Here is a 72,089-nt window from a genome sequence, read left to right on the forward strand (position 1 = left end):
GACAGACTTATAGTTCAGTTTTAACTACCTACAGGGAAGTATTTATCTGAATTATGTTCAGCCTGAAAGATTCCAAAATGGGAGTTCATTGAACCCTAACTTACAAAGAGAAATGTCAAGCCAATCAAGTACATTTCTTTCAGGTCAGTCAAAATTGATGTTGCCTTCATGGCTTTTTGGTTCTCCTAGTGGCTGTATATATATACATACATACATACATATATATATATATATATGTGTGTGTGTGTGTGTGTGTGTGTGTGTGTGTGTGTATGTATAGGCACTATATGTACAGGAACTATTTCTGGGCTCTTTTTAAAATTACATTTAACTGTTAACGATGCATACTGAACTATTTACAGATGAAATATGATCCATTTGAATTAAAACATTACAGGCAAAAAATGGGAAGGATAGATGAAACAAGATTGGAAAAAATGTTAATAGTTGTGTGAAGTTGGTGATAATTAGATGAAATTGATTATGAGTGTGTTTGAAATTGTATATAGTAATTTTTTAATTATTTTATCACAGTTCATCCTATATTCAAAGCACTAGCTTTTGTAAATATGTTTTATTGATACATATGAACTTTTATATATAGACTAACTCCAAATGTAGAGACATTAGTTTGTACAAGATAGACTTAGAATCTACAAGTATAATATATAAATTAGTAACATCATAATAATTTCACATAACAAGAATTCCAACTTTCTTTGTAAGAAACATGTATGTCCCTGACAATTATCATAATGTCTTTTTAATGAATTGCTGTTTTAGGGTTTACAAACTGTGTATAGTTCAAGCTGGTGTCCTATTAAACTGTATCTTTAAAAGTACAATAAAACATAAATTAACATAATTTAAAAGCCAGTGATTACTACTCGTACATAACAAGCAGGTATTTAAGCATCTATCTTAACACCTCTGGTATATTTTATGATCAGTTTAGGAGGGAATGATATCACAATCACTTGTGAAACAGTGTCATCAGAATATTAAAGTCATTAAGTTCTAACATCCCTAGATAAATTGCCTTATTAAAATTGACTGATGAGTTGTATTGTGTCACCAGTCCAATTGGCCCAATTCAATATTTAAGATATCCAAAAATGCCATAGGGCTGAAAAAAAAATCAATGAAATAATATATACTTTCCATTTAATTATTATAGTAATCTGCCATAGCAGATTTTTGTCATAGCATTGTTCCTGCTATACTTCAAAACTATAGCTGCGGGAGTAAAATGCATTTCTTGTTTCACATATATTCCCTATCATCAGTAGCATGTATTTTATAGGTCTACCTATATCTTTGGGGTAGAAGAGAATAAAATGATATTGTTAAAGCTGTGGAATTGTAAAAAAGATTAGAAGAAATTACCACAACATTGAGAACTATTTCTGGGCTCTTTTTAAAATTACATTTAACTGTTAATGATGCATACTGAACTATTTACAGATGAAATATGATCCATTTGAATTAAAACATTACAGGCAAAAAATGGGAAGGATAGATGAAACAAGATTGGAAAAAAATGTTAATAGTTGTGTGAAGTGGGTAATTATTGGATGGAATTGATTATGAGTGTGTTTGAAATTGTATGTAATAATTTTTTGAATTATCACAATTCATCCTATATTCAAAGCACTTGCTTTTGTAAATATGCTTTAGTGATACACATGAACTTTATGTGAGAACACCATGTTTTCTCCTTTTCTAAATCCAAACATGAATTGAACGGGAACTGTAAGTGATATTCAACCACAAATATAGAGCTGCTGGAAAATAACGTGAAATCAGCAAGATTTTGTGAAACCTATCCTTGAAGTGATTTAATTGATGGCCTTATGTCTCAAAAATGGTGGAAAAATCTAAGAACCAAATTTGGGCATGGATTCCCTGATATGAATCAACCATTTAATTAGAAACATACTGGAGACTGTGAAAAATACAACAAAATAGACAGGACATTATTCAACTATCTAAAAGTTTTCAGATCAGCAGAAGAGTTTAGCACATAACAAATATCAATCAAATTGACACTCAGAACCCCCAGGAATTGGTTCCATGGATACTAAATCCATAGATACTCAAGCTCTTATATAAAAATGGCACAATATTTATATATAATCCATAGACTGTTCAGTATACTTTAAACCATATCTAGATTACTCATAATACTGAACACTATGCAAACAATATGTAAACATTCATTACATTGTATGAATTAGAGAATAATGAAAACAAAAATATAGCCTGTACATATTCAGTACAAATTCACCCATTGTACGTCTAAGCACATAGTGTATTTTTTTGTCTCTTTTTTTTTTTAAAGAGGCATGTATTTTTATTTTTATTTATGATTTATTTATTTGTTTGTTTGTTCTGTTTATACATGCACTGGGTACAGTCAGAAGCGCGGGAGGGTGAGAGAATTCACCAGAGCCAGAGCGGGGAGCAGAGCAGGCAGAAGGACCGAAGTACACTGCTGAGGGGAGCAGCGGGCGGCAGGAGAGGTCTGCGCGCCATGTGGGACTCTCCTCCGGTGGCTGGGGAGCAGCCGGGGATCGAACCGGCGCCACAGAGGCCGCGGGCAGCTTCGCAACCCAGCGCTCAACCGCTGCACCACCGGGGAGGCCCCATAGTGTATTTTTTTTCCCTTGTTGGTTCAATACAAAGATATGACACCCACAAAAACAGAGGGCTGATGGGAATTAAAGGTGAAATGCATGGTCCTGGTTAAGTAACCATGAAGGAATTTATTCAAAGGAAGTGTTTGTGAAGGTCTCCATAAGATATCATGATTGAAATAATCTTTTGAAAATGGATAAAATTCGGGCAAGAGGAAAAAAGTGTCATGTTGCATTCTGAGTGTTCAAAACAAGTAAAAATATAAAGAAAAAAGAGTATGTCACATAGATACTAAAGAGAACATAGAGTCGAGCAAAAGGGCATACATTAAGGAGTAATAATGTAACGGTGATTATGTTGATGGCAATAATAATAACAGAAAACACTGTGTGCTAGGCACTATTTCCAGCATTTTACTCTTATATACTTATTAATAATAGCCCAGATTGGGCCTCCCCGGTGGCGCAGCGGTTGAGCGCTGGGCTGCGAAGCTGGTGGCAGCCTCTGCAGCGCCGGTTCGATCCCCGGCTGCTCCCCGGCCACTGGAGGAGGGTCCCACATGGCGCACAGACCTCTCCTGCCGCCCGCTGCTCCCCTCCGCAGTGTATTTCAGTCCTTCTGCCTGCTCTGCTCCCCGCTCTGGCTCTGGTGAATTCTCTCACCCTCCCGCGCTTCTGACTGTACACAGTGCATGTATAAATCAATCAATAAATCAATCAATCTTGTATAAATAAATAAATAAATCTTAAAAAAATAATAATAGCACAGATTTACAGATGAGGAAACTGACGTACAGAGGGATTAAGTAATGTGGCCAACATCACATAGATTATTAAAGATAAAGCAAGACTTTGTACCCACACAGTCTAATATCAGATACATGTGCTAATCCATATTGCTATTGAAAAAAAAATAGATCCCAAATAGAGTCATTCAATGTGGAACTTCACCAAGACTTAACAAGAATTAATACTAATTTAATTGCAGTCTTGTCCTCTCCAAAAAGTGGATTTTTTTAATTATGTCATTTTTTTATTGTGGTAACATTTGTTTAAATACTCTTATATTAAGGGGCATGGTTCACACTTCTTCAAATGTCTATTATGACACCATACCCACCACCAAAGCAACCATAATACTCCATGTACCACAGTCCATTTAGCTTGTTTCCCCCATCGCTCCTATCATCCTACCCTCCCCTTTTGGTAACCTCAATTCTGCAGTCAAATTTCTAGAGCTTGTGTTTAGTTGTCTGTTTTTTGTTTTGTTTCTTTATATTCCACATATGAGTGAAATCATCTGGTATTTCTCTTTCTCATCTTTCTCACTCTGAATTATTTCACTTAGGATAAACCCCTCCAGTTCCATCCATGTTGTTGCAAATAACAAGATTCCATCTTTTTTATGACTCAGAATATTCTATGGTGAAAATATACTTCTTCTTTATCTTCTCATCTCTTTTTGGGCACGTAGACTGATCCAGCCTCTATGGAAAACAGTATGGAGATTGCTCTAAATATTAAAAATAGATCTGCCAGATGATAGCAATTTTACTATGTATCTAGTTGAAGAATGCAAAAAAAAAAAGAAAAAATACTAATTCAAAGGGATGTGTGCCCTCCTTGTTTATTGCAGCCCTATTCACAATACAAGCAAAAGTGAGTTCTTTTTTTTTTTTAAGATTTATTTATTTATTTATTTATACAAGCACTGGGTACAGTCAGAGGTGCGGGAGGGTGAGAGAATTCACCAGAGCCAGAGCGGAGAGTAGAACAGGCAGAGTGACGAAGTACACTGCTGAGGGGAGCAGCGGGCACGGCAGGAGAGGTCTGCGCGCCATGCAGGACCCTCACCCTGCAGGGCGCTGCAGAGGCTGCTGGCAGCTTCGCAACCCAGGGCTCAACCACTGCACCACCCGGGAGGCCCCAAAAATGAATTCTAAACCGGTAATCTGGAGTTTTCTGGTCAGCCCCAATGAGATATTCTGCATAGGACTCTCCTTTTCCCTGAGAAAAGGTGACTTTCCCTGAAATAGTTTGTATTTTATTTTGCTAATAACCTTGTCCTACCCTCTTTCTGAGTATAAAGTCAATCCACTTTATGCAAATTCTTACAGAATCTGTCTACTTATAGATGGGATGCTGCATGATTCATGAATCATTTAATAAAACCAATTAAATCTCTAAAATTTACTTGGATGAAATTTGATTTTCAATATTGCCCTGTGAGAAATAAGATTTGATTGGTAGATTGTGAGCAGATAATGAAAGTCAGACTTTCTGCTTGATGCTAACCATATTGTTCTTGACAGACAAACAATATGGGAAAGGAATTGTGGATATACCACACATTCATAGAATCATTTCTGATACAAAAACTGTCTTCTCTCCCATCTTCACCTCAAATAACTACTACTTCTATGGACTGTCCAAAATGGTTCAACCTAAAATTTGAAAGCTAGCTTTTGCACTCTCAAGTCAAAGAATCAGAAAACTGTGGCACTAAGTTTAAGCAACTTAGCTGAAAGCACATAACTTTGTGTTAGATCAAAGAACTAAAAATCCAAAGCCTCTTGGTTTCAATCCTAAACTTCACATATTAATACACAACTTATTCTCTCAGAACTATAATATCATTTCATAGGTTGAAAATAGTAATGCAACTCACTGTGTGCTGCCTGTCTGTCTCATATCTAATTATACAATTCAGTAACTATTATATACTAATTTATAGTTGGTTGCATTTTCTTGTACAAGAAATAAAAATAGTGCAGATATTTTTTCCCACTATTGTTCAGCACACCATGCAAAACCCACAGCTTGTTTAATACTTAGAGTAAATCCTGAGACCAAAAATAAAATTACAAACTCCAAGATTATAATTATTAATCATCTTCTCTTCTCATACTTTTCCTGTTACCTCTGTCCTTGATACCTGACTATTTCTAGAGCCTATTGTGACAAAATTTGATGATTTTCAGTCCTTTAGTATGTACTAGAAATATTAAGTTATCATTCGAATTGCTCCCCCCTTTAGGTTCAGAATTAACTCTTGTGGGGTACAAAGCTTTTGACCATCATATCTGAATGACTTTCATGAATTCGATTAACTAACCATTTTTTATTTGCCCTGTACTTTTCTGGTAGCACTGAAACTACTGTATTCAAAGAAAACCCTCAATCCCACATAAATCAGGACAGTTGATTACCCAATGGTGTCTGACACACCCTCAAAATATCAGAGAAAAACACGTGCACCTGTATCTCTATAGCAGTGGCTCTACATGTTGTCTGATAAAACAAAATGAATATGTACACATGCAAAAAGCCAATAAAAAAAGTGAAATTTTCCCTCAGCCTTCTGGAGAGACACAGAATCTAAGCATGAGAACCTCCACTTAGAACAGATTGAGATTTTTCCCTAAACTTGATATGATCTGTTGTTAATCAGCTCCAATAAAGGCAAAAAACACTTCCTAGTAACTCAAGTTGCAGTAATGCTGCTAACATGCTGTGCTGGGGAAGTAGGATACCAATTTACCTGAAAATCTAACTAGCTTTTAATTAAAACTAATTGTACAACACAGAATTTCTATATTGTGTGCACTGGCTTGTGACCCAGTTTTCAGGAACTACGAGCATTTAGAAATGTTTTCTTTTATTGCATAGAAAACCCAGTATTAGCATTAAAGCACAGGGACTCACATTTATTATTAAGCTAGTCTTTGTGAAAGCCACAATTTTACTGAAACCAGAGAAGGAAAAAAGAAAGAAGTTGATATTTGAGTAAAATACCTTCTCCTTAGATCCTTACTAAGTGTTGGCATTATTTCTCAACACATTCTCAAAAATGCTTGAGAAAACTTCTACATTGTAAGAGTTTCCCAACAGAAGAATTTGAGGGAACATCATCCCCTCTCCTAGGAAAATAGGTTTTGAGACAGTCAAGGATGAAATTAACTTTATATTAAAAACATGCAAAAATATTTTTGACAATATTTCCCTTTTCTTCTAAAAGAAATTGTTGCAGGGGAGTCAGAGTTGCGGTGTATGATAATAAATAGTAAATATATTTATAAATTACTTCCAATGTACAAAATATGAAGACTCACTACAATTTCTTATTAATAACATTAGGAGATCCCCCTCCAACAATTACCTGAATGATTCTAATGAAAATAGAAATCAAGCCTATCAGAACTAGATTTTAAATCAGAATTACTAATTTATTTTCTGATTGTAGTAAAGAGAAATTTTAAAAAGTAGTTAGTGAATTCATGAAGAAAATCAAGTTGAAATAGTATACTTTTCATTACAGAATTTTGTTATACAGCAAAGGCATTTGAAATTAAAAACCTAAATTATACATTACACTTGTATAAATGCAAATCAAAGTTATATACAAAAAAGTGGTTACCTTCAGATTTACATGTCAAAATGGAGAGTTTATGTTTAATATTGCTGAGGGTATTTTTTGTAAGCCTTCAAACTTAGAGGGCACATAATTTTCTTAAAGGCACACAGAAAATTAACTTCTTTACATTCCATTGGCAAAAATTCACTACATAAAAATGAGACGAACAGTTAGAAATAAAAGCAAGCAAACAACCAGAAAAGCTGGGAAACAGAAATAATGGGCAAAATGTTACTATGTTTTTGATGCATTGTTTCCATGTATTTGACAATGAAATACATTAAAAATAGAGCCTTATATTCCCTTCCCTTCTTGCAATATAAATTGAAAAATTCTTTTTATTTTAAGATTTATTTTTTCTATATTTCCCATACAAGTGCACCCCCTTTGTTTTGACTCCAAACCCTCCTCTCCCTGCTCCCCCATAGTGTGTCTGGTTTATAGTTGCTTGTTGATTTTGATTTTTTTCTTTATTATAGTTATTCTTTTTCCTGGTCCCTTATTTAGGTTTACTAGATTCCTGCTATGAGTGAGACCATCTGGTATTTTTCTTTTTCTTTCTGGTTTATTTTGCTGAGCATGATACCTTCTAGCTCCATCCATGTTGTTGCAAATTGCATGAGTTTATCTTTTTTGATTGCTGAATAATATTCCATTGTGTATATATACCACATCTTCTTAATCCAGTCATCTATTTTTGGGAATTTGGGTTGTTTCCAAAGCTTAGCTATTGTAAATAGTGCTGATATAATCATAGGGGTGCAGGTGCTCTTTGGAATTGATGTTTCTATGTCCTTTGGGTAAATACCTAGGAGTGGAATTGCTGGATCATATGGAAGCTCTATCTTTAGTAGGTTGAGGAATCTCCATACAGCTTTCCATAGTGGTTGGACCAGTTTGCACTCCCACCAGCAGTACAGGAGAGTTTCTTTTTCTCCAATCCTCGCCAACATTTGTTGTTGCTAGTTTTTTTAATATGTGCCATTCTCACTGGTGTAAGATGGTATCTCATTGTAGTTTTGATTTGCATTTCCCGGATTGCAAGTGATGTTGAACATTTTTTCATATGTCTGTTGGCCATTTGCAGTTCCTCTTTGGAGAAGTTTCTTTGTAGCTCGTCTGCCCATTTTTTTTTACTGGATTATTTACTTTGTTTTTGTTGAGTCTAATCAGCTCTTTGTAGATTTTTGTCATCAGTCCTTTATCATTAGTGTTGTGTGCAAAAATGTTCTCCCAGTCGGTGGGGTTTCCCTTTGTTTTGGTTATTGTCTCTTTTGCTGTGCAGAAGCTCTTTAATTTGATGTAGTCCCAGCTGTTTATCTTTGCCTTCACTATCACTGCTTTGGGTGATGTATCTGTAAAGATGTCTTTGAGGTGCATGTCATATAGTGTTTCGCCTATAATTCCTTCTATATATTTTATGGTTTCAGGTCTTATGTCTAGTCTTTAATCCATTTTGAGTTGTTTTTTGTGCATGGTGTGAGGTAGTAGTCAAGTTTCATTCTTTTGCATGTAGCAACCCAGATTTCCCACTACCATTTATTGAACAAACTTTCTTTGCTCCAGTGCATATTCTTTGCTCCTTTGTCAAAGATTAGTTGACCATAAATCTGTGGGTTTATTTCTGGTTTTCTATTTGGTTCCATTGGTCCATGTAGCTGTTCTTGTTCCAATACCATGCAGTTTTGATGATTATGGCTTTGTAATATAGTTTGAAGTCTGTGAGTGTGATGCCTCCATTCCCTTCTTTTTTTTTTCAGGTGGGTTTTGGCTATTTGGGGTTTTTGGTAGCTCCATATGAATTCCATCAATATTTTTTCTATTTCTTTAAAGAATGACATTGAGATTTTTATTGGAATAGCATTGAATCTGTATATTGCTTTTTGTAGGATGGCCATTTTAATAATGTTTATTCTTCCAATCCATGAGCAGGGGATGTCTTTCCATTTCTTTGTGTCTTCTTCTATTTCTTTTAACAGTGTTTTATAGTTTTCTTTGTATAGGTCCTTTACTTCTTTTTTTAGGTTTATTTCTAAGTATTTGATTTTTTTTTGTTTCAATAATAAAAGGAATGGTTTTCTTGATTTCTTCTTCTTCAGATTTATTGTTTGTGTATTGGAAGAAGACAAGGATGTCCACTCTCACCACTGTTTTTCAACATAATACTGGAAGTCTTAGCTAGAGCAATAAGACAAGAGAAAGACATACAAGGTATTCCAAATAGGCAAGGAAGAAGTCAATATGCAGACGATATGATAATATATATAGAGAACTCCAAAATCTTCACAGAAAAACTAATTAAACTAATCAATCAGTTTAGTAAAGTGGCATGATACAAAATCAACATACAAAAATCAGTAGCCTTCCTATAAATTGAACAATTCTATACACAAGGAGACCAGTATTCTCCCTGAGGTACTCTGTCCCATGGCCCTTCATGGGTATCAGAATCAGGAAAGAACTCATTGTTCAGCAAGAATAAGATAAAGGAAGACTGCACACATATGAGCTGTTGGATGTATGGTCTGGCTTTGTTGTTTTCAGTATGTCAGTTCAGTTTTCAAAGAAAACATCTTAATATAGAGTTGAAAGTTAAGGACATAGATTTAAAATCTTGAGTCTGGAACTAGCCAGCTACATAATCTTAAGTGATCTGCTTGACCTTTCAGGGCCTTGGACAAGACTAGTCACTCGATGTCTCCCATGAGAATCATTCAGTGACTTTAAGTCAAAATCAAAAGCAAAGGCAATTGTTTGAATAATTTTCTTCTTAGATCAAATCACTTCAACTCTATCCTGGTATGCAGAGAGGCAGTATAGAAAAACACTTATTAATGTGGCTGTGGAACCAGACTGTCCAGATTCATATCTTCCTACTTATGTGACATGGAGCCAGTAGGTGCCACCATTTTCTGATCTGTAAAATGGCAATAATAATAGTACCTATCTCACAGTGTTATTGTCAGAATAAACTGAAATAATGTATGTATAACATTGAAAGCATTGTCTGGCTACTCCTAATACAGTCAGGAAGAATAAATGAATTAATTATGCTATGTACTTTCCAGTAGAAGATGTGTTCAAGGTCACAAATGGGAGAGTGGGGCTTTTAAATAAGAGGAGACACTTCTTTCCAGTCTAAAATGACACTCTCTTAATTCACACCTACACGTCCAGCTATTTTCCAGCAAGGTGATTCTCTAACTCTTTGCAGCATCTAACTCTATCCAGAATTTCCTGGACAGCTTATTATAACAGAGGTTGCTGGGCCCCAGATCCAGAGTTTCTGTAATCAGTAGGTCTAGGATGGGATTCAGAATACATATTTCTAACAAATTTCAGGTGATATTGATGTTGCTGGCCCAGAAAGTATAATTTGAGAACCACTCACTAAGTAATATCTTTCTGGATTTTCATAATCAGAGAACCATGAGGATCTGAATTAAACTGGGTGCCTGAGGACACTTTCATTTAAAGATTTATTTATTTATGCATACAAGAGCTGGGGTACAGGCCAAAAGTGTGAGGTGTGAGAGGATTCACCAGAGACAGAGTGGGGAACAGAACAGGCAGACTGAGTGAAATACACTGCTGAGGGGAGCAGCAGGCGAGACAGGAGAGGTCTGCTGTGCCATGTGGGTTACTCCGTGGCCGGCGGGGATCAAACCGGCACTGCAGAGGCTGCGGACAGCTTCACAGTGCTGCGCTCAACTGCCTGTGCCACCAGGGAGGCCTTATCTACTCTTAAAGCCAGTCAATGATCATACCTAAGGGTCCTTGCAATTCCTATGGTTTATACTTAGAAATCTATGTTTCTAGATCTGCACATGGCTGGCTTCTTATCATTTCAGCATCACCTCCTCTTTACATGTACAGTTGACTCTTGAACAATGAAGAGGTAAGAAGACTCTCTTCCTACAGAGTCAAAAATCCCCGTATAACTTTTGACTTCCCCAAAATAACTACAGTAATGCCTTGGTATCTGCAGGGAATTAGTTTCAGGACCTTCCAGAAAGACAAAACCCAAAAATGTTGACGTCCATTATAGTCAGCTCTCTGTATCGGTTCGTTCCATACCCATGGATTCAGCCAACCAACCAACATCTGCAATAAGTTGGCTTTGAGAATGCAAATCAGCAGATATGGAGGGTGAATTTTATCTCTTGAAAAATATCCTAAGTGTGGAGCCTCCCTGGTGGCACAAGGGGTTATCTCTTTGCACGATCAAGCTATCGCCAGCCACTGCAGCACGAGCCACATGGCTCAGCAGACCTCTCCTGTCTTATGCGCTGCTCCTCTCAGCACTGTACTTCAGTATAGCTGCCCATTCTGTTCCCCCACTCTGTCTCTGGTGAATCCTCTCACCCCCTGCACCTCTGGCCTACACCTCAGTTCTTATATGCATAAATAAAAATAAATCGCTAGAAAAAAATATCCTAAGTGAACCCACGCAGTTCAAACTCCTGTTGTTCAAAGGTCAAATGTATTTATAAAGAAAATCAAAGAGAAGAATAACATCTTATTAATAGAATTTCATTTTAAAGCAAACAATTGAGATTAGAAATAAACTATAACTCATTTTTTAATAAAAAGAACACCCTACTCCTTTTTGACACTCTCCAACATATCACCCCATTTTAGTTCCTTTATATTAATGATCTAATCTGTAAACATATCGTTTATTCATGGCTATTTACTTGTCTATCTCTTTCCCCCATAGAATTTAAACTCCATGAGTTGGGAGATTTTTTATTAACTCTATTCCACACACCTAAAAGTGTGCTCTCAATATTTATCAAATGAGTGAATAAATTAGAAAGAAGCATTTGCATCAGGTCCAAAATTATTGTTTCATCTGTAGCGAAAGACTCTCTAATTATGCTGCCTACCAAACCAGTAGAGTCCCTTTCCTTCCAAAAATTAAATCATTTTAGTCCTCCTTAATCCCGTGAAGAGCTAAAAGGAAACTCAAGAAAAAAAAAATGTTCCATAAAGACAGTGCTTTATACTATTTATCTAAATATAGGTAGGGCCTCCCTTGTGGCACAAGGGGTTAAGATGCAACCTCTGAAGCTATCCGCAGACATTGCAGCATGAGTTCAAGCCCTGCCAGGGAGCTACCCACATGGCACAGCAGACCTCTCCTGATTCACCCACTGCTCCCCTCAGCAGTGTATTTCAGTCCATCTGCCTGTTCTGTTGCCTGCTCTGTCTCTGGTGAATCCTCTCATCCCCCAGAACCCCTGGCCTGTACCCCAGCTCTTGATTGCATAAATAAATAAATCTTTAAAAAAATAAATATAAGTAAACTAAATTCTTAGAGTGATCTAAAAATAAAAAACGTTTATGCAGGATTATGCTAGTTGTCCTGTTACTTAAGCCAAGAACAGAATGTTAGAGTAAGTGGAGCTAGTTCTGTCCACTGAAGGTAACAGAGCTAGTTCACTATGTGAGTTATTTTTCTATATTGGTGCTGCTGACATATTTTTGTTACTAAATATTATATTTGCATCCACATTCATCAAAGGGCTGAGCCCTGGTCCCACTGAGTGATCCTGAGAAATGAATCTCATGGTCAAATATACTTGGGGAACACTGCATACTCTAATTTCCTCTGAGAGATTCACTAAGTACATGAGAACAGAATAAAGGTTTTGAGGAGTCCTATATTCAAAAGGACCCATGTTTCTAAAAGTTTGACCAATCCGTGTGAGCAAAACACACTTTGTGAAAAGCAACTTAATAGTCCACCCCATTGTCCTGGTTGTTTTGTTTACAGTGAGTGACAGACTCCTAGTGGGAGGGTAAATTGTATATAAATTCATTAAGACTGTGCCAGTCCTTTGTGGAGCACAGCACTATGAAGCTATCCACAGCCCCTGCAGCACTAGCTCGATCCCTGGCCAGGGAGCAACCAACATGGCGCAGCAGACTTCTCCTGACTCACCCGCTGCTCCCTTCAGCAGTCTATTTCAATCAGTCTGCCTGTTCTGTTCCCCACTCTGTCTCTGGTGAATCCTCTCACTCCCCACCACCACCTCTGCCCTGTACCCCAGCTCTTGTATGCTTAAGTAAATAAATCCTAAAAAATAAATAAATAAATGACTTTGCTACAGACAACACAGGTAATCTACCTAGCAGTTTAATGAGTATTGCTGAATCAAGTGTCTACCTTCCAGTGACAAAGTCAGGTAGGAGGTAATGCTCTCCTCTACACAATGCATAAATAAATCCTTAAAAAAAAAGACTTTGCCAGTGTATATATAAAGCATACAAATGAACAATGGGTGGTTCACTTTATAAGATACCATTATTCAGGTTTCTAGAATAACATTCTGGTTCTTTAGCCTCACCAATATTGCCTAGAGACTTAATATGGTTGAATTCCTTCATACTGTCTTTGCAGTTCTTCAGTTAAAGTCATACAAGACAAGCTGTTTGTAGAATATAATTTGGCACAGCTGTAGGACGGATATTAGTGGAGCAGTGAAGAAGGAAGTATCACTCCATTAGTCAACCAAATAAGCTATGTCATGTCTGAATTCTATGGGTGACAGATATTGCTATCAGACCACACACACAGAGGAGTGTCCTATGAATCCTTAAATGTCAACTTCATGAAATTTTTTTCTTAGAGAGGATCATGATTTTCTTATCAAGAATGCCAAAGAATTAAGTCTTTTGTCACTTGCACTTATTTCTTAGGAGACTTTTAGCCCTTGCTGGTCTATAGCTCAGTGTGACAATTAAGCAAGACACATTTACTTTTCATTTTTTTTCAAGGGGAAGTCAGCCTTCAAAACAGTGATATCCTGGATGTTTTCCAGAAAGTGAGATTACAAAACTCACACCTGTGAATTTACCTCTGGTGGTAGGTAGCCTGCCAACTTATTTCACCAAACAAACAAGAGGTTGGGAGGCTCTGAAACCTTTGTACAACTAGCCAGGGTTTTTGCTTTCAATGATGAGTCAAGAAAAGCTAAACAATACATCTTATCAATGGCAGATAGCTAAACCCTCAGACAATTGTAAAGATTATTTTCAGTATTGTTGGCACCTGAGACTTGAGTTCTGGGAGTTATGTAAATTTTGTTTGAAGCTAAGAAGCTTATCTCAGGTCTGTTGGTGTGGTTATATTAATGTATATAAGACTTTGTTTCAAGGCTACTCCCACATTCTGCATGTCATTCCTTTAAACCTCTGAAGGGACCACATCCTGCTTTGCTACACCAGTTTTTGTTTGTTTGTTTGTTTGTTTGTTTTTTAGGATTTATTTATTTGTGTATACAAGAACTGGCATACAGGCCAGTGGTGCGGGGGGTGGGGGTGAGAGAATTCACCAGAGACAGAGTGGGGAGCAGAACAGGCGGATCTACCAAAATACACTGCTGAGGGGAGCAGTGGGTGGGACAGGAGAGGTCTGCTGTGCCATGTGGGTCACCTCCCTGGCCAGGGATCGAACTTGTGCTGCAGTAGCTGCGGATTGCTTCCTAGTGCTGACACTTAACTGTATGCACCACCAGCAAGGCCCCTGTGCTACGCCAGTTTTAACTACTGATTCGGAGACTTAACTTTGTTCTGAACTACTGCTTATCCATTAATGAACCTGATGTTTTCTCCATAGATAATAAATTATTACCTTGCTGATGATTAAAAGCACCATCATCTATAAATCACCTGGTTCCTTGAATTTATAAAGGATAGGTTATTAGGACATTAGTTTCCTTAACCAGAAAAGTGTGCATATCTACTTGTCTTTTAGAAATGTTCAGAGATCCCAGTGGTGAACATTCCCATCATTTAATCTGGAATTCAAGGACCTCTGTGATTTGGCTCCAATTCTTTCTAGCTTTTCCTGTCATTAATGACTCCCTCACATTAACATGTTTCAACACACACAAATTACACAACACATACACACACACACACATAATGCCAGCTCATTCCCATCATTCTGCAAAGGATTATTGGTAATCAACATGTATAAGGAAGGCTGTTACTGTGCTATGTATTATAAGGTAGGTTCTTGCAATTCAGAAGTTATTGTGAAAGAAAGTAATAGTGACTGGAAATAAAATACAGAAGCTATAATAATAAATGGGGGAAGTATGATTATGAAACATGGGACATTAAAATGGGCCTCAATATCTAAGTAGGAATAAGGGATTGGATGATAGAGTATTACAAGAACAAAAGCACTAGCAATGGAAAAGGACAGATAGAAGTGTGTGTGTGTGTGTGTGTGTGTGTGTGTGATGTAGTTTGTGATTGTTGAAACATATGTCCACGTGAGGGAGCCATTAATGACAGGAAAAGCCAGAAAGAATTGGAGCTAAATCACAGAGGTCTTTGAATGTCAAACTAAAGAGACTCAGCAGAAAATGTGGGCATCCTGAAGATTTTTTAGGAGGAAAGTGATATTCCCCATTTAATGAATTTGAAGATGTATCTGATCATGTGGAGAATTATCAAAGTTTAATGAAACACTAAAGCAAGGAGACTACCTATGTCGTTATTGCAAGGAAAACTGTAGGGAAAAAATTGAAATGTAATTCCACAGCAATTAAAATGTAATCTGAATACCTATGTGCAACACGTCACAATTGCTTCTCCCTATTTAGCACCCTCTATGTAGATGATTTATGAAGACCTGAAGGAAAAACATAATGCTTTGTGAAGTTATTCTTTAGAATATAAAAGTGATCAGTCATGTGCATAAAAACAATTTTATTTTGTAAATTTTACCACATGGAACATTATAATAGTGGGTATATAAAAAAATAAAATTAAGCATCTTTACAAGACTATGTAAAAGATGCATGTGGGATCTTGTAAACATAAAAAAAAAAAGCCATTTTTTTCAGACTTCAAAGCTAGCATTCATCTATGACTCAGGTTATGAATAAAAACATAAAAATAGTCCTAAGGACTGCTGTCACACTTTTTTGATGGAGTGACTTTAAACTCTAAAACTTGTTCTTGAATTTAAAAAAATGAAAAGAAAAATAAAGGCAGAAAACATTCCCACTATTGTGTAACAAAGCAGCTACACAATGTTGAAGGAAAAAGAAAGAATGACTTTAATATAAAAGTCTTGGATCTTGGATTCTGTCAAGCTTTGGATTATTCACTGGTTTTGAGGGTCATAGAGTGAACCATACGCCAGCAGCAGCAAGCTGAATGCCATTTGTTCAAGTCTAAGCAAAAATCTCCAAACCACTTTGAAGTCCTCTTTGTCTCTTTCCCCTTTTGTTCCACAGTTGATGTCCTTTTTTTTTTCATCTTTTAACCTATTAAGTAAATATAAAGTATGTAAGTATAGTCAATAGAATGTATTTTCAGAATGTAGTTCTTAGAAGTGATAATGAAAAAGACAACATAGTATATAGAAATAAAGAGTAAGGAATGGAAAATAACCATTGTTTGACAGCTCTGATTTTTTTTTTCCTAAGAGATTTATTTATTTATTTATACAAGCACTGGGTATAGTCAGAAGTGCGGGAAGGTGAGAGAATTCACCAGAGCCAGAGCGGGGAACAGAACAGGCAGACTGATGAAACACACTGCTGAGGGGAGCAGCGGGCGCGGCAGGAGAGGTCTGTCGCGCCATGTGTGACCCTCACCAGTGGCCGGGGATCGAACTGGTGCTGCAGAGGCTACAGGCAGCTTTGCAGCCCAGTGCTCAATCGCTGCGCCACAAGGGGAGGCCCTCTGATATTTTTTTATGTTTACTTAACAACATCCACTTTAAGAATCAAGTACTATCATTGTGTTTTGCTTTCCTGTTATGGTTTTCAGCTCAATAAATTCCTGCTTCCTGATTTTGTCATACCAGGAATTCTGCTGCACTCACTCATAAGATCTGTTTTTGGCATGTGTATCCTGTCTCTCTCCAAGGGCACATTATTACATTCTTCACACTGACTCAGGGTGTCTGGGGAATTCTCAGATAGGTTGCGTGTATCAAAGGGACATTTAACAAACATAACAAAGGAGAACGAACAAGATGTGTCCTAATTTTCTGACTGAAGGTTAACGTTGCCATGTTACTGTGCCCAAGTTTTCTTCTGTGGATGTTTAACCATATTTTCAATGTCACTTAGATATTTTCCACCAAATTATTCACTCCTTAGAGGTTAATATTATTTTTGAATGGAAAAGAAGTGAGATAGTCTTCATAAAGGAACTAACCTTGTGACCACAGACCGACCCTTTTTTGAGGGTTTGTCAATAGTGAGAATCAGTTATGTTGTGGGGTCTTCTATGTTCCCACACATATATTCAGATGCTAAAACATGAAACTCCTCCCCAGACAGAAATATGATGCATTTATTATTTTTATTAATACAAAGAATTTGTGTTCATATAAATTGTTCAATAAACATTTGTTGAGCAAATACAAATTCTGATTCATATGCTACAGAGAGGATACAGTGGTGAATGTGGCATGGTCCCTGCCCTCATGATGTGTCTAATTTTTCAGGGCACAGTAATAGTAGTATAAATGTACAGATAACTAATATGAGGTATAACATGATGAGAACAATAAAAGAAGTGATTTAGAGGGGTCAGATTATAAATGGTGGCTAGATCAGGGGAAATAATTAGGAAAAGGTAGCATGTAGGCTATGGAATTTAACAAGATCTCAATGGGAAAAGGTAAGAAAGAAAATAATCTGAGTAGAGATAACAGCATACATAGAGGTGTAGAGGGAGAAAATGCATGGCAAGTTTTGGAAGGCAAATGGTTCAGTCTAATGGAACAGAGTGGACATCCTTGCCAAGTAGACAATGTAACTGCAAAAGTGAGTTGAGGCCACATCATAGCGAACCTCATCTAGACTAGGAAGTTCAGAGTTTAGTTAATAAACATTAAGGAAGGCATGAAAATCCCTGAGAACAACTTACCATATTTACTTATTCATATCTGTTCGTTTTCAACTTTCCGTATTCCAAAAAGCATTTCAGGCAATCAACAATTATAAATAAAACATAATAAAATAAAAATATGTAAATAGTCTAAGACAAAGGGATATAATAATAAAGCAGTCAAATGATATCAGGAGTATTTAGTAGATCCTGCATAATTACTAACAGTGGAGCCCAAAGTCAGTCCTGGGGTTATAATTTGCCAAAGGCAGAGATCAAATATGTGACATGATCAAAGCTGAACTTCATAAGTCAGTCCAGCAGTGGTGTGTCAGATGGATTGGAGTACAGACAAATTAGGAGGAGGGGAGTCTGTTTAGGAAGTTATTGTAATAACAAGGACATCCACAAAGTGATAACAAGTGACTTTCTTACACAATTTAGTTTCCTTTAAGAGAGGTCTGGCAAAGACAAACTGTTGCACTGGTATCTCTACTGCCCAAGCCATGTTGCAAATAACAAACCCAAAGGTGTATAAAACTAATTTGGTCCTGTTTTTTAGTCTGCTAGATGTTTTTTCTTAAGGTGTGTTAAGTTGCACAGTTAATTTCTTTCAAGAGATTCTACTCTAAGTGTTCCCAGGCATTTGGCAGGTTGAAGTCTTCTGTGTACAGCAACGACATCTGTAACTATTAGAATGTGTGGCTCCTTTCTGAGTGGACTACTCTTTTGCTGTCTGAATACTATTAAGTCAGCTAAGAATAAGTGTTCAGTTAATCATTTCTTTCAAAATAAATGAAGACTACGCTTTTTTTCTTTTGTGTGAATGTTCACTTTCACTATCATGATATGTGATGCTAGCAGCAGGGAAAAGAGATAGCTTGCAAAGGCAACTGCAGCTCCAAAATTAAAAAAAAAAAAAAGGATGGAGGGGAATCAAAGTAGTAATGATACAGATTCATTTCATTTTAGAATGCCTGGTCTAGGGAGAAAGATCTATTTGAATAACAGCAGTTATGTCCTGTGGTGAGAGTAAGTTATTTCCTGCTGGGTCTAAATTATTTAGAAGCAGGGGTAAGTAGAGAAGGGGCATAATTATCTCTTGCAATGGGGCAAGCTAACTTTTTCAAGCAGGGTTTCATTCAAAGCGTGTACACACACACACACACACAGACAGACAAATACATACATATACTTCAAAATATAGTCTGTATTTCTGAGTACACTTGAAAGAGCAAAACTTGGAGGACAGGTCACTGTGGGTTCTCCCCATACGTTCACAATTGCAAGATATGACTCAGGATGCTACAACAGGGTTTATCTACTGTAGGGTAAGTAAAGTATCAGGCTTTTCTGCCCTCCCACCATCAGGATAGATGATGGATCCTTGCAGTCCTGAATGCATGCCTGATGGCAGGCACCTGGAGTAGGGTGTGGGCATGTGTAGGTGGGTGCACCTGGGCTGAGACTGGGCTCATAAGGGTGGTGTCACAGGGATTCCAGCTGAGCGAGATGGAGCAAAAGGAACAGCAGAACCAGAAGGGGAGAGAGCAGAGCAAAAGAGAAGCAGAGACCACGAAAGAACACATGAGAGGCCAGAAATTGTGAAGACTTGCTGGGGGCTGGGAGGCTTGGAGGCACCCCTGCCTGCCATGTACCTGGTAAATCTCAATAAAAGCCTGCAAAAAGCTGCCAAGTGCTCCAGGACTCCTCCTTTACCCCATCTGCTCGGGTCATAGAGATCCTGCACTGGGCCTTCCTGCCACTACATCTACAGAGGAGTGATTGAAAAAAATGAAAACATTCCTAAGACCACAATGACTAGCTGTACTACCCGCAGACAATGCCCATAATGTCCAGTAGTCCAAACCAAAAGCTGCTTATGAAAGAGCAGTGTCCCTATGATGAGAGCCAGGAACAGGTGGCACATTGGTAAGAAGTGAACCGGAATCCAACTAACCTGTGACAGCTGGAGTAGTCACAGGCTCTGTTGAGGCAACACCACAACGTTTCTGCGGAAGCCTTTTGTAGGGTAAGGTAAAAGGTATCAGGCTTTTCTGCCCTCCCGCCATCAGGATAGATGATGGAACCCTGCGGTCCTGAATGCATGCCTGATGGCGGGCACCTGGAGTAGGGTGTGGGCATAGGTAGATGGGATTCGACTGGGCTTTTAAGGGCGGTGTCACAGGGACGCCAGCAGAAGCCAAAAGAGAAGCTGAGAAAGAAGCAGAGCCATGAGAAGAGCAGAGAGAAGGCCGAAGAGCCCAGATAGAGTGAAGACCTACTGGGGGCTGAGAGGTCTGCCAGCCTCCTGGCCCCCCAGCGCCCCTGCCTGCTGTGTACCGGGAAAATCCTAATAAAAGCCTGCAAAAAGCCACTGAGGACTCTGATTCCTCCTTTACCCGGTCTGCTGGATCAGAAAACCTGCACTGTGTCCGGTCCTGCCACTACACCTTTCCCAAGCAAAGTCATGCCTTCCCAGCCCACTCAAGCCTTTCCAGGCAGCCTCTGCTTATATCACCCTCTAGTCCCCGCCTTTCAAACCTGATTGGTTCATTTTCCAAACCAGCTGTTTGCAAGACTTAATTGGAGGAGGTGCAAACTTGAACCTAGTTGGTGTCAGTCAGAGTTCAGACATCATCCATTTTCAAATCCAGCTTGCGGTTTCTAGTGCCAGCAAGACCAGGGCAGGTTCACTATCGATTTGGGCAAATAAAGGAGAGTCCCAGAGACCTCAGTGGATTTTTCAGGCTTTAATGCCTGAAAACCAGGCACACAGGCACACCAGGCAGGGAGGCTGGCATGCAAGGAGGCAGGCACTTGCCAGGCAGGGGGAGCTCTGAAGCAAGCAGGCAACCAAGTCTCCCGGCCCCCCACGAATCTCTATGCTCTTTTTCTGGGCTGTCTCTGGCGTTCTCTCTCACATGTCGTGGTCTCGCCTCTTCTGTAGCCAAACCGCTGGTCCTTTCACTGTGCTGCTGCCGCTGCTTTTCACCCCACCTCGAGGCTCAAGTGTGTACTTACGCATACCCACACCCATGCTCCAGTCTCCACAGTCGGGCACGCGTGCCCTGTACCCACGTTCCCAAGTGCCTTCTGCATTAACATGATCAAAGCCACAGCTGATAGCCACAGAGACTAGTGGCATAAAATGTCTGATTAATTCATTTACCCAACAGGGTTCAAAACCTAAGGGCCTCCCTGGTAGTGCAAGAGGTTAAGCACAGCGCTGTGAAGCTGATCTTTAAAAAAAAAAAACTAACAAAACCTAAGCCCCGGTAATACATTGAATCTGCCCTGCACTGTCTCACGCTGGAGCTGGGCATGTATATTCTGGTACCTGAATGGTGCTGGACTGGTTCAGTCCTGACCTGTATGTCTCCAAAACTGCCATGTTTTCGTGCTTTTCTTTTTTCTTCTAAAAGTCAGCCATCAAACCCAGTTGCCATGGCATAGCCCAGGCTGATGCCGCTCAGCGGGAGGCCTCAGGACCTTCAAAGAACGAAGAGTCACGAGGGCTACACTTACATACTCTTGTCATAATATACTATCAAAGGGATCTTCTCTTAGCTCATCTTTACGTTCCTCCTGAATTACAACATAGTTCCTTTCTTCCTCTTTCTTCCTAGTACTTGCTCTGCTGACTCAAAAGCCTACAAAAACAATAACTCTGATATTCCAACAGCTCTTTTTTTAAAAAAAAATTATTTATTGATGCATACAAGAGCTGGGGAACAGGCCAGACATGTGGGGGGTGAGAGGATTCACTAGATACAGAGTGGGGAGCAGAACAGGCAGATTGGCCGAAGTACACTGCTGAGGGGAGCATCGGGTGAGGAAGGAGAGGTCTGCTGTGCCATGTGTGAATCTCCCTGGCAGGCCGGGGATAGAACTCCTGCTGCAGAGGCTGCGGACCGCTTCACAGTGTGGTGCTTAACCCCTTGCGCCACCAGGGAGGCCCCAACAGCTCTTTATGGTTAATTAAGTAATGTGAGAAAGAAACAAAGCAAGGACAAGAGAGAGAAGCTTATGTGTTATAGAGCATAACACTACAACAGTGTTTCTCAAACTTAAAATATAGCAGAATTACTTGGAAAACTTATAAAAACAAATTACTGGACCCAATCCCAAAATTCCTGACCCAATAAATCTTGGAAGGTCCTGAAAATGTGCATCTCTAACAAGATTCCAGGTGATGCCAATGATGAAAGAATCACTGCACTAAAACATTCCTAGTAATACTAAAGTTGCCTGTGGGACTTCCTTCTAATCCTTTTCCCTTCTCTCTCTCTTTTTTTTAAAATTTTTTATTTATGCATACAAGAACTGGTGTACAGGCCAGAGGTGCGGGGGGTCAGAGTATTCACCAGAGACAGAATGGGGAACAGAACAGGCAGATTGACTGAAATACACTGCTGAGGGGAGCAGCAGGCAAGACAGGAGTGGTCTGCTGTGCCATGTGGGTCACCTCCTTGGTTGGCCCGGGATTGAGCTCATGCTAAAGTGGCTGGCCATAGCTTGATAGAGCTGTCTTTAACCCCTGCACCACCAGGGAGGCCCACTGTATGTCTATTTTCATCTCCTTCTTCGTGCTTCATTATTTGATTATTTCCTTCAGTAGTTTCTTGGTTCCTTTGTTTCTCTCCTCACCTCTGGGATTCCTGTAACTCTTATTTTTCCTTTCCTCATGGTGTCATATGGTTCTTGATGTGTTTCTTCATTCTTTTCCCTCTGTACTTCTCTTTCCTTTCTTTTTTGGTTCTTTTTATATCTGTATCTTCGAGAGTACCGTTTTGTGCTTCCATTTGATCAATTCTGTTTTTGTTACTTTGCCCAGAGTTCTTTAGCTCCTCCATTAATCTTTTAATATCCTGTTTCCTTCATTTCCTCTTTTTAAAGGCTCTATTTCATTCTTCAGTTCATTAATTATATTTCTCATATCATTCTTTTCCTTTTCATCTTCTTTATGTTTTTTTAATCATGGCGATTCTAAATTCGCTGTCAGGTAGAGCTCTTCCATGTCATTGCTGTTAACTTCTCGGGGCTGATTTTCTTTTTGTGGTATGAGGTCTTGCTTTCCTAAGCACGACCTGTTGTTTGTTTTCAAATCTGTTCTATGTGCTGGGCCACTGTGCCACTGGTACTGGCCGGCATCTCTTCGGGGTGCTCCCGCTGGGACGGCAGGTACTGGTGGCCAGACCGAGTCTGGTGCTGTCATACCAGACTTCCCAAAGACTGTAATGTTGTGGATGGGTTGATGGGCGCTATCCCAGAAGATCACCAAGTCTCTGTATGCTGCTGGTTTCTTCCCGTACATGTGCGTCTTAAAATTCCGGGCATGGTCTTTGCATGCGGTAGGGGTTCACGCAGACTCTAACACTGCGTGTGGGCCAAAAGGCACTCTCCCAAGCAGTTGCTGCTCTCCCTGGGGCTGGTCCCTTCCTGTGCCTTCTTGCTTTACTTGCTGTTTCGGATGGGGTGTGCAGGTACATGGGGGTCACCGGATTCCCACAGCCATGTGGTGGCCAGAGGCACTGTCCTGGATCTCACTGCTCACCTTTGTTTGCTGGGGCCTCCCTCTGCCTTTACTTAGTTCCAGAAGGAGTGCTGGGGGGTGATGGTCACTGGCCTTCAATAGTCTTGTGAGGCGGCACACTGATTTCCTGATGCTAGCTGCTCACCTTTGTTAGCAGATCCCTCTACAGATTATTTTTAATGCCTCCCTTCCTGCTTCCCTGCAGGCTGGCAGTCTGAAAGCCTTCTGGCTCTTCCTTTGCTTTTTTTTTTTTTTTAAATGACTTATTTATTTATGCATACAAGAACTGGGGTACAGGCCAGAGGTGTGGGGGTGGTGAGAACAGGAAGATTGACTGAAATACACTGCTGAGGGGAGCAGCAGGCGGGGCAGGACAGGTCTGCTGTGCTTTGTGTGTAGTTCCCTGGCTGGTCAGGGATTGAACTCACTGCAGAGGCTGAAGATAGCTTCACAGTGTGGTGCTTAACCCCTTGTGCCACCAGGGAGGCCCTACAAACAGAGTTTTAAGCACTATAGAAGATGCAAAGCATTAGGGAAACCTACTGCACAGAACAGGTTTATTATTTAGCATGATGTCGGAGATACACACATGCAAAAGAAAATAAGTCAGCTTGATGAAGCATTCCAAATTGTATGTAAGATGCTGCACAATGCAAATAACAGAAAATATCAGGTGGGATAAAGGTCATAAAAACTCTTTGTTGCACTTTTTCCTTAATTGATAGCATTCAGTCCAAATTTTTTTTAAAAAGTAAGTTTTCATCAGCTTGATGTTATTTGGAAACTGGATCTGTTCTTTTATAAGAAAAAAAAGAGGGCAGAAGAGATCCATCAATTCTGCAGGGGAAAGAAAAACTATACTTCATCTTTAGGCATCCCCTACTTTTCCAGAATATGATTAATAACTTCTACCGTAGAGTAGTCTGTTTTGTCTTGCATTGTTTTACCAAATGATGGAGTAAGATTATAAAGCATTGCATCTGAGGATGCAAAACTGTGACAGGTTAGATTATACACTGAGGTTATTGGGATAGAATGTGATTGCTCAGGGAACCCTTTCCAGGAAAAGAAAACTGATGATCTTTTATATTTCTTGTAGGAAACAGCAATTTTGAACACATAAGTCTTAGCCAACACAAGTCAAACACAGGGTCCCATTATAAAAAAAAAAGCTTCTGATCTAGTTCTTTTGGGGTCTTTAAGAAGGAAGATTCATCTCTGACCTCAGCACAAAATTCCACTTTGAAGGTCTGTGAAAAATGATTCTACAAGATACTGTTGACTTTTCACCGTTGAAAAAGTCACATAGCTGATTCAACCAGCTATTTAATAATTAAAGCTGACTTATTAGTCACTATATGGTTATGTCCAATGGCATAATTCCTTTTCTGACAATGACAGTCTGCATTTATTTAAAATCAGAGATATAGGATCTGCTGTCTTTGTTATTACATCATAATTTTTCTTTGCTCCATCTTTATCCAGAGCCAGATTTAGAGAGAAGTTTAACTGTGAGCCCAAACACTATTTTTGAAATGCCACAAGTTACATGTAACTTTTCCCCATGTTTTTATAAATTCAATGCTGAAGCTTAGATCAAATAAAAATGACTTGCTCTGTTATCAAACATCCAACTAGCCAAGTAGACACAGTATTAATGTAAAAACTTTTCATGTAGAATAGTATTTTCTAATGTTCTGTGTAGGTTCCCTAATATCTGTATCCAATTAATTACTTGTTATGTATGTCTTTATGGCAGCCTGGCTTCCTGTTTTCCACTACCTCTTCGGCTCCCACAACACCCTACAATACTTTAAACCTGTAGTTCATGAATCATAACTAAATTCAATATCCTTTCTTTTTTTTTTCCTCTGGAAACAGGTCTCATACTCCAAGAGCATGAAGTCTAACATGCCTAAAAATCTCAAATAGAATTCTTCTTCATTTTCAAGCTTTATGATCATAATCCATCTACCATTATGGCAGGTACCTGGCACTTTGACAAAAAAATCATACTATCAAATGCGAATAAGAGAAATGACATGATATCTGCTTCCTTTGGTGGAAGGTTGAAAGGAAGTAGTTATGATTGAAACGAATAAGAGGATTGTATTCATTTTAATAAGAATGATTAAAAACAAGTACTTTGACTAAAATTTGGAGATGTATGTCTCTTAGTAGAAAGAGCTGCCCCACTCAGTCAGTAACCTGTAATCATTATTAATCTACAGTAATGTGTTTCTTCTGTCACAGACTCATATAGGCATGAAAATTAATCAAAAAGGAAAGAAATTAGTACCAACAAACAAGCTAACCAAATTCAGCGATCAGCAAATATCAATGAAGTGAACAAAACATTTCTTGGAAATTGAGTACAATTACAACTGCTTACTTTCCTCATCCTAATCCTTTCTTGAATTGTACATATCAACAGCTGCCTGGAAGACCTGAATCCTGAACTTGCTTTGGATATGGACCTGTCTTTGAATTTTAGCCTCTTTTTAGTACCTGTTTCAGACTAACAAACAGAACTCCTTTTACAACAACTACATACCCACACTTACTTTACTAGCCTCAATAATTACCAGTTTACCAATAGAAATATGTTATGCCCATTCCAAACTACTCATACATAATAATACTAAACATAGAACAAACTAGCCCAGGGAAGAAACAGAGATAAGGACATTTCAGACAAGGGGATAGCATGAGTAGCAGCATGAAGTACAAAATATTATGTTATATGTGGAGAACTGCTATCATCATTGGACAAGGAAGTGCAAGTTGACGTCCATGAAAGGAACAGGTATTGTTATTGTTTTTAGTCATGTGCCTCATATCAAAAGGGCAGGTTACATGCATGTTTCAAGGCAATAATGACTCAGTGAGTTCATTCAGCATATGAGTAACACAAGTGACTAATATATAAGTCAAATGAATAGTCTTTATCCATACTTAATTAATTAATTTATTTATTTATACATACAAGCACTGGGTACAATCAGAAGTGCGGGAGGGTGAGAGAATTCACAAGAGCCAGAGCCGGGAGCAGAACAGATAGACTGACGAAATACACTGCTGAGGGGAGCAGCGGGCAGGGCAGGAGAGGTCTGTTGCGCCATGTGGGACCCTCGATGGCGGCAGGGGTTCCAACCGGTGCTGCAGAGGCTGCGAGCAGCTTTGCAGCCCAGCGCTCAACCGCTGCACCACCAGGGGAGGTGCATACCTAATTTATTTTTGTCAATACACTTTTATAATGTCCCAGTTTCAACATATTATAGCAAATGTGTTATTAAATGTATGTGTTCAAATTTGTATAATTAATCACATTCATTTATTTTTTATTAATTGACCCAAACTTTCTAATTTGGTATCTCTAAGAGTATAAACTGGAAACTATATCAGAAAACTTACTTGATGCTTATTAATATGTAGATTCCTGGAACCCCGGTCAGAGCTGCTGAATCAGGGTTGAGCGCAAGAATCTGTATTTTGGCCTCCCTGGTGGCGCAAGGGGTTAAGCACCACACTATGAAGCAATCCATAGCCTCTGCAGCACAAGTTCTATCCCCTGCCGGCCAGGGAGAAACCACATGGCAAAGTGGACCTGTCCTGTTTTGCCTGATGCTCCCCTCAGCAGTGTATTTCAGTCAGTCTGCCTGTTCTGTTCCCCACTCTGTCTCTGGTGAATCCTCTCACCCCCCACATCTCTGGCCTGTACCCCAGCTCTTATATGCATAAATAAATAAATCTTTAAAAAAAAAATCTGAATTTTGACAAACATTCCCAACTCATTCTTTTGCACAATGAAATCTACCATGTCATCAGCATAGCATGATACCTATCTGTAGAGAGGTCGACAAGAATTAACTGTTGACTGAAGTTTACTGTATACTGACTTGTGTCCGTTGGGTGTTGGTGGTTGCCAAGGCATATTCTTCAGATCCCTGCTACTTAGAGATGATCTAAGAAAAAGATATCTGTGATCAAATACATTTGTGATACCACCAAATTATATTTTTACCTTAGAGAGTCCCAGTGAATATTAACACATTAGAGGTTCTGAGAATGACTACATTAAAGGAAAAAATTGTTTAAAACAGAATTATTCAAACTTATTTGCTTTGTTCTCATAAACCTATTAACATACTATAGAATAAATATATTATATAGAGAATAATGTATGAATGTTTCACTTTTAAGTCGTGTTGGCATTTATCATATTATTGAATTATTTTCCCATTTCTAGTTTATTGATAATTTTTAAAATTTAGGGATATACTGGGATACATGTAAAAGTCAGGGATATACCTGATTGTGGTGAAAGGTAAATCCATTGATGAAATGCGAAAATGAACAAAAATATGTTTAGATGGGGATTGGGAATGAGTCAAAGGGGTAGAGGGGGTCAATTGTATGGTGCTGAATAAAAACTGGATATTTGGTAGTGATCATGGTACAATATATACAGATGTTGAAATACAATGCCTTATATTTGAAACTATTAAATGTTATAAACCAATGTCACTTCAATAAAACTTTATTTAAAAAATGAGATTCTATGTGTTTCAATAAATTCAATTTAATGATATGCTATTATTTATGATCTAAATTCTTTATAAAAATAAATCAAGCAATAAAACTTACCTGACAATTTGTAATAAAACAGTAAAATAAAACACACTTCCTGATGGAATATCTTTTTCAAAAATATTTGATTACTGAGAAATAATTTGGAGACACTAGGAGATTCAATGTGACTTTTAAAGCAGTATTTAGCAATTATAGTTTAGATTTTGTTTTCAGAGATTTTCTTCCTAATAAGGCATCTCCCTTCGTGGAACACATACTATACACTATTACCTGGCAGTGGAGTCACTGCAGTGTGGATTTATTTGTGATATTCTCAGTATATCCTTGTCAGATTGCTGAGCAAATCCTTGAGCTCGAGACACTTGGAAACACAGTAAGAACATCTGTATCTGTGTGCTGAAATTTTATCCACACAGCCTTCTTTCCAAGTATTTGCAAATTACTGTCAAGAGAAAAACCTTCACCTTTATGGATATAATGTCTCCAGAAGGTATAGTTTACTCTATTTCTGTATCAACTTGACCTCACTGATATACCCTTAACCTGTTTCTCCATCATAACTTCCTTATTATCTTGGGAATCTCTAACTTCCCCATTGAGTTTTAAATAAAATCAAGACCATTTAGAAAAGTACAGCATGGCATAATTTCAACTCTAGGAATGAGTATGATACAAGCAGTAATAATGTAAGGTAGAAATCATTTGCTTTAAAGACTATCAAATATTAGAATGCCCCAATGTGAAATCAACTTAGTACAGAATTAACAATCAAGGCTGTTTGCCATTCCCCTTAGCAGCTATTATTACAATTGTTTGGAACCTTAGTATGGGAAAGGTTTCAGCAGCTATGAACTACAGTGGTTCATCTGAAATACATTTATGCTTAAGGAAAGTGCAACAAAACATCTGCAAAGGAAAGAAAGCACTCAGGGGTTAGAAGGGCAAGTTAGTAAAGCTTCCCGGAATTATCTCAGGGCCTGTTAAGGAAGGTTCAAAAAGAGGTTTCCTCAACAGATGCCTGAGATGTAACTAGAGCTGCCGAGATTTAAGGGAAACATACAAAGGGGGTATAAGGGCCCAAGGGATTTGCATCATTTAGGCTCAGCGTGAGGAAATGTAAATAGCCACTAATCCCCCAAAGGGAAGAACATATGAAAAAAGAATGAGTGAGTCTTACATGTTTAACTCTTTGTGCATACACAAGATATAGTCCTTAATATGCAAAGTACTCATATAGTGATTCCAAAAGAGTTTTTTCCCGGGCCTCCCCAGTGGCTCAAGGGGTTAAGCACAACACTGTGAAACTATGCACAACCTCTGCAAATCGGCCAGGGAGCTACCCACATGGCATAGCAGACCTCTCCTGTCTTGGCCACTGCTCCCCTCAGCAGTGTATTTCAGTCAGTCTGCCTGTTCTGCTCCCCACTCTGTCTTCGGTGAATCCTCTCAACCCCCGCAACTCTGGCCTGTACACCTATTCTTCTTTTTTATTTTTTTTAATTTTATTTTTATATTCCCCATACAATTGCAACCCCCCCATTCTGACCCCAATCCCTCCCCACCCGCCCCCCACCCCCTAAAAAGTGTCTCTGGTTCATAGTTTTTTGTTGATTTTGATTTTCACTTCCTTATAGTTATTCATTTTCCTGGTCCCTTATTTAAGTTTTCTAGATTCCTGCTATGAGTGAGACCATCCGGTATTTTTCTTTTTCTTTCTGGCTTATTTCGCTGAGCATGATCCCTTCCAGCGCCATCCATGTTACTGCAAATTGCATGTGTTTATCTTTTTTTGAATGCTGAGTAATATTCCATGGTGTATATGTACCACATCTTCTTTTTTTTTTTTTATAGAGGCATGCTTTATTTATTTGTTTGCTGGTTTGTTTGTTTGTTTTGTTTATACATGCACTGGGTACAGTCAGAAGCGCGGGAGGGTGAGAGAATTCACCAGAGCCAGAGCGGGGAGCAGAGCAGGCAGAAGGACCGAAGTACACTGCTGAGGGGAGCAGCGGGCGGCAGGAGAGGTCTGCACGCCATGTGGGACCCTCCTCTGGTGGCCGGGGAGCAGCCGGGGATCGAACCGGCGCCGCAGAGGCCGCGCGCAGTTTCGCAACCCAGCGCTCAACCGCTGCGCCACCGGGGAGGCCCTGTACCACATCTTCTTGATCCAGTCATCTATTTTTGGGCATTTGGGCTGTACCCCTATTCTTATATGCATAAGTAAATCTTTTTTTAAAGATTTATTTATTTATTTATACATACAAGAACTGCGGTACAGGCTAGAGTTGTGGGGGTGAGAGGATTCACCAGAGACAGAGTGGGGAACAGAACAGCAGATCGACTGAAATACACTGCTGAGGGGAGCAGCGGGCTAGTCAGGATAGGTCTGCTGGGCCATGTGGGTAGCTCCCTGGCCAGGGATCAAACTGGTGTTGCAGTGGCTGCGGACAGCTTCATAAATTACATCTTAACCCCTTGCTCCACCAGGGAGGCCCGCATAAGTAAATCTTAAAAAAAAAAAAAAAAAAAAAAAAACAAGAGTTTCTTCTCAGCAGCTACTTTAGATAAGATAAAATTGAATTTCAACATGTACTAATAAATTACATTTGAGGGCCTCCCCGGTGGCGCAGCGGTTGAGCGCTGGGTTGCGAAGCTGCCCGCAGCCTCTGCAGCGCCGGTTCGTTCCCCGGCTGCTCCCCGGACACCGGAGGAGGGTCCCACATGGTGCGCAGACCTCTCCTGCAGCCCGCTGCTCCCCTCAGCAGTGTACTTCGGTCCTTCTGCCTGCTCTGCTCCGCACTCTGGCTCTGGTGAATTCTCTTACCCTCCCGCGCTTCTGACTGTACCCAGTGCATGTATAAACAAAAAACAAACAAATAAATAAAAACATGCCTCTATAAAAAAAAAATAAATAAATTACATTTGGCAGGAGCCAGGCCATCAGCCATGGCAGCCAATGACAGGGACTGGACCCCATAGGCTGTGTGTCTCTTGAAGCAATTAGCCAGAGAGACACAGGACTTAGAGGTGGTATGGTGAATAAGAATGGGATTGATTATGCTTTGGACGACAGCTACCAGTGCACATTTCAACGGGGTCAATGCAGGAGATCCATTCTACATCACTCAGAGGTAGGGAAAGAGAGGAAACTGTGGGCTATAGACTGCAGTAGTGGAGCAGGCCTGTCCACTTAGCCAGGGCATCTGGGGAGGGAGAGCTAAGGTTTAGAGGCACATACTCTTAAAGGAGGGGAAAGACTTGTGGAGGAGCTGGGGTGCTCCACATATCCACCCAGCTGAGTCCCCAGGAGACATAACAGCAGAGGAGACATTTCTATATGAACCAGCCCCCTTCTCACCACTTGGGACTGGTGACTACCTTGCCAGAGACACTGAGAGCATAGGGACTGTTAAGTCTCTTATCCCAATTCACAGAAGGGAGGATATTGGGTATGCCCCAAACAGGAGTCAGACCTAACCTAACTCATTCATATTAACATCTATATCCCTATAAGCCCCTCCCCCATCCTGCTGACTAGTTACCAAATAGATCCCAATACATACAGAAGCCAGCAAAGATCAAAATAATGCAAATCTAATAAAATCACAGTACCACCTGCAGGTAAAGTAAAATAGTTTAACCCCTTAAGTAATGGCTAAAGCTATTCAAAATGATAAAATAGGGGGATATCAAATTGTATAATGGGTGACAAAATGATGAAGTATTGTTAAGCTATTTAAAAAGATGAACTCTTGCCATTTGTGACAACATGGAATGAACTGAGGGGGGTCATGCTAAGAGAAATAAGGCAAATATGTCTAAGTGGGAAAAGACAAATATGGATGTTTTCACTCATGTGAAATATAGAGAAACAAAACAAAGGAACAGGCAAAGCTAAGCTAAAACAAAACTTGGAAATATGACTATACAGCTCAGGATACTAGAGGGCAAGGATGAGTGTGCAAACAAAAGGGGGATGGCACACAGTGGTATATAGTTAAAAAAATATGGGTGCTCTGGTGATGGGTGTGCTCTGGTGTGGTGATGAACATCTCAGATGCAATGTGTGTTAGCCTATCCCCTGAATCATATATAGTGTTGTCAATCAGGTATCTCAATAAGAAAATGTAAAATCCGGGCCTCCCCGGTGGAGGAGCGGGTGAGCACTGGGTCGTGAAATTGCCTGCGGCCTCTGCAGCGCCGGTTCAATCCTCGGCCACTGGCGAGGGTCCCACATGGCGCGCAGACCTCTCCTGCCCCCTGCTACTCCCCTCAGCAGTGTATTTCCTCAGCCTGCCTGCTCTGCTCTCCACTCTGGCTCTAGTGAATTCTCTCACCCTCCTGCGCTTCTGACTGTACCCAGTGCTTGTATAAATAAATAAATCTTTAAAAAAAAAAGAGAAAATGTAAAATTCACAAAAATTACAATCTTAATCAGAAATATTCAAAATTGCATTTGAGTTAACCCATTTGCCAAAGAATACATCATGAATAATTGGAAATAATTAATACTCTTGAAGCTTAATAAGCATTTGAGTCAAATTCATGATAAATTCAGGAAAGTGTTTTCTGGAATTTAAGAAGATATCAACTATTATCAAAGGGTTATCTTTGCCTCAATTTACACTGGCAAAGAAATTTATCCACTCTCATTCCTCTTTCTTATAATCCTAAATCATTCATAAGTCAAATATATGTTAAATGGAAATTAACAGATTTGTGTTAAAACTTTTCACAAAAAATTAAATTTATATAGATTCTTTTTCATCATTACATGTTTGGTAGTAACTTTAGATATACTGTATAAATAATGTATAGTATCGTCAATGCATTTATTCTCTGAGGAGTTATAAATCTATGAATGTACCAGATAGCTGCCACTGTCTTCTAATGCATTAACACAATCGACAACTGCTATGCATTTTAAAGATTGTTTTGTTATAAAAAAAAAAAAGGAACTGTATATATTAGAATGCTTGCTACTCTCTCCCGCAGCCGCCCAAGATGCCGAAAAGGCCAAGGGGAAGAAGGTGGCCCCCTCCACTGCCATCGTGAAGAAGCAGGAGGCCAAGAAGGCAGTAAATCCCCTGCTGGAGAAAAGGTCCAAGAATTTCAGCATTGAAAAGGACATCAAGGCAAAAGGGGCCTCACCCACTTTGACAAATGGCCCTGTTATGTTAAGCTGCAGCTGCCAAGGGCAATTCTCTTTGAGCAGCTGAAAGTGACTCCTGCCATGAACCAGTTCACACAGGCCTTGGACCTCAAGCGGCTACTCAACTCCTTAAGCTGGTCCACAAATACAGATCAGAGCACAAGCACAAGAAGCAGCAGAGATTGTTGGCCCCAGGTTGAGAAGAAAGCTGCAGGCACAGGGGATGTCCCCACTAAGAGGGCTTCTGTCCTTCCAGCAGGGGTTAATAATGTCACTGCCCTGGTGCAGGAAAAGAAGCCTCAGCTGGTGATGGTCGCACACGACATGGACCCCATCAGCCAGTTGTCTTCCTGCCTGTCCTGTGTGGAAGATGGGGCATCCTTCCTGCATAATCAAGGGGAAGGCCAGGCTGGGGCTTCTGACCCACAGGAAGACTTGCCCCAATGTCACCTTCACACAGGTTAACTCAGAAGACAAAGCCCTGGCTGAGCTGGCAGAAGCTGTCAGGACCAATGACAATGACAGATACGTCAAGATCTGTTGTTGCTGCGGAGGCAGCAGCGTCCTGGGTCCAAAACCTGTGGCTCACACAGCCAAACTGGAAGAAGGACTGGGCTAAGTGTATGCTAGTGCATCTTACATAAAAATATTAAGTGTACATAAAATATTAAAAATATTAAAATAATAAAAATAAAATATTAAAATATTAAACATATTAAGTGTACATAAAAATATTAAGTGTCCTCTTTCAAAAAAGAAAAAAAAACGCTTGCTAAAGGCCCCATTCCTTGAAGTCAATGAAAGAGAAATAATTTTAAATTCCAACCTGGTCATATTACTTTCTACAACTTAATGTTAGACAAATTTGAACTACTAACTAAATAAATAAGTTGAGCAATACTCTTTTTTTTTCTATTATATAGGATTTATTTTATTTTATTTTATTTTTTTAAATAATAAATTTTATTTTTATATTCCCCCATACAATTGCAAACGCCCCATTCTGACCCCAATCCCTCCCCTCCCGCCCCCCACCCCCCAAAAAGTGTCTCTGGTTCATAGTTTTTTGTTGATTTTGATTTTCACTTTCTTATATTCATTTTCCTGGTCCCTTATTTAAGTTTTCTAGATTCCTGCTATGAGTGAGACCATCCGGTATTTTTCTTTTTCTTTTTGGCTTATTTCGCTGAGCATGATCCCTTCCAGCGCCATCCATGTTGCTGCAAATTGCATGTGTTTATCTTTTTTGAATGCTGAGTAATATTCCATGGTATATATGTACCACATCTTCTTGATCCAGTCATCTATTTTTGGGCATTTGGGCTGTTTCCAAAGCTTAGCTATTGTAAACAGTGCTGCTATAAACATAGGGGTGCTGGTGCTCTTTGGAATTGATGTTTCTGTGTCCTTTGGGTAAATACTCTTAATAGACTAGTGATAATATGTTAACATTAGAACATTTACCCAAGAAGTGAAAATCTTTACATTATACAATTGTATTGTGTGTTTATAGAGAACTTGTCTTAAGGGTTTTCATCCTGTATCTATGTAATAGTTTTCCTTAATATTAGGACCTCCCTACACCAAATGCCTCCATAAACTGGTCAATCTATCATCAACTTAATTTCTCATAGTTGATGTTATCTCTGCACCTTAAGGCATGAGGACCCTAATACTGCAAACATTTTTACTGTCCCTCCTCAAGCAACCTCCAATCTCTGCCTACATCAGCTCAATTTTCAAGTACCTTACCAATACCTCTGACGACATCCAGTCTTTACTTAACTTTCCACAACCTCAAATTGCTCCAACTGGGTCTCATATTCCTTGAAGAGAAGGACTAACACAATCCCTTTGATCTTCTATAATGTCTACTTTTGGGGCGTTTCTTTGTATTCATAACATTGTACAATGCATTATCGGTATAGAAGTGTCTTTGCATAGTTGTCAGCTGTGAGTAAAGGTTCCTTATACAAATAAGTACATGCAATAATGGATTGTGTTCAGTCACACTCTTGGATTTGGGTATCCCCTTGGTTCTAGAATTCTTGTGGAAGGATAAACTTTCCGTAACATAGTCTTATCAACAATGTTCTAGTGCAAACAGAAATTTGCAACTATCACCACCAAATTATCAGATTTAACTTCAATAAATATAAGCATGTCAAATGTGTTGGAGACACCTTGGCCAAATAATAAACTCTGAACAACAGAGTAGTTGAAGGAATAGATGGGGCACTGGGGTGAGTCAGGAATCAGGATGCTCTCATTGGTTTGAAGTGTGATACTGGGCAGGTTACTTTGTGATTTTAGACTTGTTTCTCACATATTGACCCTCTATATTTTTGCATCTCAAAGTGTGGTCTGTGGACAGGCAGCATGGCATCATCTAGGCGCTTGTTAGAAATATAAAATCTCAGACCCCCTCCCTAGGCCTCTAGGATTAGTCTACAGTTTCAAAGCATTTCCCAGCTGATCTATCTATCTATCTATCTATCTATCTATCTATCTATCTATCTATCTATCTATCTATCTCTATATATATACTGAACTTTGAGAAGTGTTGCCATGGATTACGTGAATTTTGAGGACAGAGAGAACTGTATTCACCATTTTAACTGCTAGCATCTATTATTGAGTATAGCACACAGTAGGCATTTAAGCATTTATCCAAAGTATTAATGAAAATGCACAAAGAAAGCCCTAAAATTGACCTTTGGTCCTTTCCAAGTTTAATATTCCATAATTTAGAACAAGCATAAATTGTTTGATTTTGATATAGGCAAATGAAACTTAAGACTAAATCCTGCCTGGAGATTAATGTCTTTGCCCTAATTTTCCATTTGCTAAATGTTTAGAGCACAGCATTCTAGATTAAATTAGATGATATATACTGGATACTAAAGTGTGTGTTTTCCTTCTATAATCAATATTTGTATGCACTCCCTGAGATACTGGGTCTTGGCATTAAAAATGTTCTGTACATTTTTAGAAGTAGAAAAAATATTCTTGGCCAGCTGTTTTTATGGCTCCTGTCTACTAGCTGGCTTTAAATAATAACAACAGAAAGAGAACGTATACCATTATTTACACATAACGTCAAACCTTCTGCACTGAATTTCTTGCCCCTCTTCCATTATTTGTCATTTGCTTCAGGAAGTTTAAATAATCTCATACCCACTCCTGAGTTTCTGACTGTCCCAACTCACTTGACTTTCACTTTTCTGTAAATATAAATCTCATAAACTGGTAGCTTCTCTAACAAGACTGAGTTATTATAGTAACATTCTAAGTAAAAACAAAAAGCCCCACAGAATGTTCATTAATATCTCGTCTGATTCTGCCATTGCATTTGAAAATCAAAGTTTTATTACCCAATTACCAATAATGCTGAACAGAAGTATGCATATCTGAGAATGTTTTGAGTCAGATTTGCAAGCATTCAAAATACATAAAGACTTTCAATTATTTCTGCAAAATTTGAATAAATTATCTACATTAATTCCTAGATATATTTATTAAATAAATTGATTTCTTATAAAAGTGGATGTAAATGTGCTACTTGCATAATTTCTATGACTAATCAGGATATCTTTCTGAAATCCTCCAAAACATCCTTATCTCTTGACTTTTTGAACACTATGTCCTCTCATCCTTTCTGATTGAGTGGACTATCTTTGTGGATCTGTGGGCACATTTGTGTCATGTGTCATGAGCCATGATGGCTGAAGAAGCAGAATGATGGAAACTGGAAAAAAAAAAAAACAAGAAAGAAAAGAAAAAGCCCCAATCTGTTTTGTACTAAAACATTGTTCTTACTTCAGAGCATCAGACTAAAAGTCAGACTATGACAAGGAGATGATATTTCTATAGGATAAGGCATTATGTTGTTGTCTCTTGTGTCTGCCAATGAGCTGAAATTATGGGATTATCTACCATGTTCTCTAATACTGTTCTAAGTTGTCTTAACATTTGAAATACAAGGACTAAAACTGTTTCTCTTTAATGCTGCTGTAAGCACTCCCATAACTCACCTTTCTAAAAGAAAGATGAACAATCGATAGTTGATATCAGTTGGCTAATGAATAGACCATGGATAAAAATTACGATGTATATTTATTACTACTAATATTTTAGCAGACTCCTTGCTAGTTTGTATAATGGTTTATAATTTAAAACTTTGCTAAAGAAAAGATATGATCTAGGTGTTACAAATGCGTTGAAACCTGTCTAGGATGTAAACCATCCAATTCCACACAAAGCATTGTTTCCACATTTTGAATGTTCATTTAATCATGAATTCCCCACATTCGATACTTGAAATGTTTGAGATATAAAAACAAGAATTTTAAAAATAAAACCAGCAGCTCCCAAAGCCCAATCATTCACCCAAGAAACATTATTAGGCACCCTCAGTTTTTCAAGTAAAGTTTTCCTGTACTTAATTTTATGTGGTAGTTTAGAATTCTGGCATTCTCTCTCCCAGAAGTAAAACTGCAAAACTCACCGGTAGTTAAAGGTCTTAAAATATTGTCTGGCACGCTCGAAAATCTAATTCACCCTGTTTAAATACAATCCCGACAAGAGATTGTATTTGTTTTCAAGACCTGCTTTGAAAAAAATGTACCATTAATTGAGTGGTTTAAAACCACAGAATCTTATTCTGTAACAGCTCTGGAGTATAGAGGTGTCTAAAATCAAGGAGTTGGCAGTCATGTTCCCACTACAGCCTCTGTGGTTGGATCCTTCCCTGCTTCTTCCAACCTCTGGTACCCCAGGCTTTCCTTGATTTGTGGCCACATAATTTCAGTCTCTGCCTCTGTCTCCACATGGCCATTTTCCATGTCTGCTTGTGCCCAGAATTTCCTCTTCTTATAAGGATACCAGTCATACTTTATTTAGGGTCCACCATCATCCATTACGATTTCATCTTAACTTGATTACATCTAAAAAGACCCTACTTCCAAATAAGGTCACATTCACAGGGATTATGTTTCCACATATCTTTTGGGGGAGTGGGCCAACATTCAATCCACAGCACTGTTCAGAGTGATGTTTGATGCCCCTTGGGCTCTATCTTTTCTTTTCTTTTTCTTTTTTTTTTAAAAAGATTTATGTATTTATGCATACAAGAGGCATGGGGAGTGGGAGAGAGAGGATTCAGCAGAGACAGAGTGGGGAACAGAACAGGCAGATTGACGGAAGTACACTGCTGAGGGGAGCAGAGGGCGAGTTAGGAGAGGTCTGCTATGCCATGTGGGTTGCCCCCTGGTCAGCCGGGGGAATAGCACTCATGCTTCAGTGGCTGCGGACAGCTTCATAGGTTGTATCTTAACCCCTTGTGCCACCTGAAGGCCCCTCTATCTTTTCTTAACTCTTTTATTCGAATGCTGAACAAGAACTCCAAATACATTCTGCATTATTTATATGACATATAATACCACTGACTAAATAGGGCATACAGTAAATGCAAGCACAGAGATTCAATTTATTTACTATTTTAATAATTTTAAAATGTCTTCCAGATCCTACACTGGATAAATACACATCTCAAAACTGGAATCAAGTACAGTTACTAAAGATCAAAAACTACAGATGTCACGGGCTCCACGTGGTCAATGACTTTAAGCAAACTGCTTGTTACAATCTGTACCAACTGATAATTCCAAGTGGTGGACAAAGGAAGCCCTAGGGAGGTTACATTGCTTCAATCTAGCCTCAGGGTAGCACATATCACAGAACTCAACTTTTTTGGGTTTGTATTAATTTATCCCACATGTTATACTGGGTGATTCTTTTCCTCCTCTCCTTTTTTTAAACTGAGTTGTAATTGACCTATAACATATTAATAAGTAGTTATTCATATATATTGCAAAATGATTACTACAATCGGTCTAGTTCTAGGTGATTCTTAATTGTTTCCCTTCTCCTTAAATTTGTCCTGAGGAAAAATTGTGTATAATGTCTTCTGTTTTTTTGGTGACACGCTAATATTTATATGGATGTTGATGGTGGATGAAATCACTGGCCCTATTGAGGAATGATAACCTGTCACATTGGCAGGATTATTGGCAAGTGTCTTAAGGATGGTGAAATAGCAAGGATCAACTCTAGCATAGGCTGGTGATGCACTTTTGTAAATGATGGGCCAATTCAAGACTGTCAAAACAATTCTTTTCTTGAAATATATTCAGAATATTTTGCTGTTAGACCTGATTTACTTACATACGAAACAAAATAAGCAGATGGCAATGACATTTACTTTCCTATAGGAGGAACGTTATGTACCAGGTCCCTTGCGTCTAAATCTTGCTTAGTCTCTTAACTCTCAAATTTTGGTTGAAAGCTAACTCAAACTCTGGGATAAATTATAGTCCTACAAAGGAAAAAGACAAGAAGCCCTAGACCAGCTAGTAACTTACCTGTTCAAAGTCAAGCAGCTTTGTGGGTGTAGCCATGCTAACCTGAACTCAGGTTGTGTGTTGGATTCTGGTAGGTGGCCTACTTGGTCATCTCTCTGAATACCTATGTCTCGGCCTAGGTTTTGATACCATTCCTCCAAGTCTAGAATTATGGCTGATCCCTGATTTGGGGGAGAACCTCAGCTTCACCCTAGATCCTAGTTCATACTGATGGCTTACTGATGCCTACTGAAGGTCTGCTGGAGGCTAACTAGCTGTTGTTCATATTTGTATTGTCTAACGGAATTTAGTGGCAGATACTTGATCTCATCTTATACTCTCACATCCCATATCCCTGTCTTGCCTTTTGAGTAATCATTCAGCTAGGAATTCTAGTCAAGCTTGGCCTTACCCTTTCTAAACTCCAGTTGGGATAATAGTTTGCTAAATTGGTAACTGTAAATAAGCATTCAAAATATAAGTACCCTACAGAAATAATAAGTATGGTCATATATTAACTTGCCTAGCTAGTGACTGGGATACTTCTAGCATTGTCTACTCCTACTCATAGTGCATATTTTGAAGGATTGAGACTTTTATTTCCACCTAGGTCATCCAGGTGCTCCTTAATTTCCTTTTTTAATATTTTTATGTTTTTCTATCAACAAATATAGGATCAATCTTGTGTTTATCTGTTCATTAGAATTCTTCGTTTCAAAAGTAGTTCAAGCTTAAATCATCATGGCATGTCTGATTTTATACAGGGTTTCATACTGATGCTGGAAATGTTTTTTATTTGATTATTACACTCAGATCCATGAGCTGATGGAGGATTTGCTGAATAGAAAATCCCCTGTTACAGATTGAATTGTGCCCACCCCCCATGTTTCATATGTTGAAGTCCCAATCACCAGAACCTCAGAAAGTGACTGTATTTGGAAATAGGTCCTGTGAAGTAGTATTTAAGATTAATGAGGTCATTGGGGGGGGGACCCTAAATCAATAGAACTGGTGTCCACACAAAAAGAGGAAGAGATGCTATTAAGTGCGCCCTGAGAAAAGACCATGTGAGCACACAGTGAGAAAACAGATATCATCTGCAAGCCAAGGAGGGGAAGGCCTCAGGAGAAACCATCCCTGTGGACATCTTGATCTTGGGACTTCTCGCTTCCACAACTGTAAGAAAGTAAACTTCTATCGTTTAACCACTGAGACTGTGGTATTTTATTACAGCAGTCCTAGCAAACTAACACATATTCTTTAATGTCACAACCCTCAGGTCAAGAACAAGGATAAAAGAAGATGATAACTTTGTTAATAACTTGTTCTTGATAGTTGATGCTTTCCTAGAAAGTATGCTATGAGCCTCTGAAATTTGCATTAAGAAAGATAGAGTGTAACAATTATTTTCTTTTTTTTTTTAAAGATTTATTTATTTATATATACAAGCACTGGGTACAGTCAGAAGCACGGGAGGGTGAGAGAATTCACCAGAGCCAGAACGGGGAACAGAACAGACAGACTGATGAAATACACTGCTGAGGGGAGCAGCAGGCACAGCAGGAGAGGTCTGTGTGCCATGTGGGACCCTCGCCAGTGGCCGGGGATCGAACCGGCGCTGTAGAGGCTGCGGGCAGCTTCGCGGCCCAGCGCTCAACTGCTGTGCCACCAGGGGAGACCCATCACAATTATTTTCAAACAATAGAAGTAGACGAAAGTTTTAGAAAGTGAATGAACAGTCAGAAAAGCTGATTATAACTTAACCAATTTACTTGTCATAGGACAATGTGACCACTGTTTAACTTCTTTGCAACTTTATCTACAAGAAGGGAATAACAAGTCCTTTCTTGATGACCACTAAAATCATGAGGATCTAAAGTGATAGAGAGTGAAAGTATTTTGAGGTTGCAAAGTTCTATACCAATATAAAGATTTAGTAAAAGTCAAATGTTGAAGAATAGCAGTAAGGTAATGCATTGCATACACAACAAAAACTGCAGGGGAGAATAGACCTAATAAGCCTATAGTCTTGTGATAATTAGATTGCAAGTACACTAGCTATAAGGAAATGCTTTATACAGTTCTTGAAACTACTGCTTCCTCCTCCCACAGTTAGTTTAATTTCTTTTGGACAGTCTTTTTCATTCCTTTTCTTATTATTATTCTCAATTTTTCCTGTCAGGACAGAGGTGGGTGATGTTCACAGCAATCCGAGAATGTTTACGGATTGTCCAAAAAGCCCTGGCCATGCCAATGTCTATACACACAAACCTCGGATTCTGCTTTTCTAGCTCTGTTGACTGGCAGAAACTCAACTTGCTGGAGACAAAATTGCAGGAAATTTGAAACGGGAAATTTCCACATCTCACTAAAGCTGATGCTTTAGAAGTTATGATAAGGAGGTTGTGAGAGGGGGCATAAAACTGAATTTGTTGCAAGAAATTAAAGGTTTCCATCAACTATTTGACATTGTTATCAAATCATTGGTATGGATAATGGAATTAAGAGTTAGATTTGGGGCCTCCCTGGTGGCGCAGGGGGTTGGGCGCTGCACTATGAGGCGGTCTGTGGACTCTGCAGCGCGAGTTCAATTCCCGGCTGGCTAGGGAGAGGCCCACATGGCGAAGCACACCTCTCTTGTCTTGCCCGCTGCTCCCCTCAGCAGTGTATTTCAGTCAGTCTGCCTGTTCTGTTCCCCTCTCTTTCTCTGGTGAATCCTCTCACTCCTCTGCATCTCTGGCCTGTGCCCCAGCTCTTGTATGCATAAATGAATAAATCTTTTTTAAAAAAAGAGCTAGATTTGATGTCTAACAGACAATTTACACTCACAATGTCCACTTAAGCAATTTAATTTATTCCCCAAACCTGCTCCACCTTCAGTCTTTCTGATCTCAATTACTCGTGTTGACTATATCTTTAAAATATTTCCCCTTGCCACTGCTAATGGTGTCCTGGGTTACTGCAATAGCTGGCCTCCCAGATTCTTTTTTTTTTTTTTTTGTGGGACCCTCACCCGGGGATCAAACTGGCGCTGCAGAGGCTGCGGGCAGCCTTGCAACGCAGCGCTCAACCACTGCGCCACCAGGGGAGGCCCCTCCCAGATTCTTCTCAGCAGCCAGTTATCCCATTAATAATGTATCTCAGATCATATTATTACCCTGTTTGCTTTAGTGGCTCCTATCTCATTCTGAGTAAGAAGCAATAAACTTACAAATGGCTTACAAGGCTTTATGGGATTATATCTCTGGCCACATCCTCTAAACCTCTATCCCTTCCACACTCCACTCCAGCCACACTGGTAGGTGTAGTCCCCATAGAGTTTCCTTCACCAATGCACCCATGCATCATTATCTCAGTCCCCTGTACTCCTCCCTCCCTGCCTCTGATCCCTCTCCCGCCTCCTCCCCTGCAGGATGTCTCTGGTTTATAATTGTCCATTTTTGCTTTGTGGTGTTTTGTACTGTTGTTATTTTTTTACACTGATGTCTTATTTGGTTTCCCCATATTCCTGCTGTAAGTGAAACCATCCAATATTTTTCTTTTTCCTTCTGGCAATATTATCCTCAACGGTGAAAAGCTGAAGGCCTTTCCTTTAAGATCTGGAACAAGACAAGGATGTCCACTCTCAGCATTGCTCTTCAATATAATACTGGAAGTCCTAGCCAGAGCAATAAGACAAGAGAAAGACATCCAAGGAATCCAAATAGGGAAAGAAGAAGTCAAACTATCACTATTTGCAGATGATATGATAATATACATAGAGAACCCTAAAAACCCCACATAAGTTCTTTGCCTGAAATTTTCCTTCCCTCATTTCTATATGGTTTAACCCTCATTCCTTCAAGTCTTTTCATGTCACTACAGTGAGGTAGAAGTTTTCCTCATTGTCTGCGAATAGACAAACTCCTGGTAGCCAAAATAGGATATGGCGAAGGAGAGATTACCACTAAATTGCATGGAAAACTTTAGAGCATTTCCATACCCCCAAAATAACCTACCAAATCATACTAAATACCAGGAAACCTAAAATAACACCTGCACACAGTAAAAGAAGGAAGCTATGTTAAATACACAGCGTGGTTCCCAGTGAAGGAGCTTGCAGTGTCACTCTTAATGCTCAGGATGCATGCTTCTTCTGTAATTGTTGCTGCAAAAAACATTGAACACTATTTTCATTTATTTACCATTGTAGTAAAAGTTAAAACCATTTTCAGATTTCTTTCAGTTAATGAAAACAGGTATCAATGCAGGTCTTTCCTAAAAGCCAAGGGACAATGCAAACTTTTGAAAAGTTGGGAATGGCTGTATATCAACTACCATTTAAAATTACATTCTTGCCTCTGCACTCCAGATCCTTTCACTTCACTTCATATGTTTAGTTTTGAAGCCCTTAGCTTTAAAATATAATAAAATTAATGATGGATTCTGTTTACTCTCTCCCACCACTAAAATGTTATCTCCACAATGGGAAGTTCTTTTTGCTAGGTTTGTACATTCATGTATCCCAAGTACCTACAAGAGAGACTGGCACACAGTTAACACTCAATTAATATCTTTTTTTTTTTTTTTTTTTTTTTTTTTTAATAGAGGCATGCTTTATTTATTGTTTGCTGGTTTGTTTGTTTGTTTTTGTTTATACATGCACTGGGTACAGTCAGAAGTGCGGGAGGGTGAGAGAATTCACCAGAGCCAGAGCGGGGAGCAGAGCAGGCAGAAGGACCGAAGTACACTGCTGAGGGGAGCAGCGGGCGGCAGGAGAGGTCTGCGCGCCATGTGGGACCCTCCTCCGGAGGCCGGGGAGCAGCCGGGGATCGAACCGGCGCCGCAGAGGCCGCGCGCAGTTTCGCAACCCAGCGCTCTACCGCTGCGCCACTGGGGAGGCCCTCAATTAATATCTTTTCAATGACTTTTATAGGAGATTATTATGTGGAATATTGATGAACAGGCCTCGAGTTAAAGAAAATCTATGTGCTTGTACTTAAAACAATATTTCAAGATCATTCAAATCAATTTTAAGTTGTTTAAGCAGGCAAATCCCACTCCCCAATTCCCACCTAGTTTGTTCAAGTTAGCATAGGTATATTCAAAGTGTATTGGTATCTATTATTTACGTCCAACAAGAGTATGTTATGCACAAAGCAAACTCACCAGCAGGAACAAATGTAAAACACCACACAAAAATGTCAAAATAAAACAGTACTTCTAAAGTTGGACCTGCAAATGAACAAATGAAAATGTACTGTTCCAAATGTTTACAGGAAAATTGATGAATTCATGAAAACCAATACATTCGCTGAGCTCATAAAAGGGTTTTTTATTTTTTTTTAAATTGAGGCTTTGTGTTTATTTTTTTCATTGTTGGTAACAGGTAAATCATGCCCTTCAATAAGTGAAAGGCTATATAAATTGTGGTAAATCTTGACAACAGAATATGCTTTTTTTGTAATGTAAAATTGGTTTGAAATGTTGTCTGTGTTTTAGAACTACAGCAACTCCCCTTTCAGGTATTGTTACCACCCCACACTCACCACCAAGACACACATCCCTGACACCATATTCCATTGGGATTGCTCCCCACTTTGTCCTCCCCATCCTGTCAGGATTGCTTTAGTTTTTTCACGCTCTTTTGTGGTTCAATATGAGTAGTAACCTTTGGTCTATTTCTTTGAAGACTGCCATTGGAACGTTGCTAAGGATTGCATCGAATCTGTATATTGCTTTGGGTAGGATGGATATTTTGACAATGTTAATTATTCCAATTCATGAGAAGGGAATGCCTTACTGTTTCCTTTTGTGTTCTGTTTCTTTTAACAATATCTTATAGTTTTCTTTGTACCTCCTTTGTTAAGTTTACTCCCAGGTATTTAATTCTTTTGGGTGGAATTGTCTTCTTAATTTCTTCTGCTAGATCATTGTTTGCATACAGGAAGGAAACTGATTTTTTGTATTGATTTTATAAAATGCCTCTTTGCAGGTTTAATTCAATTGTTTTTGGAGAATCATTAAAGTCCTTATGTATATTACCATACTGTCTGCAAAAAAATAACTCTCTTTTCCAATTTGCATTCTTTTTATTTTCTTGCCTAGTTGCTTTAGCTTGGCCTTCCAATACCATGTTGTATTGCAGTGGTGAGAATGAATGTCCTTGGTCTGTACCTGATTTGAGGAGAAGCTCAGTTTCTTATGATTAAGAATGATATTAGCTGTGGTTATGTCATATATGGCCTTTATTATGTTGAGGTATGTTCCATTTATCCCCAGTTTTTTGTGGGTTTCCATCATAAATGGATAATCTTACCAAATGCTTGCTCAGCATCTGTTGAATGATCATATGGTTTATAGATTTCCTTTTACTGATGTGGTGAATTATGTTGATTCATTTTTAGATGTTAAACCATCCTTATATCCCTAATATAAATGCCACTCTGTCACGATACAATTATTTCATTTATTTATTTATTTATTAAAAGATTTGTTTATTTATTTATTCATACAAGCACTGGGTACACTCAGAAGTGCGGGAGGGTGAGAGAATTCACCAGAGCCAGAGCAGGGAGCAGAACAGGCAGACTGACGAAGTACACTGCTGAGGAGGGCAGTGGGCATTGCAGGAGAGGTCTGCGCACTATGTGGGACCCTTGCCCGGTGGCTGGGGATCGAACCCGTGCTTTGGAGCCTGCAGGCAGCTTCGCAACCCAGCGCTTAACCGCTGTGCCGCCGGGGAGGCCCACAATATAATTATTTTAATATGTTGTTGATTTCAGTTCGCTAAGATTTTCTTGAGCATTTTTGCATTTATGTTCATTAGGAAATTGATTTCTAGTTTTCTCTTTGTGTGATCTTTTTCTGACTATGATATTAGGTTAAGGATGGCCTCACAAAATATGTTTGGGAGTATTTCCTCTCTATATATTATTTGAAAGTGTTTGAGCATAAAGGTATTAGCTCATCTTTGAAAGTTTACTTGAACTCATGTTTGAAGTCATCTGATCCTACATTTTTGGTTTTTGGGTTACCTTTCATTACTGTTTCTATTTTCTTGCTCGTATCTGTATGTTTATGTTTTCTCTTTCTTTCATATTCAGTCACATAATATAGTATGATTCTAAAATTTTGTCCATCTCTTCCAGATTATTGAATTTACTAGCATATTAATGTTCAAAATAACCTTCTAATCCTCTGAAATTCTGAGATGTCAATTATAATTTCTCTTTCATCTCTGATCCTATTTATTGGTTTTTCTTCCCTTTTATTTTTGAGATTAGCTAGAGGTTTGTCTATTTTATTTATTTAAAGAAACAGCTTTTGATTTTATCAATCTTTTGGACTGTCTTTTCAATTTCTATTTCATTTATTTCTCCTCTAATTTTCATTATTTCCTCCCTCTACTGGCTTTTGGGTTTGTTTGTTATTCTCATTGTAGTTCCTCAAGGTAAGAGACACAATTATTTGAATTTTTCCTAGTTTCTTTTTCTTTTTTAAGATTTATTTTATTTATTTTTGCATACAAGAGCTGGGGCGTAGGCCAGAGGTGCAGGGGGTGAGAGGATTCACCAGAGACAGAGTGGGGAGCGGAACAGGCGGATTGACTGAAATACACTGCTGAGGGGAGAGGTCTGCTGTGCCACATGGGTTGCCGGGGATCGAACTCATGCTACACTTTAATCCCTGCACCACCAGGGAGGCCCCTTTCCTAGTTTCTTTCTTTTTCTTTTTTTTTTAAAGATTTATTCACTTATGCATACAAGAGCTGGAGTACAGGCCTGAGGCAAGGTGGGAGGGGGTGTGAGTAGATTCATCAGAGACAGAGTAGGGAACAGAACAGGCAGACAGACTGAAGTACACTGCTGAGGGGAGGAGCGGGTGAGTCAGGAGAGGTTTCCTGTGCCGCGTGGTTTCTCCCTGGCTGGCCAGCTGGGGATCAAACTTGTGCTGCACTGGCTGCAGACTGCTTCATAGGTTGTGTCTTAACCCCTTGTACCAACAGGATGGCCCCCTTTTTTAGTTTCTTGATGTGGGTATGTATTGCTATATTCTTCCTTCTTAGTAATTCTTTTGCTGCGTTGCATAAATTCTGGAAGGTCATGTCCTCATTGTGTTTGTCTCAAGGTATTATAATATCTTTTTTGATTTCCTCATTAACCCAATAGTCATTCAGTACTGTGTTGTTCAGTTTCTGAATATTAGAGGATTTTCTTTCTTTTGGGGGTTGATTTCTAGTTTAATACTTTTATGGTCAAAGTTGATGCATGGAATGATTTCCATCCTCATGTATTTGTTGATACTTGTCTTGTGACCCAATATGTGGTCAAATCTGGAGAATGTGCCATGTGCACTTAAGAAGAATGTATATTCAGCTTTTGGGGGGTGGTGCCCTAGAAATGTCTATTAAGCCTACATGGTCTAATTCTTTATTTAAGATTATAGTGTCATTTATTTTCTGTCTGGTTTATATATCCATTGTTGAGAGTGTGGTGTCGAACTCCGCTGCCACGAATGTGCTTTTTCTAATGTCTATTCTCAGGTTTGTTAGTTATTGTCCTATATAGCTTGATGCGCCTTCATTTGGTACACATATATTACCAAGTGTTATTTCTTCTTGATGTATTTTTCCCTTAATCATTATATGGTATCCATCTTGTCTCATGTTACATTTCCTGGATGGAAATCTATTTTATCTGTTATAAGTATGGTTGTCTCTGTCTCCCTTTGGATACCATTTGCTTTTAGGATTGTTTTATAACCATTTTTCTGAACCTATATTTATCTTTTGATCTCAAATGTGTTTCCTGGAAAGAGTAGAAAGTTGGATTCTGGGTTACCTAGACCACTTTTGATGAAGAAAACTGTAGAAATTTAGTAACAGCCAGAACAGAACACCTGGTGGTGATACATGTCAATTTTCCACAGATTCCTCCTTTGCAGTGTGTGTGAACGCACTGCTTGGGGTCTCTGCTCACACTTGCTGGAATCCATCATGGCAAATTTTAGCCCACAGGTCACTTTTCCCCACACTTCTTTGCAAATTCTTCAGCATTCTTTTTTTTTTTTTTCAAAGATTTATTTATCTATTTGTTTATTTATTTATTTATACAAGCACTGGGTACAGTCAGAAGTGCGGGAGGGTGAGAGAATTCACCAGAGCCAGAGCGGGGAGCAGGACCAAAGTACACTGCTGAGGGGAGCAGCGGGCGGCAGGGGAGGTCTGCGCGCCATGTGGGACCCTCCTCCAATGTCCAGGGAGCAGCCGGGGATCGAACCGGCGCTGCAGAGGCTGCGGGCAGCTTCGCAACCCAGCGCTCAACCGCTGAGCTACTGGGGAGGCCCTTGATTAGTCTTTTTCCTGGTCTCTTATTTAGGTTTTCTAAATTCCTGCTATGAGTGAGACCTCTATCATTTTCTTATTTAAAACTTAATTTCCATTTTCTGTTCGTATTTATTTTATTTCTTGTGACATGCATTTGTTTTTCGGAGTTTTTAAAAATATATCTTAGATTAACTTTTCTGTTTTTTCCAATTTCTTTGAATTTATTCATGACAGCAATTTTGAATTCTTCATCTGGTAGTAGGGAAAGATTTTCCGTGTCTTTGTGCTTGATTTTTGGATATTGTGTGTGTGTGTGTGTGTGCGTGCGAGCGCGCGCACGCGCATGCACGCATGTGTGTTTGTTAGAATCCCCTTCATGTTTTAGATTGCAGGTGTTGTGGTTTTCACCTCATTACTTACTTTCGAAAATTAAGTTGCAGCACTTCCACATTTCCACTAGATGGCGCTGTACCACAGGGAGAACTTATTTGTAGTTGGCTATTCAGTGAGTTGTGTTGGGGGATGGTGTGGGAAGGGTCTGGGAGTGTTGTGCCTATGTCTTGTGTCAGGGTCAATACCACTGGCCTTCCTTTCCAGGCCTCAGAGGTACATCTCAGCAGTTGCAGGATGTCTCCTTTGTGCAATCCTGGTACATCCCAACGCAGCTTCACTACATCAGCTCAGTCCCAAACCCATTGTTCACAAGGAAACTGGGTGGGGTGAGCTGTACCTTGCTATGCTTTGTTTTCCTTGATGAGGCCCCATCTGTCTGGCTCTTCACAGCACCCATGCCAGTATGCCCCATGGTTATATCCATAACCCTAAGATTTGTCCTTCCTGGGTTCAGCTATGTACTGCAGAGTACACCCCCCAGACACCACTGCCTCCACTTACCCTCTGTCCCCTTAGTGGACATTCTTCTGTGTCTCTTCTGTCACACTCTATCAGTGCTGGTCCCTGGGAAGTGTGAGGTACTCTGGTATAATCGATGTCCTGAGACTCTTCAAGTTCATAGTCTACCTCAGAATTTATTCTCCCTAGAGCAAAGAAGAGAATTTCCCCTGACACAATCTTTCTTGGGACAAGGGATGTTTTTCAGTTGTCAAAAGAAGTGAGCTATTAAACATAGTGTTGTGAGCAATGCAGATCTTTTGGCCTGCCTGCCATCTATTTGCCCACCAAAACCTGCCCACCCTAGCCCTGGGCTTGTAAGTAGGTGCTATCTATAGGCTATCCACAGGTGCTTCCTTATTCTCTTTATAAATTCATAGACAAGCATTGATGGATAACACCAGAAAATGGTATTGCAATAGTGGGAATCAGCAATTTTGCTCAGGAAGCTTTTTAAGATATTTACTGTAGTCTATATAAAGTTGGGATGAAATTGAACAAGCAAGATGAATTTTGGTACTTTGGAAAGTGTGAAATCTGCTAGTGAACTTTATTTTTCTTTCAGAGGAGTAGTAACAGAAATCGTGAATCTCTTATAGAAAATCCAGGGCTCTTCGACAAATCATTTTATGAAGATGGTTGGCTGATTAGGATGAGACTGAATAATCCTTCTGAACTAGATAAACTAAATGAGTGAAGAAGCAAATGAGAAATACATGAAATCAATTGAGGAGCTAAAATGGAAGCCCTAAATAACTAATATGAAGCAACTTAAAAGAAAACAATGAGGTCTTAAGCTCTGAAAAGACATGATGGGAGTTTCAATATATATCTCCAAGTGAAAAAAGTCAACCTGAATATACTACATAGTGCTTGATTCCAGCTCTATGAGATTCTGGAAAAGGCAAAACTATGAAGACAGTAAAAAGATGGGTTTCCAGGGGTTTGTGGAGACAGAGGGGTGATTAGGAGGATCACAAAGGATTTTCAGGGAAGTTAAAATACTCTGTGTGATAGCATGATGATGAACATATGTCATTATTTGTTTGTTTAAACACAAAGAATTTACAACACCAAGATTGAATCCTAATGTAAACTATGGACTTTGGGTAATCATGCTGTGTCAGTTATAACATATGAACCACTCTGGTGAGGGTTGTCAATCGTAGTGGAAGCTATGCATGTATGGGGGTGGTGTGCATGTGGGGAAGGTCTATACCATCCCCACAATTTGGCTATGAACCTAAAATTTCACTAAAAAATAAAGTCTAGGGCCTCCCTGGTGGCGCAGCCGGTTGAGTGCTGCACTGTGAGGCTGTCCGCTCCTCAGTGCGGGTTCGATTCCCGGCCGGCCAGGGAGATCCCCACATGGCTCCGCAGACCTCTCCTGCCTCGCCCGCTGCTCTCCTCAGCAGTGCTTTCAGTCTGTCTGCCTGTTCTGCTCCCCACTCTGTCTCTGGTGAATCCTCCACCCTCCCGCGCCTCTGGCCTGTACCCCAGCTACTGTATAAATAAAAAATAAATCTTTAAAAAAAATAAAGCCTAATTTTAAAAAGTATTAAACTATCAACTTAGTGGTGTAATATGTTCCAAAGATTTTAATTTGCAATCAATTTTTAAAAACACCTTTTATTATTATAGTAGTATATGTGCACTGTGGAAAATTGGAAGGAAAAAAAAAACAAGAAATAACTTACAAACTGTCTTCACATTTTCAACACCAGAACATCCCCTATATTAACACTAGTCTATATGCTTCTTAACTTTCTTTAAGCATGTACAAATACAATGTATTGGCCTATGTATTTTGGGCGAAATGATATTATTCTGTTTCGTATCTGCTTTTCTTGAGTCAGTGACCTTCAGTTTTTCATTTTAGTATGATTTCATCTGATTTAATGCTCAAACTACACTGAAATTTCCCCCAATTGAATGATAAGTGACATTTACAGCTAACTTATCAAAAACAGTATCCACCACAGTACAGTGAAAAATCACTTTTAAAGTGATAGTAAGTTCTTTAACCATATTATTTTATTTTAGATCTCTTTCCATCCCCATACATTCTTTTATCTTATAACTATTTTTATTTCATTTATCTGAATGTGATTTAAAATTTGTTCAGTATAAGTTCATGTGATTTAGGGCCTCCCTGATGGCACAGGGATTGAAGTCTCAGCACTATGAAACTATCCCCAGCCACTTCAGCACGAGTTGGATCCCTGGCCAGGGAGGTGACCCACATGGAACAGCAGATCTCTCCTGGCTTGCCCTCTGCTCCTCTCAGCAGTGTATTTCAGTCAGTCTACCTTTTCTGTTCCCCACTCTGTCCTTGGTGAATCCTCTCACCCCCCACACCTCTGGCCTGTACCCTATTTCTTGGATGTGCAAATAAATCTTTAAAAAAATTCATGTGATTTGCTAAATAAAATTATAGAATAGATATTAAAATATACAAGATTTTCTAATATAAGGATTCGGGAAAACTTATGTAATTATAAGAAAATGTTTAAATCACTGCAACTGTTTAAAAATACACAGTACTAAAGGACAAGCCATTTTTGTTGAGTTTTTATTAGCATGGTCATTACTCATCTGAAACTGATTGTTAATTGCCTTTTCGTTTTTTATTATGAAATAAACTGCTCATGTTCTGTGGCATTTTATTATGCTTTTTCAGTCAAAAAAAGAGAATCTCATTTTTGCTACTCTTGGTGATAACAAAGAGGTATGTGATGAAATGACAAAGATCCTAGAATTAATGGAAAATATAAATCACTAGTAATCAGCAACTGTTTTTCAGTATCCTTTAAATTTCAATATATTTTATCCTTAAAAACCAATTACTAGAAGACTCACCATGGTGATTTTCTGAATAACTCTTCTTTCTAAACATAAAGTAAAAGCACATAACATTCATAAATTAATCATCCATCTGTATATGCTCTAATCAGTTTTTGCCTAAGATTTGAGTATTATGTGAAGAAAACTGAAGCCTCTTGCATTAAACCCTTCATAATGCTTTTTAAAATTCTGAAAATATGGTCTTGACACCTTTGTCAAGCTCAGAAAGTTATCCCCAAAGAAAAAATTAACAAGTGGTTAAAGTGTTATTTAATGAAAAAGAATATGGCAGTCTCTTATAAAGCTAAAATGAAAGCTATCATATAATCCATAATCACACCCCTTGGCATACATCCCACTGAACTAAAAACTTATTTTCACATAAAAAAAATCTACACACAACTGTTGATAACTTAATTCATAATAGCCAAGAAGTGGAAACCACCCAAATACTCTTCAGTGGGTTATTGGATAACTTCACGTGGTTGAATCATGTCAGGAATAAAAAAAACAAACTTTTGGTTCAGTAAGCAACCTGGATTCATCTCCAGAGAATTATACTGAGTCAAAATAATCAATCCTTAAATGCTACATTCATTACATTTACTTTTGAACAATACTCTTTGAAATAACAAAATTATAGAGATTGTAAACAGATTCATGGTTGACAGGGTTTAGGGATAGGGAAAAGTATGGGAAATGTAAGAATGCTTGTAAACACCAGGAATGCATGTGATAATAAGACTGTTTTGTATCTTGTCTGTACTGATGGATACAGTACCTATCCATGGGGTAGAATTATGTAGAAATAAAAGTACAGGGCCTCCCTGGTGGAGTAAGGGGTTAAGCACCTCACTGTGAAGCTATCCGCAGCCTCTGCAGCACAAGTTTGATCCCTGGCTGGCCAGGGAACAACCCACATGGCGAGGCAGACCTCTCCTGACTCACCCGCTGCTCCCCTCAGCAGTATATTTCAGTCAGTCTGCCTGTTCTGTTCCGCGCTCTGTCTCTGGTGAATCCTCTCACCCCTCTGCACCTCTGGCCTGTACCCCAGCTCTTATATGCATAAATAAATAAATCTTTACAAAAAAAGAAATAAAAGTACACACACAAATGAGTAAAAGTGAAACTGAGGAAATTTGAATGAGGTCAGTGCATTGTATCATGACAAAATCCTATTGTGACATTGTATTATAGTCTTGTGAAATATTATTTTCAGGGAAACTGAGTAAGGATACGTGAGATCTCTATATGTTGCAACTTATAACACTGTCAATCTACAATTATGTCAAATATTCACAATTGAAAAAAAGATGTTATTTATTCTCATGTGTTTCTTTAAACAAGTTTTTTGGAAGTCTAGAAGACACCAATACATTATATATAAACAATTATGTTTACTCCCTCAACCTCAAACAATATATAAAAATAGAAAGACTTCTTGTTAAAATTGCAATAGTATAGTCAACCCTGTTTTTTATTTTTTAACTTCCTTAGAGATATCAGGGATAAGATTGTTATATTCCTTGAAACACAATTATTCAACTTACTCTTTTCGTATGAATATTGCTTAGTTAGAGCTGGACCCCCTTAGGGCCTATGAACCAAGGAGAACCCAGAGTAGAAATAATTGGTCCCAATTAATGTTGGTTGAGTGAGAAGTAAAGTCCTTTTCCCTGGATGATTCAGCAAGGTTAATGGAATGAAGAAAGAACATTCTGGGTAAAACTAAGTTCAAGTAGAAAAGTAAAGAGGAAAATTGAGCAGAGTCCCCTTCTTCTGGGTATTTCTGTGAGGGCAGGGAATGTAGAAAGAAATTGTGAAAGAAGAAAAAGTCAGGAAAGTTGGGATAAAATCAGTAGTTGAAGGAGAACTGTTCTAAAAGCCCCTCCCTTTGTATTTCTGTGAAGATGGAGGAGCGAGCCCAGAGCTTGCTGGAAGTATGTCAGGAAAGTTACCAAGGTGATATTGGTGTAAGGAAAATGGGGTTGAAGCTCTCCTTCCCTTGTGATGTTTGCATGGACAGGTGATGATGAGAAGAAAGCTAAGCAGAAGAACTATCAGAGGATATACCCAGAGATCATTAGCTGAGGAAGAACTGGACAGGCTCCCTTAACTTGGAGGATCCCTCATTCACCAACGGAGTATGTATAGATGATTAGAACACTTGGGGATTTCTGTGAGAGTTGGGGGAGTGTAAAGTCAGAAAATTCTGTGAAAATAAATATCTGGGAAACAGTCCTAACATGATTGGTTAGGACTCCTTCCTCTGAGTGTTTCTGTTATGGTGAGCATATAAGGACAGAACTTTGTGGAAGATGTAAGGTCAGAAGACAGGTGTCAAAGGGTGATTAGCTGAATAAACATGAAATAAGTTTCCTCCTCCAAGAGATTCTATAAGGGTCTGTGTGAAGGGAAGAGGCTGTAAGGGCAGAACTTTCTGGAAGAAACAAAGAATGGTTAGACTAAGAGCACATTTGAATTAGAAGGAATAGAATAAACTCCCTGCCCTCATGATAACACAAACATCAAGAGAAGTGAGTTTAGTTTAGTTCTCCCTTCAACTAATCATTTATCTTAATATTTTATTTTACTAAGATGATCTATCATCACCACCCTCTGTCATTGTCTGTTTGGGTTGCTATACCATGGACTAGCTGCCTTATAAACAACATAAATTTATTTCTCACAGTTTGGGAGGCTGTGAAATCCAAGATCAAAGACTCTCAGATAAAGTGTCTGCTAGAACCTGTTTCCTGGTTCACAGACAGCTGTCTTCTCATTGTGAACTCACATGGTATAGGGAACAAGAGAGCTTTCTAGAATATTTTTACAAGGGCATTCATTTTATTCAATTTACTTCTAACCAACCACATTCTGACCCCACGTCCTAGCCTTTACTTGTAGAAATTTCTATCTCATAATCTTACTGTAGCTGACAAATCCAGCTTAGATCAGTCCTATTTTAACCAGTCATCTTTGGATCTCCTCCAAGACTTTCACTTTACCTAGAGTGTCTGTTCTCATCCCTTTGTTTACACCCTCAGAGAAACCCACAGTGGAGATCGTTTATTCCTTCTAGATGTTTCTCTGCTCATAAACTCACTTTATCAAAACTACATAGAGAAGAGAACTTAGTTCAGATCTCTTTCAACCAACTTTGTTACAAACTGCTCCCCAACATTTATTTTTCCCAGAATATTTTATCCTCTTCTGCGACAAGGCCTATTTAATTCATTGTTACCTAATCTGCTCTGCGCTGACCCATTGACCTTTATTTCTTCCAGATAGTTCTGACTTTATTCCCACACATTGTCACAGAAACCCCAGGGAAGGGAACTTAGTTGATTCAACCAATCACATTCTGTCCCCAACACAGAATGAAACACAATTATTCATTGTACATTTTTTTTTCACCTTTACATTTTAAAGGAAATTTCTGTCTCCATACCTTGCTCTATCAGAAACACATGGAGTAGGGAGCTTGGTTCAATTCTCCTTCCTAATCATGTTTGGGTCTGCTCTCAGACCTTAACTTTTTCTAGAAAGGTCTGTTCTTATCTCCTTCTTTGCAAACTTACCCTTTAAAACAATAGGAGAGGGATTTTAGCACATTTATCCTAACCATACATCACCTAACCATACATCTTGATATTGATTTCTTCCAGAAAGTTCTGTTCTAAGATCTGTTCTCTTATTTTCACTATATCAGCAACCACAGTGGATAGGACATTAGTTCATTTCTCCTTCAATCATATTCTGACCCTCTCCTGTACTTTCATTTTCCCCAAAATATTGCATCCACATTTTTTCCACCCTGAAGGTTTCTGCGAGGATGCAACATTCTTTTATGTACATAAGTCTAGGATGGTGTGTAAATATATTTGAAAGAGAAGTAAACTAAGTTCCCACCTCTTAGAGTTTCTGTGAATGTGTATGGGATAGGGGATTGGATTGGGACAAAACTTTCTGGAATACAGGTCAGAAGGAGAGATCAGAACATAACTGGATGAGGGAGGACTGAATTAGTTGCCACTCCTGGGGTTTCTTTTAGGTTGGGTTGATGAGTACTGAACATTCTAGAGTATGTTCTGATCTTGGGGGCTGGTCAGAACATGATTGGTTGAAGGAGAACTGTACTAAAATTTCTTCTCAGGGTTCTTCTGGTATAGTGATGCTCATAAGGACAGACCTCACATCATAATGTGATCAGTGGAAAAAGTACAAAACTATGTTCCCTTTCATGGTATTTCTGTTCAGATCTACATTGGTATAGAGTAAGGACGGAACTTTCTGGAAGAAATAAAGTTCAAGAGGTGAGTTCAGGAAGTTAATTAATGTAGAAAAATCAGATAATTACTTGACCCAAGGTTTTCTGTTATGATAGGGAGATGAGGGTTGAATATTTGGGGGGAAATATTGGTCTTGGAGCATGATACAATATGATTGGTTGAAGGAAACCTGCATCAAACTCCCAACTCCTAGATTTTATGCTATAGTGAGGATATGAGAACAGAGCTTTTTGGAAGAAATTAAAGTCATCAGATTGACTTAGAATGTTATTTAATATGAAAAAGTAAATAAATCCATATGCTTGGGTGTTTTTGTGAGAACAGGTTTGAGGACAGAATATTCTGGAGAAAGTGAATGTCTTGGTTGAGGAAAATGGAACTAAATTCCTTCCTCTAGATGTTTCTTTTTTTTTTTGGAAGTACAATGTGATTTATTTATAAGCGAGAACAAATGAACAATGCACAGTTGCTCAGAAATTAAAAAGGTGACACTAAAAGTATGGAATGGAATGCAGTCTTTCATTTCTCTTACAATTCAGATTTTTGTTTTAATTATAAAGATGAGAAGTCACTTTTATTACCTAAGCATATTTACTTTTTAAAACTATATTAATACTTTCATAAAAAATACAAAAAAGATGAGACAAGCAAATGCATTTATAGAATCGCATAACAGTCATGCCAAATCCCTGTGCAGGGAATTCCCAGCATGACTTCATTCATTTGTGAAGACACAAAGCAATTCTTGTTTAGGCGTACACATTCATCAACTCATCCAGCATGGTCAGCCTCTACTCCTTAATGGTTTCCTTTTACTATCAATGTGTGTGTCCTGTTGCCTGCTTTTTAGAACAGACATTTACCTTCTTTATCTACCAGCCATTGGAGGAGGACTAGGACCATGAAGATGATTAATTTGACCCATTCTTCTCGGGGGGGGGGCGGGGGGGAGGGGTTGTTTCTGGTGGCCCTCTATTATCACCTTATCTGGAATCAGATGAGTTTCCATAACCCCTTTTCTTTAGTTTTTCATATAAGTGTGGCTTTATTTCTGGGCTCTCAATTCTGTTCCATTGGTCTGTGTGTTTGTGTTTGTTCCAATACCAAACTGTTTTAATTATTATGGCTTTGTAGTATAGCTTGAAGTTTGGAAGTGTGATACCTCCTTTCTCATTTGTTTTCATCAGTAGGGCTTTGGCTATTCGTGGTTTTTTTGTGGTTCTATATGAATTTCATCAGTATTTGTTCTATTTCTTTGAAGAATGTCATTGAGATCTTTATTGGAATAGCATTGAATCTGTATATTGCTTCTGGGAGGATGGCTGAAAATGACAGAAATTTCTTGAAGAAGTGAAGTCAGGGTTGGGCCCATTGCATGACTGGATAAAGAAGTAAGTCTGTTTCTTTGGGAGTTTTCTTTCATAATGGGGGAAGAAAACATCTTTCTTGATAAGAGTTATGTAATAGAAGACAGAGCTAATTAGAAGTTGTTGCTGCAAGGCAACATTGTCTTTCTTATATATGACAATTGGATTCAAAATTATAAATAGAATGGAGGACTAACTTTTTATTATGTGGATTTCCTTTATTTCTCATTTCAAAACTGCCTCTGTCTATTTCTGATTTTAATCTGCATTATGAGATCAGTTTCAATGCACTTACTTGTTCTCTTCTTTTACTTTCTACTTTATAGAATTTAAGTATGGATTACGTATGCTGAGTCACCAGGTTAAAGTATATAGGACTCAAATACTTAAGCTAGACACTCAAGTGATTTGTGCTGCCTATGTCAAAGAAGGTATTCTTGCAAGAATGGAAATGGGGAACTACAATGGTAAAGGGGAAAATGGGAATGGAACTCAGTGTAAGGGAAGAATTGAATTTGGGTTTGGACAAAACAACTGCCAAGAAATCATGGCTCAGGGCAAATTTTAGGTTCAAGTTAAACACTGCAATTGACTCCACTGATATTTGATTCTGGACAAGATGGTTTTGTGGTTTGATCCATACAAGGATATATATATATATATATATATATATATATATATATAGAGAGAGAGAGAGAGAGAGAGAGAGAGAGAGAGAGAGAGAGAGAGAGAAAGTGTTACCACTAAAGTTAATTCTTTTAATAGTGAATCCTGGGAGAATTAGACAATGGTCTAAACCATAAAAGGAAAGTCTTATCTAAAGGTGGAGAGAGAGAAATGAAAATATCAAAATAAACTCCAGTGATATTACATTGTTGATGAATAATCTTAGGGTTATAATCCAAATAACTGAACACTTCCATTAAGGAAGAAGGGAAAAAAAACCCTTATCTCCAAAATTATATCCGATGATATTGCTTATCTGAAGCAAGAGCAGATCATATGCCACATATGCCAAATTAATTTCAGTGATATTGAATCCTAACAAATTAGTCATGGGGTCTAAACAATTGAGTAAATGCCTATATGAAAAAGTAGGTGCAAACTACTATCATCAATTTAATTACAAAGATGTGATATTTCAGATGAGTTAATCATGACATGTAGTTTCTGTAAGTAATCATATCTCTGAAAGGGGAGAGGGGATGTCACTTCCAACATTGAATTCAAAGACGTTTGTTTCCAGAGTAGTGGTGTACTGGTGGTGTACACTGTACTGTAAATTGATTTTTGACCTGAATTGCAGTTGAGGTGAAGAAAGATATGAAGGAGTATGAGAGAGTCTCTTAGTGTGAGGAAAATACCAAGGCATGATAGAAACAAATTATAACATACAGAGGTAGTAAAAGTTTTGTCTCAGGTAGGCCTGGAACTCCACAATAGTGGTTATCATACTAGTTATTCTAGGTCACAGTAAAAGAGAAAGTGGGCATGAAGCTTCAAACACAACCAGGAAATAGGAAACTTCAAGTATGATAGAGAGCAATTCTGCTATCTTAGTAGAAAGGAAAATGGGCAACCTATGGTCAGGGAATATAGATCATCGATAAGCAGCAAGAAACCTCACAGTGAAAAGGAACTAAGACAGCTAAGCCAGTGCAGGGAATTCCAGGTAGTCAGAAATTATTGACAAGTTCTTGAAGAGGATAGAAATATGTGCAGAAAGTGGTCAGCCAACCATAATATGTAAATTTTGCCGTATGGAGTCTGAGATCTTGAAGACTGGACTACAGGTCTTTCAAGAGGAGAACTAGTGAGTTCTGGAACCCCCAACTTTATCCCAGATGAAGGTAACAGGGCCTCCACTGGTGGCACAGCGGTTGAGCGCTGGGCTGCGAGGCTGCCCGCAGCCTCTGCAGCACCGGTTCTTTCCCTGGTCTCCCGCGAGGGTCCCACACACACACAAAAAAAAAAAAAACCCACCCCCCCACACACACAAAAACACCAGATGAAGGTAACAGAAGGCCTGTGAGCCAAATTGATAGCCAACAACTTTTTGCAGATGGGTAAGTCATTTGCAGATGGTTAGTGTGAATTTATTATGGTGATCTTAGTGAGTATTTGGAAGGAATTAGGAATTGCCTTCATTGTTATGACAGAATGTCTGCCTGAGACATCAGTTGCAATGCACTAAAGTCAGAGTGTACTCCATTGTTCCACATCTAGACTTTTCTCATGGTAGTAGGAGGATAAGGTTTGGAACATTACTAAAGCAAAATAACAGTTACCAAGCATTTTCAAGCCAGAGAAATTTTTTTCCCTAGGAGGCATTTTGGCATTCAATAATTTTCTAGAAATGGCATTGCTAAGCATATATTGAATGTAAAATTTATTATTTCTTAAGGTGCCTTGTTAAGAACAAGGTGAAAATCTGATTCTGAATTTTATCTGAAAGAAAATTCTGTTTTAACACATTTCTTAGTTGAACATATCACTATATAGTAAGTCAGTGTATTTCCAGTTCTTTAGAGAGGAATCTGGTTGTGTCTACTTTTGCATGCTGGAAAATTATCTCATGAATAGCAGATACTTAGAATAGCAGTGATTGTAGATGCAGTTAAAATGTTTATTGTAAAGAATTTCTTAAGGGCCTCCCCTGTGGCGCAGCGGTTGAGCGCTGGGTTGCGAAGCTGCCAGCAGCCTCTGCTGCGCCTGTTCGATCCCCGGCTGCTCCCCGGCCACTGGAGGAGGGTCCCACATGGCGCGCAGACCTCTCCTGCCGCCTGCTGCTCCCCTCAGCAGTGTACTTCGGTCCTTCTGCCTGCTCTGCTCCCCGCTCTGGCTCTGGTGAATTCTCTCACTCTCCCGCGCTTCTGACTGTACCCAGTGCTTGTATGTATGTATGTATGTATGTATCAATAAATAAATAAATAAATAAATAAATCTTTAAAAAAAAGAATTTCTTAAAATTCTACTTTATCTTAACCTTTTTCTTAAGGCATTTTTCAACTTCAGTTAACTTTTTGTGAAGATCACTTAAACTTTTCTTCTAACTCCAACAAGAGATAGTGTACTCAAAATCAATTTCTTAAAGACTTAGAGATATAGCACTTGAACGAAATTGAACTATCACTCTCATCTTCTGAGGGAACAGGTTGAAAGTTTTAAGTGATTTGCTTAAGGATGTAAGAGCAAAGCAAATTAGCAAGCTGGGACGAGCTAAAATATCCCTTCCGGGTCAATTCACTTTTCTTTATCCATATGGATTGAATTTTAAAGGACTATGAATTTGAAACCTAAAACAAAATTTGTAAATTAAAACTAGGATATTAAGAATTTTCTAGATAGCAATACTGCTTTTGTTGGCTTTGGTATCTCACAGACTTGGTGATAACTGCTAATATAACAACAAAGTTGGAAACTAAAACTTTAGCAACATATTAGACATTTCCTGGATACAAGTGCAGGAATTTGTGGACTTTGCCCTTCTGGTAGTGGTAATGAACTGTATTTAGCTAAGTCTTCGTGCATGGTATTTTCTTCAAGGATTCGCTGTTGCTTAATTCATTGAAAGTCTTTTAGGGATGCTTTTGTCTCCTGGATTTGGATGCTTTTGTTTCACTGGATTTGCTTCAAAAAAATCCAGAGGAGGATGATTGATTATGTATAGAAATACTAAAAGTTTGGCATGTATTAATAATTGTGAGGCAACATGATGACTACATGGCATTCTGCTTCCGTATATGCCTGAGATTTTCCATCATCAAAGTTAAAAAGTAAAATTATCTATATTATAAAAGACAAGCCTGGTAGATAATAGGAGCTAGCTGGTAATAACATAATGTAGCCAAGGGCAAGTGGCATATCTGGTAGATTTTATTTTCTTCTACATCTTCTTCTATTTTAGTATGTGTGGTCATATTTGAACTTATTTTTAGTGACCTAATTTTATATTAGGATGAAGAAATACATTATCCTTTATATGAGGTTGAGGAAATACTGATAAATACAAAAGTCACCTTTTTATCTAAGTTAAAGTGAGAAAGAATTGCAGCTTTTATGTAAAATGCCAATTTTCACCAGGGGTTGCTTGATCTATGAGCATAAAATTTAGTATTATCTTTATTCACAACTATGATTACTGGAGAGGAACCACATTTATAAAAGAAATAATGGAAGTGATGAGACTCATAGTGGACAAAAGCAGAAGAATGAGTTATTTTTCTTTTTGCTACAGAGTACTGAATAATCCCTGAAATAGCATTTATTTCCTAAGCAATTTAGGACATTCTAGCCCTGCCATTTATGTCTCTGATGAAAATTTAAGTATTTACAGCTATGTCACTGCTATAACATGAAATACCATATAGTGTTTCATTTCTTAAGCTTTTTTATTATAAAAAATAACCTCTAAAAACTGTGTAAAACAATGTATAACTTAAGGAACTATTATGAGGCAAACAGCTTTGTACTAACTACCTAGCCCCAAATTAGATTTAAAATTATGATTTCATCAGCCACCCCAGAGAACCATCCTAATCATTTATCACAATCCTGTCTCCTCAAAAGTAACCTGTACCCTGACCTTTTTTTGCTAATCAATTCTTCATTTTCTTTATAAGTTTATCACCCAAATGCTCAGTCATATATACTAGTTTGGTTATGCCTTTATGTCTACTCCTAATAATTTCTTTTAATTTGCAGTTCCTCCTCCATTATTTTTTCCTTGCAATATGTTTGCTGAAGAAACTGTATCTTTCTAGACTTTGCTATAGTCTTGATTTTACTGTGCCCTACATTTTCTGTAAATTGGTGGTTCTTGATCATATTTTAATTGTTTTCTTTTGGTTTCTTAGGAGATGATGCTCTCTGCTATCTGAAGATGCAAAAAGCTTAGTTACCTCTCCAGTCTATGGTCAGTGTCATCAGGGTTTAGCTGAGGATGTCTCCCCATGCACTTTTAGTTGTTGGAAGCTCATTCTCAAAAATGTAAAAGCCCTCATGGGAACAATATTCCCTCAGTTCTTGCATATTAACAAATTTGTTTGTTTGTTTGTTTTTAATTTAAAAGCCAGGCTGGATATAAAATCTTTGGCTTGCATTTTCTTTCCTTGGCTGTATTAAGAATGTTATTGCTTTATTTTTGTTTTTTGCTGGCATAAAGCTTTGCTGTTAAAATCTGGCTATAATCTGATTTCCTTTCCTTTATGAGTGATTTTGATCTTTTCAGCTGAGGGGTTATATTTCCATCTACAAAATTCAGTAAATTCACTAGACTATGCCTCTATGTTGGTTGATTTAGGTCAATTTCCTTGGGTACTTTTTTGTGCTTTTTAAATATGCAATTTCAAACATTTCAGGAAAGTTTCCTTGCATTATACTTTTTAGAACTGTTAAACTTCATTCCTACAATTTTCTTCTTTGGGAATTGAGAGACTGTGAAAAGTTTAAAAAAAAAAACAACTTCAAACAGCTGTTGGGGGCAACATCTCAGGGATGAATGAAGAAGTGCCAAGTAGTATTGAAGGCCCAATTGAGATTAAATGGCATAAATTTGTAGTGGAGCCAATTGGCACTATTCTCCAACTTTCTGTAGCAGAATTCAACACAAGCAAAAAAAAACAGATGTTTGCATTTATCCAGTGCTGTATATTGGAAGGGTAGACATAGTGTAAGGTCAAGAAGATCAGGGATTCTATGTGTTAGTTGAAATAGTTGTCAAAACGTCAATTGTACAAAGAAGACAGAAATACACCACCAGAATTTTTAGTACCATGCGAATTATATGTTATTTATTTTGAATAGAGGGAATTTAGATATATAACTAAAGGTAGTTTAGTTCTTACTCTTTTGTAAGAGTGTTCACAACACATTAACAAATCAGAAAAGAAAATGTTAATAGACCTTTTGTCCCAGTTCTATATTTAAATAGGAAAGTTCAGTTTCTAATTGTCTTTGATCAGGCCATAAAAAAATCACATGGATTGTGTTGTGTAGCAATAATGTCAATAAAAAGAGTGTCTGAGAAAAAAGATCCTTTGATTTCTTTCTTTTTCTGATCAGTCATGCAAAGCAGTGTTGGTAGGTTTCAGATTCATACACACTAATATTATTTCTGCTAAATTTAAGCATGTGCAGCTGAAGGTACCACCAATCTCGAAAATGAGCAAAAATAATATAAATTTTATACTCATAGACTCCCATTCTGAAGCGGGATTTCAGGAACGTTTCTCAGCATTTTCTGCATTTACACCCAGTGTAAGGTAATCCAAGAGATCATTGTAATAATGACAAGTCTATCATTTTCTTGTTCTCTCTTTCTCACAAGAGTGGTAAGAGTAATTCTTGGCCAAATTCCTTCCTATACTCCATTAAGTTTCCCAGTGTTCTCTACTATTTAACTGTGACACTGTCCTGTCTGACATCATTTATTCCCTATTGAATGGTTCTCCTGATCACTTCCTACTATTTTCATGTTCACCAGGGTGATGTATGGAATTAATGTTTATCTCCAAATGTTAGTGACCTCAACCTCAGCAAAGATAGATACATGACACGTCTCATTCATCAATCTGAACATAATCTGTACTCAACTTTAGAATCTCATGTGAAGTTTTATTACCTTGAGCTAAACTCTCTTTGCTCTATCACCACAAAGCCCATATTTTTTCCTTGGTGACTTCCCTTGCAATTGTCCAATCAGTTGCCACTTTATCATCTTTGTGCCACATTTGTTTGCCCTAACTGATATGATCAAATGTAGCGGGATGATAATCCAGTCAGGATCTTAATATGAACATCTTCACTAATTTACCCATCTTGCAGCCATTACAAGAATCTTCTCACACTGGATCTCAGCCATTTCCTTTCCCCAAATTCCTTTAACACAATTTGTGCTGCTACACTCCACAAATGGTTTCAGGATGCCAATACTTTCACTAAGAACATCAATGTCTAAAGTCTTTATTGGACAAGTAAATATCACAGGACTGATGTCCTCCCTGTGATAATGCAACTGATACTTACATTGAGATTACTGATTGTAATGTGTTGAGTATTATCCGCCCAAATTCATGTCCACTCAGAACCTCAGAATGTGATCTCCTTTTGGAACAGGGCATTTGAAGATGTAATTAAAATAGGGATTGAGAGGGATTGAGATGAGATCATGGTGGGATTAGGGTGTGCTCTAAATTCAATAAAGGTGTCTTTATAAGAAACAGAAAAGTTCCCAGGGAAACACAGATATATATCTCAAAGAAGAAATCAGCTAGTAAAGCCATAGATAAGGTTCATTTGGAAACAAAACAACAAAAGAAATGGGCAGAAAGATAGCATTTATGTCAATAGCCATATACACTTCTGATTTCTGTCCTTGGACACCTCACGTATATGCCCTCAGAGGTACCACCCCCTTAGCTCCTCAGGAAAAGGAAACAGTAGGAGTGTGCAGTGTATTATGGGGTCTGTAGTTTCTCATCTGTGTGTGTGTGTGTGTGTGTGTGTATGTAACTCTTCAGCCTCCTGGCCTCATTCAAATAAGGTTCTGAATTTAGTGTTGACACAGAGAAAAAGGTTATGTGGAGATGGAGACAGAAATTTGAGTTATATACCAATAAACAAGAAACAACCAGAATCTGAAAGAGCCATTGAGCTTGTGATAATCTGTTATGACAACCCTAGGAAATTAATACACTCATAGTACACAGATGATACTGCATCATATTACTGCCAAATCTGTTAGCATCTATGCTGCTTATTCTTTGAATATCTCAGAGAACTTATTGTTTTGACTGTAGCCTTCTTGCAATACACTATGGTATACTTAGAGTCTACTTCTGTCTTCAAACACTGACTTACTTTCAGAGTTGAACTTCTTACCCCATAATTCTTTCCCAGAAAAGTCCTTAGACCCTAGTAAAATATAAATGGATCTTTGCAGTCTCAGCAATTCTGAAAATGCTCAAGATCTGCCAGACATTCCTGCTATATTCTTCCCACATCCTTTACCTTGAATGCAACACGTGGGTCTCTTTTAAGAGTCTATCTCTATCCAACAATGAAAAGTTCTTGGAAAGATGTAGAAATTGACATTCTTTCAAGTAACTCTTACACTTGCCAGGAAAAGGTGGAGCCACTTTGTTCTTACATATAGATGACATAAGTTGACATAAGTTGCCATTGTATTTGCTATTGTCTCTGTCTGGTGGCCAAGAGGGTCTAGAAGAGAGTTGTTGTTTAGGGCCTACTTAAATTATCACAATATTTCTGCTGTTTCTGATTCACACTTGGGTCATGAGTATAATTTATGAGGTTGTTTATGATCCCATATTGGATAACACATACTACAGCCATTTAGAGTCGTGGACCTCACCCCCATACTGCAAAGCATGATAGAAAAGGACCCCTGTCTTCCTTGTTCCTATGATCTACATACTTCCTCCTTTTCATTTCTTCCTCCTCCAAGCTAAGGGGATTATCAAGACTGTGGGGACTATTCCTTTCTTCCCATCACTCCTTTTAATTCAGAAAATTCAATAAGTATCTCACATATAGCATGACTGAAAAGCATGTGAGGTGTGGCTAACATAATCAGTGCAAGTGTTTGTTAGAAACCCTTAGAATTACCTTGCAGCTACTTATTCCTTTCTTTTGAATGTGAACAGGGTTAGAATGAGGATGGGGAGGTGAGATAGTAGTTGAAATTGAAATTTCACTAAAAAAAAAGAAGAAGAAACTAGACTACTCTCTCTCACAATATACAAAAATTAACTAAAGAATGGATTAAAGATTTGGGTATAAGGCCAGAATCCATTAAATGCATAGGATAAAACATAGACAAAAACACTCCACAACATGGCTTCAGGGATATATTTGGGGACCCGACTCCAATGGCAAGGAATGTAAAAGCAAAAATAAACACACGTAAAAGCAAAAATTTGACTACATCAAATTAAAATCTTCTGCACAGTGAAAGAAACTATCACTAAAACAAAAAGACACCCACTGAATGAAGAACATATGTGCACATCATACATCTCACCAGAGCCTAATATCCAAGATCTATGAAGAACTCATACAAGTCAATAAAAGAGAACAAAGAACCCAATCAAAAAAATGAGCAGAGGAGCTAAGCAGACAATTCTCCAAAGAAGACATACAAATGGTCTGCAGGCATGTGAAAAAATGTTCAACATCACTTATCATCAGGAAGATGCAAACCCAAAACCACAATGAGATACCACCTCACCAGTGAGAATGGTCCATGTCAAACAATCAAACAAACAAACAGCCCAGAAGCAACAAATATTGGCTAGGGAATGGAGAAAAGGGAACCTTCATATACTGCTGGTGGGAATGAAGATTGGTCCAGTCCCTATGGAAAACAGTATGGAAGTTTTTCAAAATATTAAAAATGTACCTACTATATGATCCAGCAAGTCTGCTCCTTGGCATTTATTCAAAGAATTAAAAAACACATTAAAAGGGATCTATGCACTCCCATGTTCATTGCAGTATCATTTACAATTGCCAAGCTATGGCAGCAACTTAAGTGTCCAAGGACAGATAACTGGATTAAAAAGATATGATACACATAAACAATGGCATACTCAGAAAGAAAAAGAAAAATACTGAATGTTCTCACTCATAGCAGGAATTTAGAAAAAAAGACTAATTATTATAAAAAGGTAAAAAGACTAATTATAATAAAATCAACAAGGAACTATAAACCAGAGACACACTACAAGGGGGGAGGAGGGAGTAGGATCAAAACAAGGGGGGGAATTTTACAGGGACTATAACCAAGATGAAAATGCACACATTGTATATAAATGAAAAATGATGTAAAATATAAAATAAAATAAATTAAAAATAAACAATGGCATACTATTCAGCTGGAAAAAAATGATGAATTCCTGATGTAGTGATAGAAGGACATGTCTCTCTTCCTGTCACACCAGAGAAGCATTCCTATCTTCTTTATTTACCCTCTAGGTTTAACAACCTTGTTTTCTTACATTCCAAGGAAAAAAGAACATTCCTAAAGTATTATCGGAATTGCTGACGACCAAGTGATAGCAAAGCAAGGTGACACCTACCTGAATCTCCCCCAAACCTCCAGATGCCTGCATCACAAGGATGGACATGCTAACTCTTGCCCACTCCCCTGCTTCTAAGTCCTTGTAACTCTGGATAAAAACCCCTGCCCCCAGCCAAAGGGCAGAACGGTGGTCTTTCAGACACGAGTCTGCTGCCTTCCTCAGTTTGTCAACAAACTAAACTACATTCTTTCTCTTCAAACTCTGTTTCCTTTTATTGGTTAAGGGAAACAGAGACCTGCATTCGGTAACATTTCTGCCATTTGCAATAACGCGGGTGAAAACGGAGGGGATTGTACTAAGTGAAATAAAACAGAAGGGGGAAAGATAAACATTGCATGACTTACTCATGTGGAATATAGACAGACAAACAAAGGAACTAACAAAACTAAACTGAAACCAAGTCTTGAAGCTATTAGAGGGGGAGGGTGGGTGTGGGAGCAAAGTGGGGAGGGGCTCAAGGTACAGATGAAGGGGTCTGGGTTCTCTGGGGTAGATGGAGTACAGTGATGTACATGTGAGAAGGTGTGAATTCAACCTATTCCTCTGAATCATATACAATGATATAATTCAATGTTTTCTCAAAAATAAAATAATTTTAATGAAAGAAATAACAAAGTTATAAAAAAAAGCTATTTCAAATGGTTTTAAAAAAAGAAAGAAGGAAAATTTCGACCATTTAATGCAGGCTTTCCCCAAGTATAGAAAAATGCAGGCACTTCCTTATCTTTTATCTGTTGCTTTAGGAACATTCTGACTTCAAGGCAAGGGAGGGTCCTTTCTAGCACCCTGAATTACAGGTTCTCTTGAATGGTCTTGTGGAACAGCCCCAAGGGAAGTACTAAGTTGTATATTGATTAATGAGGAAAAGGGGGTGGGTGATATGTTAACTAATATGTACAACAACAAACCAAAGCTACATGCTTACGTTTCTCCTATCTTTGCAGTTATTGGGCAGTTTAACTAAGTCAGTCACTAGCACACAATTGTAGAACAGGACTTAATATCTTCTGTGGCTTTAGAGTAAGACTACCTTGAGGTCTTACTAGGGACATGTAAAGAGGACGGGAGATTTGCACCGTAAAAGTTAAGATATGGCTACCTTGCTCTTTTGAAGGAGTGTAATAATGTATACATGGAAGTGATTCCCAATAACAGGGGGATTCTGATTTGAGGATCAGTCTGGGCTAGTGGGATAAGTAATCTCTTCCCATTGATACATTGGAATTGCAAAGGAAAATCTTTGTATTCTGCCTCTGGTTGGAGTGGAATGTGCTGTCATGAATGAGGAAGTTGGCAGGATTGTCCTTTGTTATAATACGCAGAAATCACAAAATTCACATCTGAGATTAATACTTTTCCAAATGTTAAGCTAAAAGGGAGGCCTATACTAGTTCTACTTTGTTAGAAGATATCATGAAATAGAAGGTACAGAACAAATTGCTTATGTAAAAGAAACCCAGACTTACATGTGTCCAGCTCACTACAGGAGGAAAAGGCATAGACCAAAGTTCTCTTTCAAAATAAAGTACATTTCCCTAGGATTTCTCCTATACAGCCTTTGTATTCTCATCAATCAGATATGATAATATTCCTTTCATAAGTTTAGAATAACAAAACACTGGCTTCCTATCAAACAGTGCAAAGAATTTTGCCTGGCATTCTGTACTGTAGTCTTTATGTGCAGATTAAAAGCATATTAATCCTCATGTATTGGAATATTTCTAGATTTCTTACTACTAAGATTATAGGCATATAAATAGTGAGATTCAGTAATGAAACTGTTTTCCAAGAGTTCTTTGATTATGATTATCTGGAAGAACATTCCTCCTAGATTATTCCTAGAAAGGCTTTAAGTCATTCAACTTTTGTGCTCATTTTACACCCTATACAAACAAACATGCAAGTAGACAAACACTTTATTCTTTGCCCAAAATTTCTGCTTCAACCCCTCTTACCCTCAATGCTGGAAATTCTAAGGTTTAAGTAAAAGTAATTTTTTAAAAAAGATTTATTTATTTATGCATACAAGAGCTGGGGAACAGGCCAGAGGTGTGGGGGTTGAGAGGATTCACCAGAGACAGAGTGGGGAACAGAACAGGCAGATCGACCGAAGTACACTGCTGAGGGGAACAGCGGGCGAGTCAGGAGAGGTCTGCTGCGCCATGTGGGTTGCTCCCTGGCTGTCAGGGGATCGAACTCGTGCTGCAGTGGCTGTGGCTAGCTTTATAGTTTGCGTCTTAACCCCTTGCGACACCAGGGAGGCCCAGTAAAAGTAATTTTGATTTGCATTCCCTAAAATGTTTGTCAGGGAGAATAAATTGGAATTAGGAGCTACTTTTTTTTTGTTTTAATGAACTATTCTGACACTATGAGAAATTTATTAAGAATAATTTCTAATTGTTGGCTGGGGGGGTGGAAATCTACTAAACATTAAAACCTCTTAATTTGCACGCAATGTAAAATATGGGGGCTAAATTTTATACAACTCAAGGCATTATTAATTATATCATTCTTTAGAAAAGAAACATAATAAACAAATTTTTAATCTCTACAATTAAAAGAATTAAAAAATATAACTGATTCTGTTTCACTATAGTTATAATCTTTTTTTTTTTTTAAGATTTATTTATTTATTTATTTATACAAGCACTGGGTACTCTCAGAAGGGCGGGAGGGTGAGAGAATTCACCAGAGCCAGAGCGGGGAACAGAACAGGCAGACCAACGAAATACACTGCTGGGGGGGGGGGGGGGGCAGCGGGCAGCAGGAGAGGTCTGCAAAACCGGTGCTGCAGAGGCTGTGGGCAGCTTCACAGCCCAGCACTCAACCGCTGCGCCACCATGGGAGGCCCTAGTTATAATCATTTTTAACCATGTCGCATTCAGTGAGGTGAAGTCATCCTTTTGTTTGCAGCATTCCCCAAATTTCTGAAATGTTTTAACTTATCTTTTATCTTGATAACCAAAGAACTTTTCCCATAAAATACAGCAAAGGTGAAACAAATCCTTGAAAGCCTACTAACTCTGTTTCTCTCCAAACAACTATTTATTTATTTATTTATTTTAAAGATTTATTTTTATTTATGCATACAAGAACTGGGATGTAAGCCAAAGGAGAGGGAGTGAGAGGATTCAGCAGAGACAGAGTGGGGAGCAGAACAGGCAGATCTACAGAAATACACTGCTGAGGGAAACAGTGGGCAAGACAGGAGCGGTCTGCTGTGCCATGCAGGTCAAGAGAGCTGAAGAGTTTTGCTAGGACCAGTAGACCGACCTACCTCGGGTCTGGTCTCTGTAGTCATCTGAAAAGAGCACCATTAATTATATTTCTCTGCATCTGTTTACATTTATTTATCACGGCAATTTTTTTAAAGATTTATTTTATTTATGGATACAAGAGCTGGGGTGTAGACCAGAGATGCGTGGTATGAGAGAACTCACCAGAGTCAGAGTGGGGAGCAGAACGGGCAGATTGACTGAAATACACCACTGAGTGGAGCAGCGGGTGAGACTGGAGAGGACTGCTGTGCCCTGTGGGTTAGCAACCTGGCCAGAGATCGAACTCATGCCGCAGTGGCTGCCAATTGCTTGATAGCTGAGACTTTAACCCCTGTGCCACCAGGGAGGCCCACAACTGAACTATTTAGACAAGAGAAATTCTCTTTGAGAAGACCATATTTTTAAA

The 72,089-nt window shown here is 38.5% G+C and overlaps 1 protein-coding gene across 1 annotated transcript; it reads left to right on the forward strand.

Moving 5' to 3' along the window:
• Positions 1–23,257: 23,257 nt before the first annotated feature.
• LOC311187596 (large ribosomal subunit protein eL8-like) lies at positions 23,258–33,819 on the forward strand (the record flags this gene model as incomplete). Its single annotated transcript, XM_084258949.1, has 4 exons — positions 23,258–23,273; positions 33,044–33,183; positions 33,231–33,575; positions 33,661–33,819. The coding sequence occupies 4 exons, from the start codon at positions 23,258–23,260 to the stop codon at positions 33,817–33,819; spliced, it is 660 nt and encodes a 219-aa protein (XP_084115075.1).
• Between the last annotated feature and the right edge of the window lie 38,270 nt (positions 33,820–72,089).

Source organism: Talpa europaea (genome assembly GCF_964194135.1).
Source record: "Talpa europaea genome assembly, chromosome: X".
NCBI lineage: Eukaryota > Metazoa > Chordata > Mammalia > Eulipotyphla > Talpidae > Talpa > Talpa europaea.